The sequence below is a fragment of the Haliotis cracherodii genome, unplaced genomic scaffold, assembly GCF_022045235.1.
Source record: "Haliotis cracherodii isolate W230 unplaced genomic scaffold, xgHalCrac1.p SCAF_7, whole genome shotgun sequence".
Lineage (NCBI taxonomy): Eukaryota > Metazoa > Mollusca > Gastropoda > Lepetellida > Haliotidae > Haliotis > Haliotis cracherodii.
The window spans coordinates 1,616,079-1,677,169 of record NW_027266330.1 but is presented as its reverse complement, the minus strand read 5'-3'; the positions used below and the strand labels follow the sequence as shown (position 1 = coordinate 1,677,169).

The 61,091-nt window shown below is 40.0% G+C and overlaps 3 protein-coding genes across 3 annotated transcripts; all 3 read left to right on the top strand.

The window, feature by feature from the left end:
• Positions 1–357: 357 nt before the first annotated feature.
• Positions 358–7,159, top strand: LOC139447905 (cell death abnormality protein 1-like). Its single transcript, XM_071229384.1, has 4 exons — positions 358–410; positions 1,845–2,708; positions 4,067–4,193; positions 7,054–7,159. Exons 1-4 carry the CDS (start codon positions 359–361, stop codon positions 7,157–7,159), a joined length of 1,149 nt encoding a protein of 382 aa, XP_071085485.1. The 5' UTR covers position 358.
• Positions 7,160–27,898: 20,739 nt separating this feature from the next.
• On the top strand, positions 27,899–29,020 carry LOC139447904 (uncharacterized protein in mobD 3'region-like). Its single transcript, XM_071229382.1, has 2 exons — positions 27,899–28,416; positions 28,513–29,020. The coding sequence occupies exons 1-2, from the start codon at positions 27,899–27,901 to the stop codon at positions 29,018–29,020; spliced, it is 1,026 nt and encodes a 341-aa protein (XP_071085483.1).
• Positions 29,021–31,031: 2,011 nt separating this feature from the next.
• On the top strand, positions 31,032–42,948 carry LOC139447903 (scavenger receptor class F member 1-like). The gene is made up of 5 exons (XM_071229381.1): positions 31,032–31,053; positions 31,208–31,266; positions 32,956–33,819; positions 35,168–35,298; positions 42,784–42,948. Exons 2-5 carry the CDS (start codon positions 31,215–31,217, stop codon positions 42,946–42,948), a joined length of 1,212 nt encoding a protein of 403 aa, XP_071085482.1. The 5' UTR covers positions 31,032–31,053; positions 31,208–31,214.
• Positions 42,949–61,091: the final 18,143 nt, after the last annotated feature.

Sequence of the window (61,091 nt, the reverse complement as noted above, 5' to 3'; positions counted from 1 at the left end):
CCTACCCCGCTGAACAAGATATGATCCACTCAGATGACCAGACCTCTCACACGACATGTCTCGACAGCTGGAAGTCGAAACTGAAAACATGAACACGTATAAGAGGATCAAACCATTGAAACACCGACATTGCGAGATACACATGGAACGGAGGCGGCCGTGAACTACTCGGCAATAAGAAACAGCTGCCAAGTTAAAGTAAGTGTATTATTTCATGTCGACAGAGCGGGAGCTGCCTCAACCTGTTAGCTGGCTCACTGGGGACACATACAGTCATGGTCGTATTTTATTCAATATAAATCAGTTGTAATGAGTATATGTTTTATTAATCTGTGAATATTTTGTTTTCAGGTGCATCATGGCATTGCTTTGGATCATGATAACGATCTGCATGGCTGATTCCACACAAGGTAAGAGTGACGAATGTAAAGGTAAACGACGTGCTACTACCAAACCTCGCTTGAAGTACGTTTTCAAAACCACATGCACACTCTCTCAGTGAGTGTTGATATACAATGCTCTATCGGGTAAAATATAATGCTTTAGGCGACTGTTACTTCAATAACGAGGACATGTAACAGCAATGGCAAATCAAAAGTGGCGTTATCACGATAGAGCTCACCGTTATCTGTCCGATCTTTCGCCGGTTTGTCCTTATGTCAGTCGCAAACTAGTAGTCATATTGTGAGGATCTGAAGGAACTCAAGTTAAAAGTTAAAATAGTACAGTGACATTGGCACTTTGGGGAGCAATTTCAAGAATGGGGGCATTGTTTCTCCCAAACTTACTCTCTTGTAGGCGCTAGTTGCTTTCGGTGAAACTGGATGTAGGGATACCTATAGGCATTTTCGCAACCACCCCCAATCTTCTCATAATCTGCTAATTGACTCGTCCAGGGATGAATATTACCTTAAACGGAGACGATATAATTCTGAAAAAAACAGAAACACTTTACTGAATCCCTAGAACTCAAAGGTCACCAACAAGGCTAATTTGGGATAAGAACTAACGATGAATGGGTCTTAGCACGTCTAAGTGATGTAGTTCTGCACAGCTAACCCTTAACAAAATATGGAACTGAAAGATGAATTAAACCATGTGTCTAATTGTGATGGTACAAGTTTTTGTGCATGTATATCTAAATTTTACTATGGTGACATCATTACATCCTTTGAATTAAAGGGTATTAAGCATTTGTCTACATCAGAAAAAGGAATGTACATATCATTGAAACACTTTATGCGCAATACCGTTACGTCCATGATAAACAGTCGGTTAAAGTTGTGTGGTCAACATTTTCACGAGGCACAAGCAGGATTTAGACACATTTATTCCATTGCTGATCATATATGTTCCCTCCTTACGATGATTCAAGAATGTGCCTGTGAAAAGAAATGGAGATTCTATTGTGTGTTTCAAAATCTTTACAAATGGTTAAACATGATGTATTACAGTTATCAATATGTTCAAAGTCATTCGTTATAACCTGTATATTAACTTCGAAGTGATTGTCTAATTACTAGCAGTGTAATATTGGTACTCGTTGAGGCTGTAGCTGCATCTTGAAGATCTCTGTCACCAGAAACTTCAGGTCGTGTCATTTTAGATATGTTTAGGATAAGTATTTACATCCACACCAGGGGCTGTGAAGTATGGGTGAAGATTTATTCCATCAGATAGAAAGAGGCTACCTCACCGATGTCATTAAATGTCCCCTATAATCAGTGGCTTCTTCATTGAAAACAGTGTCTTCCTTTGTACATGTGTCTAATTCATCAGCGGCGTTAATTTGAAATGTTCAGAAAGGATATATCACCAGTTCTTATACCACTTGTGTTTGACAGGTGCGGGATGTACAGAGGGCCAGCATTGTTCAGACTGCGACATTGAGGGCAACTGCTTACAAGACTGTGGCAAGGGATACTTTGGGCTAAAGTGCAGGTCGCCATGCAGCATCAAATGCAGATACAAGACCTGTACACTAGTTGCAGGAAGAGGTATAGGCAAGTGTACTGATGGCTGTGAACCCGGATTCCACGGCACAAGCTGTGACATACCATGTGGTAGCCAGGTAGTCGAATGTACCCTGTGCCCAGGAGGGTGCGATGGAGAATACTGTCAGCTGGGTGGGGCTTGTTTTGCCGGATGTAGAGATTCCTTCTACGGAGCAGGATGCAAGACGTGTCCCAGTCACTGCAGAAACTGCAGCAGGATGACAGGAGAATGTGACGACTGCGACCCAGCACATTATGGAGTGAACTGCGAGAAGTCGTGTGAGAACTGTGCAGGATCCTGTAAGTCCAGCTGTGAATGTGTTCCTGGCTTCTACGGGGATTTCTGTGCAGAGACTTGCAGTAAAACATGCCGCTCTAAGTCAGTCCACAAGTGTCTTTCATTTCCTGGTATGAAGTCAGACAAGTGTCCAGGTGAATGTCACAAACACAGTGCGGAGTGTCTCCGTGGCTGTGTGGATGGCTGGTTCGGGCCGACGTGTTCTTCTCCTTGTAATCCTCCATGCCGACATCAAAGATGTAATGCTTCAGGCTCTTGTGCTGAAGGCTGTGAACCTCACCATTTCGGTTCACCCTGTGAACCATGTCCCGAGAACTGCGTTGATTGTGACACTAATAACGGTTCAGTTGGACGTGAGCTTAACTGTTCATGGGATTGCTCTCCACCGGGATGCTCTTCAGGCTATCACAACACCAGTGAGTATTTACTTTTATCATATAATGGGTAGGTTTCTCTGCAGGATAAAGCCAACGGATAACCGTTGGGGTCATATGCGGATAGAGATGCAAATATCAAAGGTCAAGTAGGGACTACTTTCACTGTTTATAAACAAACATGGCGTCACCCTTGTCATTCGGCGATCGAGTCAGAATTAACCATCGGGAATCTGGATAATCTACAGGGACAATTGCTATCATTATCAAAAGAACAGTCTAATGTACTGAAAATCAGTGTCTAAATGTGACGTAGCTAAGGCATTTTATAAGTTTTAACAACTTTTGAGATATAAATTTCGAAACAATTTTACGAGGGCACGAGGCCTAGCCTAGCGGGATCAGTAACCATATTTGTGCTTGTAGACCTCTGCAGCTTGAAACCTTCTCCACAAATTAAAATAGTTGGATTTGGCCGAAATATGTTTGAATTGTTACCTTGTTTCGTTTTGTCGCTGTGTGTACATCTGACTACACTTCTAACGTTATGATAGGACAGACCGCCTATCAACAACGTCTGACCGTGGTCGTGACGTCTCATAGACTAGGGTTAGAGTAGCTTCCCTTTTACAAAGGGCAGTTACTCTTGCGGACAGACCAATGGATTGCCGCGAAAGGCAATTAAAAACAATTGTTGTTTTGCGTATATGTTGCTTCGAAACGATATAAGAAACAAATTTCAGTTGGAACTATATTGGCTACTGTCACTGTCCGACTGACACATCACTTACCCTGTGACGTAATAAATATTAATGCGCGTATTCCAGGAAAACTCGAAATGTTTCGGTAATGTTTGGAGAGAGGGAAAACGATTTTGAAGAACAGAATTAAAGTATGACATTATATGATAAAGAGGTTATCACGCTTGTGTGTTTGGGGATGGTAAATATCCTGTATTAGAAATAAACACTATGTATTAAGCTCGCCAAGGCTCGCTAAATACAATGTTTATTCCTAATGCAGGATATTTACCATCCCCAAACACACACGCGTGATAACCTCTATTCATTATTAATACAATATTTATGGGTCAATAGTAATTCAAAATGAAAAGAAGTTTAATGTGTCTGTTAACTACATATCTGTCTATGTTTTCAAGTTGGTGTGTAAATAAACCCATTCCATAATCATGAGGAAACTCTGCTGATAGAAACCTGAACATACCATTGGCACGTTTTCATGAATCACTATCAAATGTGATGACACGAGTTGATCTCCAAAACCTGAGCAATTGTTCGCCCACAATGTTGTATACGTGACTTAATTGACTTTATTTCACAACAAACAATAATTAGCAGTTGTTACGAGACTAATCATCATTCGCATATTTTGCTTGTCAGGTCTTCCGAAGGGGCGTCATATCAGCACAACTACACTGACGTCGGTTGTGTGTGCAGTCGTCGTTCTCGTTCTGGTCGCAAGTTCCGTATGCTGTGTCTGTTTCCACAAAGGCCCGTGTTTTCAAAGGTCGGTATGGTGGCATTGTGTTCGTGTTGTTCAGGGCCAAAATATAGGGGTGAGTCGTTTCAAAACGTGGACATGTCGAGGACTTTTCCAAATTTTACGCATCTGTGACAAACATTGCAATTCCCTATTTTGACTGTGTACCGTACGTTTTCGTTTTTTGTCAGGTGAACAATTGACTTGACTGTGCATGTTTTTTTCTGTGACCGGTGCCACCGGTGGTGTAGGATACTCTTACCTCTTTAGAGACCACCTGGTGCCATCACTATTTAATAGTGATGGATCAACTCAGTCTCATAATGGATTCAGAGTAGTACAGTCGAGATTTCGTTTAAATATGGAACAGGTTTTGTCGCTTTAAATGTCCTTTATATTCTTGTCTCAAGGCCCCAAAGCCATCCTTGAGTCGGGTGTTCAGGGCGTTAAATATATACTGAACAAAAGTTCCTGTGACATTGAATTAGATTTAATGCAAAGTTTTTTACCAAATCTGAAACAATTTCGGTTTGAAACAGATAAAAGACTCCTGTTAGTGTTCAAATTGTTTAATTTGCCATACTGACTTCAGAAAATGCTTGATTTCATAAAATTAACATGAACATGCCAAAATGTCAATTTACAAATCAATAGCGTGTGTGTCTACCTCTGGTTGCGATGCAAGCAACAGATCTTCGTGTCATGGAATGGACCAGGCGTCGCGCAAAGTCTTGTAGGATATCTGTCCACATCTGCTGGAGCATGTGCTCGATTGGTGAGAGATCAGGGGACTGAGCCGGCCAGGGATGACATTCACGTTGTTTTGTTGAATCCTGACTAAGTCGAGCAATATGAGGCCGGGCGTTGTCATGTTGAAAGGTAATGCCGTTACGACGCAAAAACGGTAGAACTATCCATTGAGATTTCCCTCTACCACTATCGAACGGGCTCTAAGTATTGTTGTAACCCAATACCATAACGCTGCCGCCCCCGAACCGATCTTCTTCCATGACAAAATGATTGACGTAACGTTCACCTCGACGTCGGTAGACTCGAATCCGTCCAACGTAGACGCTGCCTGCACCACTGTAGACGTGCTTGACGGTGGTTTCCTGTCAACATGGGACGTCTGGGTTTTTTTCTGGCGACAATCCCTCCACATCTGAGGCGACGACGTACGGTTTGTGAAGATATTCGTCAAAGGCCAGGGATGCTTCTTGCAGTCACTGTTGCTGGCTGGAATCGATTTCATAGGTGTGTTGTTCGAATCCGGTTGTCTTGTTGATTATTGGTTTACGCGTGGCCTGCCACTCATGGGAGGGTCATCACGTTGACTCGATCCTGCTTCAAGCATCACAATGGCTCGCAGACGCTCCTTTTCGGACAGGTGTCGCATGTTGAATAATTGCGTAATTTTGTTGTTTTTCTGAGTGGTTGTTGTCAACACGATGCTAAACAATGCATATGGAATCCCGTTAACGCAAACGTTTTTATACCCATTCTTGGGTAGTTAAATGCATGGGCTTGCATAAAAAGCAACTTTTGCATGGAATGCATGCTTTTCCGTAGAAGTTGCGTTTATGTGACATGATTCCATGCATGTACTACAATATTGAAAACAAAACTTTACTTGGTTGAAACATACACTAAAATATTGGTGTCACAGGAACTTTTGTTGTTGAGTATACATACATAAGTGAGTGTTACGTGTTTTGCACTTATTCATATAAGAACAGAGAGAGCACGTCTACTCTGCTAATTGTTGTCCGTTTTAAATTTGTTTGGTGATGCGACCACATCGATTCACATTCGGCAGGTTGAGGCAGTAATTCACGTTTCTCTTCTCTTCACTGTTGATCTCTCTTTGTCGATTACATTCGTATGTACTCCCGTCATGTACTCCCGTCAGCTTCTTGATAATGGTACCCTGCTTCTACTCTTTCGTTTCTGTCTCTAATGACTGTTATTTATGAACATGTTCTGCACTATATTTCCCATAGATGCGGATATCGTTAACAATTGGCACAACTCGCACTGGAGTTATTCTTGAATATTTCAAATGCTGCAGATAAGTCAATTACATTGTATAAAAATTGGTGAAGTTATACCGCTATGTAGCAATATGTCCTACACAGACTACCACCCTCATTAACACACACCAAGTGAATAAACACTAGTCAGGTCCGGACAGTTGAAGTTGGACACTGAGAGAGGATACTATGGGCACATAAGCATAACTACAATGTTTGGAGAAGGCAATGGTAAATAGAAGCAAGAAAAAGCATTTTCATAATCATAGGAAATCTCTACCAGAAGCAGGGTCCATTACATGAATCCGACTAAATCATTTGCCTGTTTTTATATCATTTTGCACCTGCCGTCACAAGTATTTGCACAGACAAAACAGTTGTTCAACGGAAGAGACAGTGAAAAGGAATATATGGTACACATTTAAATAGGGAATAACAACGGACATCATATTGGCCACTGGTGCGTCAAATCTAGGAACGTCCTACACATGTCTTCCTCTAAACGTTTTAAATCGTTTTTGATCACTTAAAATCTGTGATGACACCAGGTGTTCGCGAAAGAGTAACCTTGCCCTGCCCTACCGGTGGTACCCGCCATACAAATAATATGTATAGCAAAGGAAGTGTTTGTAGAATGTAAAATCCACTTTGACAAATTGTCTACAACTACAAAGAATGCTTCCAGTCATATTGGACTATCGTCTATCAGCTGGATGCTGATTAAGTAATCTGCACTGTAATTAAGACCAGATGTATTGGGTTCTGACCATCTTCAGTTATCTCGTTATCTTCAGTTAAGATAGGGGGTGTATATAGTTTTGTCTATGTCCTAATAACAATGTTGATGTTTCTTGTAGGGAAGAAACTGAAGTTGAAGAAGTGGACTTTCCAGTAGGAGAGATGGAAGCACGTGGTTTTGATTCTGATAATCACGACACAGGCCCAGTGGTCGTGTTTCTTTAGTGGAAGTTCAAGTCACACATGGCTATTGGAATGTGAAGCACTCACGAACATAAACACCAACAACCACCTCGCGACAGTTTGTCGCTGGATTGATGCGAAGTAATGTCGAGAGAAAATTGCATGTTGCAGTTTGTTATTATTGAGCTCTACAAATATGTAATTCGTCGCCTGGTAATCACAGCTTCAAGCTCCGTCTCTTTATGCTTATCGCGCCAGTCAAGGCCGTGGTTTGTTTCTACACCCATATGCGTTACAGTTACAGTATTGTTCTGAGATACACGAAATGTTTATGTATGTATTTGATTATCAGTAATAAAGCTGAAAACAAATGTTGTATTTGCATAATAAAAGAAACCACCCAGAAAATCATTGCAATTGCAGTGATATGGAACTGTTTTAAAAGTTTTAAACAAATTGACTTTCGACAACATTTCGGGTCCTCCTACTTTGCGAATGATTCGTGAAATCCTTTTTGAAGATTTGGTGGACAGGATTAACATGTGATTATAGTCTGCTTTTATTTTCTCCTTGCTGCCCTGATTTTCTTCTTGAATATGCTTTATAATTAACAAGGCAGCTGTAAGTAAGTTGATGAGTTAGTGTTTGGTGCAGAAATTAGCATGTTCTAAATGATTGTTTTATTTGTTGCTTGACGCCTCAATCGGCCATATCCCAGATAAATGACGACGGTCTGTAAATACTGAAGTAGGAGTGTATTGTTGACAGTAGGATAACACTTCGCCTGTTTTGTACATTGGGAACATTTTATGTATGCTTCACTTGTTCTGACATTAAATATTTTATATGTACAGTTATCTGATAAATATCGTTATCAATAAACATTGTGTTTGGTTATTATGCACCATTTTATATACTCGCAAATAACTTGACATGAAAAGACAAACTCAAATATTTGAAGACAGTGTATCGGCCTAAACATTTGGTGGAACAGCGCATAAGTCACAAATCAGGCGAGGTTAAGCAACGTTGGTCTCGGAGAGTAGTTGCATGGGTGATCGCGTTCTAGGAAAAGGGAGGTTGTGTGTGTTAGTGTATGGGGGAGGCACAGTCAAGGAGACGCAGGACTCCATTGAACAACTTGAGTGCGAGAACAAATCACTCAATAGACAGCTGGTTCTTGGTAAATTTGGTGTATCAAAATTAAATACTGACACAGTTTTCATGCAATATATATACTTTATTTACATATTATGATGCGTTGAGGTTATTTTGGGGGATTCAAGACCCAGGACAATGCTGCTGATCGATGGATGGTTTATGCAAGACTAAGGCTTGGTACCCCACAACAAGATTTGGTTGTCAGATTTCATTGTCACCTTTCAACTTTACGTAGGAAAATAGTCACCTGGGGAAAAATTGTTGTAGTGCTAGGATCTCTTCCCATATGGTCTTCCAGGTCGATTACCACTTGCCTCCAGTTTCAGCTGACATGAATAAAAGAAGAGTAATTCTGGACTGCACTGAAATCCCAAATATAAAATCCCACCTGTCATAGTCCTTAAATTGATTTATTCGTGACAGTTGTGTCAGGTTTGTTTACAGTGCTGTACTATTAAAGACTAAAAGCATTATGTCCAGTCAAATTAAAAAAATGCATCTTTCTTTTGTTTTTTACACATTGACAAATAGTTCTTATCTCTAGCTTATGTGGCCTTTCATTCTTTTATTTTAGATCGAAAGCACTTGACAGGCAGTCCACATAGGAAACCATTGCACGATGCTGGAAATAGAATAACTACAAAAACAAATATATAATAGGCCATGTGCAGTAGACTGAAATGTTTTCCAAATAATTTAATTCAACAATCTTTACTCAAATTAAACCATAAAAATTAATAAAAAATTCCAAATAATCTTCACCATTGAATTCTTTGTCTAGGTTATCTGCACGTGATTTAAAGCAGACGATCTAATATTCTGGCAGGGCTGGGATTTTAATTGTCCCAGGAAAGAATTATGTTTCAGACTCTTTAAGAGGCTTTTTCTTCAGAAAAATCATGTCTCTTAACTTTAAAGGAAATAGCTGATTTGTAGCTGCAGCTAAAAAAATAGCTAATCTCTATACAAAGTGGAATCCCTTAGAACCTTGGAGTGGCTAAAAAAGAGAGATAAATCACTTCGGGTGCTTTATTTGCCGACATGCGAGGATAATCTCGTTTTGGAGTTCGATCTCGGGGTAATGTATAACTATTAAGAGAGGCATATTGTTAAACTTACATAATGTTTGTTATTTAATAGTATTGAATACACAGAGAGAGAGAGAGAGAGAGAGAGAGAGAGAGAGAGATTGTCTGTTTGATTGTGTGTGGTGTGTGACTACGTGTGAACTATTAAGAGAGGCATATTGTTAAACTTACATAATGTTTGTTATTTAATAGTATTGAATACACACAGAGAGAGAGAGAGAGAGAGAGAGAGAGAGAGAGAGAGAGAGAGAGAGAGAGAGAGAGAGAGAGAGAGAGATTGTCTGTTTGATTGTGTGTGGTGTGTGACTACGTGTGAATGTGAGAGAGAGAAAGGGAGATTTAAAATTTAACGTCGCATCGGCATCAATTCAGCCATGTATCGATTCTCTATATCCAGAGTCGGACATCTGACTCCGGTAGTGACAGTTCTAATGCTTGTCTGCTTGTGCAATTAATAATTCGGAGACGCCATACGCTGAATTGTTTTCCGACAAGGACATTGATAGCCACGTGCAAAACTGCTGAGAAGTCTGCCTGCTGCAGCGTCTGCCTCGTTTGGTGTGAATAAAACTACTTTGAAATGAAAAAGTATGTTATTTGGTAAGCGAGTATATTAAAGCATTCACTGATTATGGGTAATGACAAACTGTTTAAATCGAGAAACTTCAAATGTAGCTATTTTGGACATCCTGCATATAAATGTATGATGTTTCTTTAATTAATTAATGAATAATAAATATATAGAGAATCTCATCCGAGTGTCTTTTGATATCAAATATATCAACACGAGTTGATAAAAGTGGAAAAATTCCGAGGCTTGCCGAGGATGTTTGCCACATTTATCAACGAGTGCCACATTTATCCAAAGACACGAGGGTGAGATTTTATTTATCATCCAACATTATTTTTCCAACTTTTTTCAATTTTTAGACGTAATTAGCAGTGTCTTCAGTGTAAAAAGTACTGGTAACAGCTTCAGTAGCAGAGCCATTAGTGATGTCATCTGATTGTTACATCATGGTAACCAGGGACGTCATTGTGATGTAATTTCATTAGAGCGATATCTACAGTATAGATATCGCCTGATCTCATCCAAGCGATATCTCCAGTGGGAGCCAGTTTTGGGTGATAAATAAATAATGAATTAATAAATGTGTCACTGGCTAATTGTGGAATATTGTTTTCATAAGTTAAACGTCAATGTCAGAAAACAAGCACGAAAGCACTGGGTGTAGAAAGACAGCATAGTTGTAGAAATAGACGTATATCTCTAAAAAAAACAGCGATTATACCAGGTTTTCGCAAAAAAGGAAAGGCTGTTATGGCAAAGTAGACCAAATTGATTGATAACAACTTCTTTAATTACTGTGAATGGGATATTTTGGTATACATCCTTATACAGTTGTTAGTTATGCAACTGTGTCCACTTTGTCATCCGTCAACCTCTTAACAATGCCTATCAACAATTCACAAGTCATGCCACACATACAATTTGCATTGATATGTGAATAACACTGCCCTGCGACGGTGGCCTGATAATAAAGTGACAAAAGAAGAGAATTTACCGAAGTCAACTTCTTTCTTATTATTATGAGTGAGTGAGTATGGTTTTACGCCGCTTTTAGCAATATTCCAGCAATATCACGGCGGGGGACACCAGAAATGGGTCTTCGGCGTGACGAGCGCATGCTTTAACCACAGGCTACCCGACCGCCCCTTTCTTATTATGAGCACAACGTTTCTGAGTATATACTTACTCCTTCATCAGGTGAATAAATGCTATAAATCAGAGAGCATGACTATGTACCTGTAAAAACAACAAAAGTGATAAGTTAACAAAGGTTGAAACTTAACAAGAGAAGCCAACAGTTAATTGGCACTGACAGATGATACACAATGGAGAAATGGAAACCCAACACATAACAGTTAAGTAGCGCTGATTTGAGGCGGGTTCCCATTTTGCCGGACACTATTGCTGTGGTATTGAACCTACTGGTACCGATGGCTTTATAATTCCATACATATAAGGGATTAAATTATAGTCTGCTTCACAATATACGCCTAATACAGAAACAAAGCGGTATTTTGCATCATTATTTTTTATTGCATTTAATTATATTTCCATTATTGCACCAATAAGGAACCATATATATCCGACATTATAGTACATAATAAACAGGGTACATTAATACATACCATCCACTTAACTGTTTCAGTATGCTAAATTCATTAAGACATAAATGTAGTTTCCAAATACACTATCAGGGTAGCCAGTCTTGGTGATTCTGAAGGTGGATCGTCAGGCCAGGTTAGGGTCCAGGATTCGAGTTCTTGAGGCTCTGGCAGATAGTTGTGGAGATTCGGGTGGCAAATTGATTTGGCATGTCGGGTGAGGAGGCATAATTGACAAATCTGTTTCAGTTTCAGTTTCAATGAATATGCACCTGGAAATTATTTAACCACCGCACATATTTTTGCGAGTAGTCAATTTACTGCGACCTTGTGCAAAATGCGTTCAAGATATAGACAGTAATTTACAAGAGACGAGGAATGACGTATTATCTGTCCAAAGTCACGAACCCTGTTGAGCCTTCATGTTCATTGTTTTTATCACCCACCATCAAATCTAAACATAAGAAGCTAAAATGAAAGACATACGTTCACCCTTATATGTGAAAGGCTAAGTCAAAAATGGTGAGATTCTTACGCGTGTGAAACGGCTTCAATTTCTTGGAATTTCACCAAGGCATAGTCCAAATACATTATGATTCCACGATAGTAAATTAGTTTAATTAAAACGTATCTATATCGTGGACTGTTAAACCAAATATTCCGTCATTCATTCGTCATGTTATTATAAACATTAAGTAATTCACAGTAGGTGCCAGAGGATGGCTGATAAATAGCACATGCAGTTTACTTCAACCATTCATTGTTGCGCTAACAGTCGGCTTCAATCATTACAGAGTGGAAATGAAAACAAACTGCCATATGCTTTGCTTAGTATTGTGCTGAAAACCACTTAGACAAACAACAAAATTACGCAATTATTCAAATGCCACGCCTGTCCGAAAATGAGCGTATGCGAGCCATTGGTATGCTTGAAGCATCATCGAGTCAACGTGATGTTGCAAGACAATTTAACGTCCACAGAAACACCATTTGCAATTGGTGTTTCTGGCAACGTTGGCAACAGACGAATGCAGTCAGAGACCATCATCGGAGTGGCAGGCCACGCCTAACCAATAATCGACAAGACAACTGGATTCGAACAACACACCTACGAGTCGAAATCGATTCCAGCCAGCAACAGTGACTGCAAGAAGCATCCCTGGCCTTCGACGAATATCTTCACAAACCGTACGTCGCCACCTCAGATGTGCAGGGATTGTCGCCAGAAGACCCGCTAGACGTCCCATTTTGACAGGAACCCACCGTCAAGCACGTCTACATTGGTGCAGACAGCGTCTACGCTGGACGGCCAGGCACTGGGGACAAGTTCTATACACTGACGAGTCTCGTTTTCACCTCAGTCACAGCGATGGATGGATTCGAGTGTACCGACATCGAGGTGAACGTTACGTCAATCATTGTGTCATGGAAGAAGATCAGTTCGGGGGCGGCAGCGTTATGGTATGGAGTGGGATTTTAGCAAGACAGAGGACCCGTTTGATAGTGGTAGAGGGAAATCTCAATGAACAGAGCTAACGCGACGAGATCATCGGCCCTGTTGTTCTACGGTTTTTGGGTCATCATGGACCAGGCATTACCTTTCAACATGACAATGCCCGGCCTCATATTGCTCGACTTGTTCACGATTCTCTTCAACAAACCAACGTGAATGTCATCCCCTGGTCGGCTCGCTCCCCTGATCTCTCATCAATCGAGCACATGTCGGATGAGATTGATCGCCGCCTTCGACGTCAACCACGTGTTCCACAGACACTCGAGGAACGTCGAAACATCCTCCAGCAGATATGGACAGATATCCCACAGGACTTTGTGTGATGCCTGGTCCATTCCATGAGACGAATATGTGTTGCTTGCATCGCAACCAGAGGTGGCCACACACGCTATTGATTAGTAAATTGACATTTTGTCATGTTCATGGTTTTTTTTATGAAATCGCGCATTTTGTGAAGTCAGTATGGCAAATTAAACCATTTGTACACTTACAGGAGTCTTTTATCTGCTGCAAACCGAAATTGTTTCAGATTTGGTAAAAAACATACCTTTGCATTAAATCTTAATGAATGTCACAGGAACTTTTGTTGTTCAGTATATATTGACTCAATCTACCAAGTGATCCCCATGAAAGTTATTATGTCAAATGTATAATAATATCATAATATCATTACCTTTGGTACAGGAAGTATGACCATCCCATGTAAGTGGTCGTCATCAAAACCATTACGACAGACTTATTCTCAGTTTCTCTCAACTTTAAATGGTGTGTCGTGTCTCTGTTCTTGAGCACAGTGATGTCTTTGTAGTACTGTCTTATCCCACATTCATGCACGGTGCAATGAGGGCTACATGTTCCATTGATGTGGATCACCTTGAACGTATAAATGGAAACCCAATTAAACCCGATACATGATACACTGACCATGTTTGTCTGAAGCTCATCAGGCGTGGAATAACAATTACTGACAGTCCTTTAGATGTGAATAAAATCTATTTGTGTGTTGTGAAAGTGATCGCAGCGGCAAGTGAGGTTTGACTAGAGGTGTTGTCTCCCTTGCCTCGTGCTTCGTATTGGGCCTATTCTACCTCACTGCTGTGTTGATGTTGATATGAGTAAACAAGCCGTGACTGCTGTCGCCCGCTCCCGGAAATGAATTCTGAGCGGCCTGTGGCTTACCTGGACCGGACGGAGTAGTCTCCCTTGGGTCGTTCAGCGCCAGCGCACACTTCTACGATAGTGTGGTCTATAAGTTACGATATACACTGATGGGATGACACTGCAGACTACACCGTATACATGACAGTATGTGACCACTGAATATCATCAACTTTAATACAAACGTGAGATGACACTGCAGACCACGGTGGTCGAGCTCGAGTGTGTATACCGTATACATGACAGTGTGTGACCAGTGTAATATCATCATACTATATATACACACGTGGGATGACACTGCAGACCATACCGTATACATGACAGTGTGTGACCAGTGTAATATCATCACACTATATATACACACGTGGGATGACACTGCAGACCATACCGTAAACATGACAGTGTGTGACCAGTGTGATATCATCACACTATATATACACACGTGGGATGACACTGCAGACCACGGTGGTCGAGTGTGTATACCGTATATATGACTGTGTGTGACCAGTGTAATATCATCACACTATATATACAAACGTGGGATGACACTGCAGACCATACCGTATACATGACAGTGTGTGACCAGTGTGATATCATCACACTATATATACACACGTGGGATGACACTGCAGACCACGGTGGTCGAGTGTGTATACCGTATACATGACAGTGTGTGACCAGTGTAATATCATCACACTATATATTCAAACGTGGGATGACACTGCAGATGGTGGTGGTCGAGTGTGTATACCGTATACATGACAGTGTGTGACCAGTGTAATATCATCACACTATATATTCAAACGTGGGATGACACTGCAGATGGTGGTGGTCGAGTGTGTATACCGTATACATGACAGTGTGTGACCAGTGTACTATCATCACACTAGATATACAAACGTGGGATGACACTGCAGACAATACCGTATACAAGTCAGTGTGTTACCTACGTTTGTATTTAGCTCTTCTTGAAAAGAATTTGCAAACCTATCTGAGGAAGAATGCCAACAGAAAGCAAGAGTGTTTGCAGCCTTATCCCTACACCAGAGTGATCAGGTGACGACCTGTGAACTACGGACCATATGCAGCCTTGTCCATGGACCCGTGATCTCAAGATATGTCAATAATGACATTTGTGATGTGAGAACTGTGAACGTCGATAATGTGACGTGAGAGCTAATTGTGAATAGTGAGAATCGATTTGCTTCGTATTCCAAACCATGGTGATGGATTCAATCATGTAGATTACACACGTCATGATGAAAGTGAACGAAATTCAGGAAGGTGAAAATGATTATGAAACTAACTTTAAAGGCAAAGGAATAAATTATACACTCGTGTTTATCATTCCTTCGCCACCTGATGTTTATTGAATGCCACACACTGGCCTTGCAAACATGATAATGAGGATTTCCTATTTCCATAAAAAGTAAATATCAACCACCCTTACAACGGTGAGGTAGTTCACATGATCTCCCGGATTTATATGTTATGTATTTGTGTTTTAATCGGAAATACGCTGTTCTCAATTCAAGAAGGAACTTTTTTTGTGCACCATAAAATGTAACTGACAAATTAATGATAAGCATTAGTCAACATTCCAATTCTGAGATGACAAGACGAGATTCATTTGTGTGTGTATACTGTATACATGACAGTGTGTGACCAGTGTAATATCATCACACTATATAAACACAAATGGGATGACACAGCAGACCACGGAGGTCGAGTGTGTATACCGTATACATGACAGTGTGTGACCAGTGTAATATCATCACACTATATATTCAAACGTGGGATGACACTGCAGATGGTGGTGGTCGAGTGTGTATACCGTATACATGACAGTGTGTGACCAGTGTAATATCATCACACTGTATATACAAACGTGGAATGACACAGCAGACAACGGTGGTCGAGTGTGTATACCGTATACATGACAGTGTGTGACCAGTGTAATATCATCACACTGTATATACACACGTGGGATGACACTGCAGACCACGGTGGTCGAGTGTGTATACCGTATTCATGACAGTGTGTGACCAGTGTAATATCATCACACTGTATATACAAACGTGGAATGACACAGCAGACAACGGTGGTCGAGTGTGTATACCGTATACATGACAGTGTGTGACCAGTGTAATATCATCACACTATATATACAGACGTAGGATCACACGTACTCATGGCAATATGTAACCTGTGTAATAGCACCACATGTGATGTTAATAACGCGGGCTGAGATGCCGTTTAAGTGGTGCATACCGTCCTATCATCACAGTGTACACATACCGTCCTATCATCACAGTGTACACATACCGTCCTATCATCACAGTGTACACAAACCGTCCTATCATCACAGTGTACACAAACCGTCCTATCATCACAGTGTACACATACCGTCCTATCATCCAAGTGTACACATACCGTCCTATCATCACAGTGTACGCATACCGTCCTATCATCCAAGTGTACACATACCGTCCTATCATCCAAGTGTACACATACCGTCCTATCATCACAGTGTACACATTCCGTCATATCATCACTGTGTACAAGCAGTAAATCTAACAATGAATATACCACACCAGAGAAATAAAGAAGATCTACCTTTTCAAGTCTTGACATACACGCTGATTAATTCCCGTTTTAAAGAGTAAAAAGGACCAAAAATTTCCAGGTGGTTACCCATTGCCAGTGAATGTACATGTGTTAATATTGACGAATGTTCGCACAAGGTTTAGAGTGAGAGAGGTAGGTTCAACGCTGCTTCCAACAGTTTTAGTCTTACTAATATGGAAGAAAAGCCAGCAATGATGCAAGTCAATGAACAGGGTTACAAACCCACGACCATAGGCTTCTGGCACGTCTAAGGGACGTAACTCTGCACAAATAATTCTGGTACCTGAGACGACTTAACCACATGTGCGCGTGCAGCCCCACGTTTCCCCACTCTCCCCCTCCCCTCCTTGATACGATGTACACTTATCTCTCATGTCTATCTCGTGCATACCTGTCTGTAAATATAATTATTTATAGCACAACGATAACACATTGTGGTGAAAGATCAACGCATGTGGAAACCCGTCATCATGTACGACATAACATGCATTTCCCTTTTGTACTTGACCTATAAATCAGCCCAAAATTCAGATCAGCAATCGACAACTTTTACTTACGGTGAATGCAGAGAGTATCATATGTTTATAGTGTACAAGTTGGTGGATAAAGACAGGTGTTTCTCACACCCTTGTAATGTTAATGTATTGTTCCATTTTGTTTGATATGCCATGTCAACAGTTGACAAGGACTATCCAAGTTCTTTTGAGACATGTTTTGTTATTACAATTCCATTGATAGCAATATGCGCATAAATATACCTGGTACTGAACTGAAGTTCACAAACAAAACTCATAAAGGCCCTGGTGTAAGCGACTATAATAGCCTCACGTGGACGCGCACACTGCTTGATAGTTTAGTGTTGATGAAAGCACTGTGAAGGGCGCATAGATATCTTATAATTGTCACCCACCAACACAACATTTAAAGATCTTGTGGAACATGTTACAGGACTTTAGAGCATACAGAACCATTGTCCCGCGAGCCATACACTGTCATTAAATTCATATGAACAAATCATATCACCAAATAAAGAAATTGAAATATTCACAAAAGACGTATAGAACGTAAAGTTTATGTTTGCCCATATAACAAATGTTTGTGAGTGTACCTTGCCCTTGCTGTATTACGAGTTACACATTTTGTGTTATTCATGTTTTGTTTCTGTATCTCTAGTAAATTCATATATATATATATATATATATATATATATATATATATATATATATATATATATATATATATATATATATATATATATATATATATATGTATATATATATATATATAAATTTTAAGTTTACTTGATAAACTTCTCTTCCATTGGGCGAAAGGTCGGTCACATGACCGCGAAATTGACGTTCAAAAGTATATGAAAGGCGCAATTTGACGTTCATACGTTTTTCATGAGACGGTGTTCTTGAAATGACGTAAACACTGACGGTCTACTTCCACATTCCTGGGGAAACCCTTGGAAATTCCCTTGCAAGAATACACACAGAAGCGTTCATTCTGAACATTTAGACACTTTTTATCTTGAATTCAGCGTTTCAGTATATACACAACAACAAAAGTTCCTGTGACACCAATATTTAAGTGTTTTTTCAAACAAGTAAAGTTTGGTTTTCAATCTTGTTGTACGTGTATGGAATCAAGTCACAAAAACGCAACTGCTACAAAAAAGCATGCATTCCATGCAAAAGTTGACTTTTATGCAAGCCCCATGCATTTCACTACCCAAGAATGGGTATGAAAACATGTGCATTAACGGGATTCAATATTCATTGTTTAGCATCGTAATGACAACACCACTCAGAAAAACAACAAAATTACGCAATTATTCAACATTACGAAATGCCACGCATGTCCGAAAATGAGCATCTGCGAGCCATTGGTATGCTTGAAGCATCATCGAGTCAACGTGATGTTGCAAGACAATTTAACGTCCACAGAAACACCATCTGGTGTTTTTGGCAACGTTGACAACAGACGAATGCTGTCAGAGACCATCATCGGAGTTGCAGGCCACGCCTAACCAATAATCGACAAGACAACTGGATTCGAACAACACACCTACGAAATCAATTCCAGCCAGCAACAGTGACTGCAAGAAGCATCCCTGGCCTTCGACGAATATATTCACAAACCGTACGTCGCCGCCTCAGATGTGTCCCATTTTGACAGGAAACCACCGCCAAGCACGTCTACAGTGGCGCAGACAGCGTCTATTCACTGACGAGTTTCGTTTTCACCACAGCCACAGCGATGGACGGATTCGAGTGTACCGACGTCAAGATGAACGTTACGTCAATCATGGTGTCATGGAAGAAGATCGCTTCGGGGAAGGCAGCGTTATGGTATGGGGTGGGATTACAGCAAGAGGACCCGTTTGATAGTGGTAGAGGGAAATCTCAATCGCCAGCGGTACCACGACGAGATCATCGGCCCTGTTGTTCTACGGTTTTTGGGTCATCATGGACCAGGCATTACCTTTCAACATGACAATGCCCGGCCTCATATTGCTCGACTTGTTCACGATTCTCTTCAACAAACCAACGTGAATGTCATCCCCTGGTCGGCTCGCTCCCCTGATCTCTCATCAATCGAGCACATGTCGGATGAGATTGATCGCCGCCTTCGACGTCAACCACGTGTTCCACAGACACTCGAGGAACGTCGAAACATCCTCCAGCAGATATGGACAGATATCCCACAGGACTTTGTGTGATGCCTGGTCCATTCCATGAGACGAATATGTGTTGCTTGCATTGCAACCAGAGGTGGCCCCACACGTTATTGATTAGTAAATTGACATTTTGGCATGTTCATGTTTTTTATAAAATTGCGCATTTTGTGAAGTCAGCATGGCAAATAAAACCATTTGAACACTTACAGGAGTCTATTATCTGTTGCTTTTGTAGTTCAGTATACTTTGAGCAACGTCAGAGAGTTTGACTGCATGATCGTTTACGAATATCCTCGACTCGATCCGTGTCCAGGCTGTGACAGTCTACAGCAATCTATAAATTTACCTAGTGTCTAATTAACACATATTTAATCATATTCAATTTCTGTAAATGGTGCTCATATTTTGTTTGGTGATTAGGTCAATAATTTATCAAACTGAGATTAAGAGGACGCTGGTGCAGCAACAGTATCAGCATAGTGTATGTCAGAATCTAATGGATAACACGAAATGCATGTGGTGAAGCTGACGTAGAAACATTACTGATTGAATGATGTGATCGAACACTTTACGTTAAAATCACTTGTAAACCTGCAAAGAACGAGTGATAACATTCGTCCAAGTATGTGGTCATTGTGACTGCAAGTGTTATTTATTCATTTTAAGGTATTTGATACTGGAGAATTTCCCTCTCTTGAAATATACATTTAAAACCTCGACATGCCGTTCACTCTCTGAATTTGCCGCGCACAGAAAGACGCCTTTTGTAACAGTGATGTTCAAAGGTTAAAGCAGGTTCAGTGAAAGAATTCCTAGCCGGAGAGTGACATACAGCACACACATTTTGTACATGTTCGAATCAGATCAAATACAAAGAAACAGTTAGTGCCTGCTATGAAGTTAGAGCAATGTAGATTCAAATATGTGGGCACAGTTACATAGCAATGTATTTCAACTGTATGAAGAATGCACGACTGACTCATCCACGTCCGGATATTTGACGTTTCATCCCAAGGAGAGGAAGGCGAAAGTAACATTAAACATATCTCCCCGGTGACACAGATGTTGACACGGGTTTGTTAACACGTGCATAGATATATGCAGACATAACTTAGAACTGAACAAAATATGATGACCGATGATTATGTTTGTCACGAGTTGCGTTCATGTCAATGACTAAAAAGCATCCAGTATGAACTAACTCAATAATGGAAGTGTCTTTTCCATCATTTAGTCTGATAAAGTGACAGCAGTGACAAGTAGTAGTAAACATATCCGTATATCAACAGCTTTAATGTAAGCCACAAAACCCTTTCATCTTCTCATGTATTCATAAGAAATATTTGCCGAAAGCACAATCGATTGTAAGATCCCGGCTATAGCACGAACATGTGTTTATGAATCACTATTAAATAGTGATGATGCCAGGTTTTCGCAAAAGGTGGCACCCGTCAGAAACACATGCAAAGGGAAGCCAATTGTTCACCTGAGAAAAAGCACGTGACCATATGGTACAAGTCAAATTAGGGAAATTCTGTCACTCATGCGTCAAATCTGGAAACATCCTCCACATGTCTACAATAAACCCTTTTGAAAGCGTTACTGAGGCATTGAGTGTTGTAACAATGGTAAACAACTTCTGAGCAAGTGCCGTATGACGTTTCTTGAAATCATGCTCGATTCTACACCAAAAGTTGTAAACTGTAGACATAGCAGAACAGACTAGGCGTGTTTGTTGTACCATTGAACAGCTTTCCCGCAAAGTAAGCATGAGCTAGGATAACAGCTCAACAAGAAATGCACCGCTTGTAGTTCCGTAAACAAGCAAAAACTAGACTAACACCTTATGATCTCATGCATACGTCCTTTATGGAAGATTGAAGTCCTCTCATTGCTGATATTAGTCCAACGACAATTTGTTCAAGAGGACCATTCGTCTTGTATGCTGTATATAATTCACTGCAGTTGTACGGCTTCACAATGATATCCTACAAACTACAAACTACTGTACTAGTTGTTTACACAGACCAATTCTTAGACACTATACGAAGGCCGAACAGAATGATACTGACGATATATTTGTAAGGATACGTCCGGTTTGAAGAGAACATACTGAATGCAGGTTATTTAGTAATGTGCCTCAGGTGGGCTATAACAGTGTCTCTTTATATTTCTATGCACAAATCAGTCTCTGTATGAACATACTCCGAGTGTTAGTCAAGCTATAGTTGTTTACACCAAGCATTTAATGTAAATCACAAGTAGGCGGCTATGACAGATTTATAAACGCCATGACGTTATATTGTTCATGAACAAGAGAGGTGTACATGTGTTTTACATGTATAACACATGCGGCTGATAAAGTCGAACACGTTCAGTGGATGGTTATAATAATGGTAAGGGTTTTGTTATTTGTGTTTCAATACGTGACATGTTCAAGACATGCCCGATGCTGGTTTTACACCAGTACTTTATGCGGAAAGACATGAGTTTTGTCATCTCATCGAATACCGAACTTGGTTAATATTCCTAGCAATGTTTTTGTCAGTAATAATGACAGTGAATAGTTACAGTTCCGTCATGGGCAGAGTTCAGTGTTGTGTGACATTGTACATGCAGGCTGGGATTACTTCAGAACATCTGATATCATTACGAGGACTCATAGGGGCCTATACACATCTCGACATTCCTTACACAACATTTGGAGAAGGAATGAAATAGTTAACATATTTATTTGACCTAGTTATTTGACTTTGATCGGATGACTGACACATGTGTAATGTATTTCTTTGTCAATTAAAGTTTGTTTCATATTCATTTTCGTTTTCCTGAAATAAAGACAAAATGCCTTTATAGTACATTTACATTTACTTAATACATTAATTGAGACAACATCAAGAAACATTTTTATATATACTCTTCAATATAAGAAACGCAAAGCCAGATTTGTGTGAGGTAGGAAAATACATTCATACGAGGAACCGTACAAGGTATTGAGCCAAAATGTTTTGGAGAGAACACTTGGTGATTGTAGTCATCTCAGTTATCGGTACATAGGAAAAGTCCAAGGTGAAGGTCAGCTTCCATCAATAACGCGTATGTCCCCCGTTGGAATCGATAGCGGCCTGACACCTCCTGCCAATGGAAGAGACGAGTATGCGAATCACATCCTGAGGAATGGTAGCCCACTGGGCCTGCAAAGCAAACGCCAACTGTTGCAACGTCTGGGGTTGTGGTTGACGTCGGCGTATCCGTCTATCCAATTTATCCTCAAAAGGTGTCTATCGGGTTCAAATCCGGGGATCTGGGGGGCCAGGGTAGAACATCAACGTTCTTGTTGTGTAGACAGGTTCTTGTGATCCGTGCTGTATGCGGTAGATCGTTGTCCTGCTTGAGAATTTCGTTGATGTGTCGTTGAGCTGTAAGATTGCCCAGGATATGGACCTAACCTGTCAACTACCTTCAAGCAGTTTCCGGCGTAACATTCTCCGTGACGTCTGTAGAACCGTGCTCTTCCATCCTCTCTACTGAGGTGTAATCTTGATTCGTCGCTGATCCAGACATCTCTCCATCGCAGTTGTAGCCATAACCTGTGTTGACGATACCAATGCATTCATTGTTGACGATGTTGTCGACTCAATATGACGCGTCGAACAGGACGTCTTGCTTGTAGACCTGCTGCTCTTCAACGGTTTCATATAGTCTGGTCGGAGGTCCAGTGCAGTCCGGGAATTAGGGATGTTGTTGAGGTGACTGTGGTCGTCCTTTCACGTAGATGGCGCAGTCGGATGTAGAGATCTTGGGCGGGGGTGGTTACTCTTGGTCATTCCGACCTTAGCCAATCACTTGTTGACCCATGCTGAAACCGATCCCATAGCTTGCGTTAGATTGAAAACCCTGGCTCCAGCTGATCGGGATTCCCCTGCCTGCAAGTCTATGACGTTGTGTCTTTGCACTTTTGTTAATCTTGGCATGTTGTTGAACTGTCACTGTTCGATTGACGCAGATGCCAAGCGATCAAAAACTCTTAACTTTAATTGCGTTCATAGTGTTGCCGCACGTGCAGTACTAGCAGCTCCGTGGCCCTTTTGTTAATGCACTGGGTGCGTGTTTCCCGACCAATGGTTTGCATGTCTTTATGATCATTTTGATCCTTGAAATTTGTCACTGACACTATAACACATTCAACCTCTTCATTATGCACCTCGTGGTCCGCTAATGTTGCTTTTAGGGCAAAACATATCCGTTTTGCGTTTCCTTTTCCAGTAGAGTATTTTTCCAGACACTACTTCCAATACGTCTCGTAGCATGCGCCACTGGATCTCTTTACTGAACCAGAGCGAAAGTTCACGAGAGGAATGGGAACAGATTCTCCTATCTTAACCTGGTCCCCTGGGAACAATTAAATGTTTTAACATCGCCATCTCACTACATTTTTCCTGTGATATTCGCACAAAAGATGCACACACGCGTCCCTTGGTGATACCACACTGGCTAGGTGGAGGTAGTGTGCTTACAGTCACTCATAGATACACGAAAGTAAATGACTTATACAAAGAGTTAACATACAACAGGGGCTTTGAATAGGATATGCAGCTAGAGTCAATAGAGGCAATTAAATGACTAAACTGTTGCCTTGCATACCTCCGACCATGCAGTCACTTTAAACATTATCTGCCACGTGCAACATTAATCGCCCTCCTTATTAAAGCCCCACTAAGTGAGATATAAGGACGAGTTGTTTATAATAAAAAAGTAAAATTTATGTATACAACTAACAATGCTACAGATTGAAATATATTTCGCAATAATGTATTTTTATACACACCAATAGGAAAGCACATTTGGTTTGTTTGCCCTTTTCTCGCATGTCATTATCAAAACAGCTACGCTTGAGTGCATTTTAAAAAGAAACAAGAAGAGGGGAATTTATAACATAGATTCTAGAAATTATGAAACCTTAAGCTTGGTTAGAATTAACCCTTCCACTGATTTACCCACCTAAACAAGAAATAAAGGAGACCAGTGAAACTGCCTAATCTGTTTCAGATTTAGATAGGTATGTTTTCAAGGTATGTTATTAAGAGAGGTTATCTTTACTGTAGTTCAGCTACTCCTGCTATCCTTCCTCTACCGGGGGCGGTCGGGTAGCCTAGTGGTTAAATTGGTCACCCTGAAGACCCGGGTTCGATTCCCGACATGGATACAATGTGTGAAGCCCATTTCTGGTGTCCCCCGCCGTGATATTGCTGGAATATTACTAAAAGCGGCGTAAAACCATACTCACTCACTCACTCCTCCACTGACATACATATGTAAAGGAAAGATTCAATAGGGAATTCTGTGGCAACGATGTCTTCTTCCGTCGGTACATTGATACAAGCTCCACTAAACCTAAGCTCAACTTAAACGTAATTGAGGTCCAATTACATACAACGTACATAAAAGTATTCCGTATTGGGAATTTGTTTAAAAATATTACAATTTACTGAATGCGACACGTGTTCACAGACGAAATGGTGACCCTGATGTTTATATTTATTTTGTTCATTTGTAATCAAATGTAGTTGTATTCACAAGTGGCAAATATGTGTGGTTATTTCAGGAAAAAGAAAACAAAAAAATGTGTTATTGATCGAGGTCATATGTTGTCTTTACGAAACACATTCAACTATCGTCTTCCTCCTTTCCTTTGAGGAAAGTTGAGTTGCATGGCATGTTGAAAATAGTTTAGATGTAATAGTAAATTAGGTAAACAGAAAAATCTAGATTAGCATTGACAAGCATGTTGTACTCGTTACAACAAACACGAAATAGATTATCCTTTTGGAGTTTATCTCAAACTGATTCAGTTTATAAGGACTAATCGATTTCTTGCTCTCACAGCTTATACACATAGGGAAGTAGCCTACCATCAACACGACAAGAACTGATTTACAGATATAATAGTGTTGTTATTTGTCTTCATTGAAATCTGATTAGCGATGCTCATGATGTGTTAATCACTGGCTATTGATTGTCTGGTCCAGACTCGATTATTTACAGACCGTCGTCATATAGCTCGAATATTGCTGAGTGCAGCGTTAAACAACAACCAACCAACCAGCCACTCCAGCCGCCTTGATGTTGAAACATATTCAAGCACATACACTCTTAAAAATATGAAACGCATAGGTAGATTTTTAGTAAGTTTTTTGTACCTAATAAAGTCGATATATCTTATTTAATATCATAGATACAAATATGTAATTTTGGAGCTCAATAGTCAAAAGCATTGAAAACTGTTCATTGTCATGTCACATAAGGCCAAAGGGTGGCGCTCAACCCGGTATCTCGTGTGATGACCCTTGGCAGCAATTACGGCTCTGCATCTCCCCCGCACTGATTGATAAATGCACGAATTCTGTCCTGCGGAATTCTGCGCCACTCTGCTTCCAACGCGTTGGCCAGTTGTGCGAGTGTCAGCGGCGTGTTCTGACGTTGACGTACACGTCGATCGAGTTCATCCCAGAGGTGTTCGATTGGGTTGAGATCTGGCGATCTCGACGGCCACGGCAGGGCGTTGATGTTGACATTATGAAGGTATCGTGACTCGAGTTGTTTCCGTTGGAGCGTTGTCCTGTTGAAACAGCTTCCTTTGGCGGTCAATGATTGGAAGAAGGTGAGGTTGAAGAATTTGATTCATGTAGCGATTTGCTGTCAAATTTCCCTGGACCACAAGTCAGATCAAGTGGGGTAGGACATGGCCCGCCACACCATTACACTACCGCCATTGAATTGGTCGAATTCACGTAAACAATGTGGGGCAAAACGCTCATTTCGACGACGATAAACACGTTGTCTTCCATCTCGCCGATGAAGAAGAAATCGTGATTCATCGCAAAACCACACTCGTCTCAAGCTTCTAAAATACCAAGGCTGTAAGGTATGGCACCAACGCAAGCGTCGCTGGAGATGGATCTGTTGCAAAACAGGGACGATAACTGCACTTCTGGGTCAGATTCCAGCGAAGATGGTTCCTGACAGTCTGGTCCGATATCCTCCTCAAACCAGGGATGCGTTCTGCAGTCTCCGTCGCTGTTGTATTGCGATGACGTAGGTGGAAGAGTCGAATGTAGCGATCCTGTGCAGGGGTTGTAACTCTTGGTCGGCAGGTTCTCGGACGGTCTGCAATGGAATTGAACTGTGTGTATCGGTCCAAAAAGGCGGCAGATGGTGCTGTGGTGGATGTTAAAGAGTGTGCAACAGAAGACTGCGATTCCCCTCTTTGGATACGTCCTATTGCGATGTTCCGATCGGTAGCGCTGAGTCTCGGCATTGTCGAACTTGACAAATATTGACAATTGAATGAGAAATTATTGGTTTATGCTTGCCTTTTTATAGCCACTTAGTCTACAACGAGTTACGAATGCCATAACTTGCACGTGCATTTTGCTTTACTGTTTTCCTCCATGTAAAAAAAAATGTATATCCAATTTATATACCGGATTTGTTGTGTAGTCAGGTTCAATAAACTACATACTATCTGTGCGTTTCTTTCTTTTTTTGAAGAGTGGATAACTTTTCTCAAAACTAGCACATGAGGGGGGGACCCCCCCCTCAAAAATAAACAAGACTTGCACAGGTTAAGGTTTCGTTTCACACCGCACGTCACTACGAGGACATCATGTCGCCCATTGTGACGCTGCGTGGCGGTTGGTAGCCTAGTGGTTAAAGTGAAGACACGGGTTGGATTCCCGACATGGGTACAATGAGTGGAGCCCATTTCTGGTTTCCCCCGCTGTGATACTGCGGGAATATTGCTAAAAACGGCGTATGACGATACTAACTCACTCACTCATTGTGACGCTTCGTCATATATAAATGTATATTGAAGTGACGGCAACTTTGCATTTTGTAGCCTTTAATTGTATATATAATTATTTAAATATGCCTACCGACAAAGACTGTAAAAAAAGTACCATTCTAAATATATTAGCGTCCGCCTAGATGCGCCCGTCAAATCGGCTTTTTTAATCAAAGGGAGTTTATTGGGATTTGACAACCTCTGATTGACCAATCAGAACCGAATATTTCCCATATTAATGGTTGAATATCCATTCTAAGTTGAACAGTTTTTTTTATGTAGCGGACGTTAAGGGCAAAGGTAAAACACACTTGTGTCTTTGTATTGTTTTAATACTTTAAGTTCCACTTTCGCATGGTATATTCATGACACCTGCCCGGATCTTTGGTTCGGACACGGAATTTAGTCTGAGCCCCGTGAAATATGACGTAAGTTCGCTGAGCCAAGTATGATCCACCGTTGGGCCGGAATCTCATCGCAAAACCGAAGTTTTCATGTTCGATCCTGAAATAAGACCCAAACTATGAGAACTATGAACCTGTCCAGTCTGAACCTGTCCAGTCTGAACCTTTCCCCTCTGAACCTGTCCACTCTGAACCTGTCCTCTCTGAACCTGTCCACTCTGAACCTGTCCTCTCTGAACCTGTCCACTCTGAACCTGTCCACTCTGAACCTGTCCACTCTGAACCTGTCCCCTCTGAACCAGTCCACTCTGAACCTGTCCACTCTGAACCTGTCCACTCTGAACCTTTCCACTCTGAACCAGTCCACTCTGAACCTGTCCAGTCTGAACCTGTCCACTCTGAACCTGTCCACTCTGAACCAGTCAACTCTGAACCTTTCCACTCTGAACCTTTCCACTCTGAACCTTTCCACTCTGAACCAGTCCACTCTGAACCTGTCCACTCTGAACCTGTCCACTCTGAACCTGTCCAATCTGAACCTGTCCGCTCTGAACCTTTCCCCTCTGAACCTGTCCTCTCTGAACCTGTCCACTCTGAACCTGTCCACTCTGCACCTGTCCACTCTGAACCTTTCCACTCTGAACTAGTCCACTCTGCACCTGTTCACTCTGAACCTTTCCACTCTGAACCAGTCCACTCTGAACTTGTCCACTCTGAACCTTTCCCCTCTGAACCTGTCCAGTCTGAACCTTTCCCCTCTGAACCATTCCCCTCTGAACCAGTGCACTCTGAACCTGTCCACTCTGAACCTGTCCACTCTGAACCTGTCCACTCTGAACCTGTCCACTCTGAACCTGTCCACTCTGAACCAGTCCACTCTGAACCTTTCCACTCTGAACCTGTCCACTCAGAACCTTTCCACTCTGAACCAGTCCACTCTGAACCTGTCCAGTCTGAACATGTCCACTCTGAACCTGTCCACTCTGAACCAGTCCACTCTGAACCTTTCCACTCTGAACCTGTCCACTCTGAACCTTTCCACTCTGAACCAGTCCACTCTGAACCTTTCCCCTCTGAACCTTTCCTCTCTGAACCAGTCCAATCTAAACCTGTCCACTCTGAACCTGTCCACTCTGAACCTGTCCACTCTGAACCTGTCCGCTCTGAACCTGTCCACTCTGAACCTGTCCGCTCTGAACCTGTCCGCTCTGAACCTGTCCACCGACAACTATCATGTTAATGTTCATTAAAACTCGACGGTCTTCCTGCTTCCGCGACGGTTTCCGATGGTTCCTGTCACATTGCACATTCTGTGAATTGTTGTCCTGGTAACAGCAAGAGTTTTAACAAAGTCAGTAACAGACATAATTATGCCTGCTTCATGCTTACTACAGACTCTATCGCATTAACTTTGTGTTCATTGTCGCATTTCCCTCTAAAGTGGTAGCAAACGCATAACGTGTTTTTGTAGTTAAAATACAAGCAACACACTCGATTTCCACGCGCGTGGTTAACTGTTGTGTGTTCAATAATAATTTGGGCTCAAGCAATAAGAGAAATGCAACATTTGACATCTATCTCTTATCTGAAATGGGCAACATTTGGTAGGGACTCGTCTTCCTCAAACCACTGAGTATTAAGTTTCGTTTCATAGAATACTATTACATATGAAGTGTGGCAATACCCAGTATCAAGCAGTGTATTTGCGCAGATGGAGGCAATTCATCATGCTTTAATGAAGTTAGGTCATTGTAGGGCCCAGATTATTTTTCGCCAACATCACAACACATCATCAACATTGAATAACAGCCACACAGGTATAACAGGAGAATCCTTGAAGGTACACATAACTCGCGACAGCATTACGAGAAGACGCTGTCGAGGAAAAGATCTTCTGAAATTAGTATCAGCTCGTACACTGCACGTCAATAAGGCTTCAAAGAAGACTGAACATTGAAATAAATAATAAAATTATGGATAAGCTAGATACTTCATTCAAATAGCAATAGTATGCGTTTTAAGTACAACTGGCGTGATGATATAAGTATGCTCGATTTGAATCATATGCATGCAGTTGTCTACACAATTGAAATGGCAGGTAATTAAAATCGTTTCGTACGTATTTTGGAAACTGCCATCATTTTGAGTAACATTCTCTATAGATGTGTCATCTTGTTACTAAGTTATTCCATCCTTAGTGAAAACAAGTTTACACACTGAAATGCGATATGCAATTTTAACATACGTTAGTGTCATTATTTCAGGAAAATGAAAATGAATATAAAAGCAACGAAACTGACTATGGAATAAATTACCCATCTGTGTGGTATTCATTATAATACAGAATATTTCACTCTCTTCTTCCTTATCAAAAAGTATCTGAAGGATGGTTGTTCAGTATGTTGATTTTGATGTTCAATATGCATAGATCAAACTTATCTTAAATGATTTAAAAAATCAGATACAAGCTTGATGTAATGAAACTGTCAGTCAAGTTCTTTAACGACAAATTAGTTTCAGTTTAAGTTTCTAAACGTGATTTGGATGCTGCGCAGATAGCTATGATACGTGTGTTTTTGTCCAGGAGATACTAATGTTGGTATAAAAATGTTGCACACTATATTATAGCTAACGAACGTGTTCAGGTCGCGTGATCAAATGAAGACACTGTCATTTCATCGAGCATGTCCAAATTTTCCAATCGTAGAAATCAAAACGTCTGTATTCATTGTCATTTGAACCCTACCTAGAGATGCATACTGTCATGCATTTTAACATTTATCAATCACTATATAGTTGTAAAACCCGTCTTTGTTTACATATGTAAAAATCTTTTCATACACTATAACCTGACATTTGTGAATGACTTCCGTTGCAATAACATACTGAGGTAGCCATACGCTCATCCAAGGCGGAATTCCTCCGTAGGAATTCACACGATTACAAATAAATCGATAAGCAGACTGCTGAATGTAGTTCAGTTAGCGTTGCCTGTTGTTTCGTTTCATTTTTTTCAAATCATGGAGTTACGAACACAAAAACTTTTTCCCTCATAATTACCTGGAATTACATAGAATTTATATATGTCGTAATGAACTGGCATATTTGTTCTGCCTACCCCGCTGAACAAGATATGATCCACTCAGATGACCAGACCTCACACACGACATGTGTCGACAGCTGGAAGTCGAAACTGAAAACATAACCAGGTATAAGAGGAGCAAACCATTGAAACAACGACATTGCGAGATACACATGAAACTGAGACGACCGTGAACTACTCGTAAGTGTATCATTTCATGTCGACATTGTGGGAGCTGCTTCAACCTGTTAACTGGCTCACTGGGGACAAAAAACAGTCATGGTCGTATTTTATTCAATATAAATCAGTTGTAATGAGTATATGTTTTATTAATCTGTGAATATTTTGTTTTCAGGTGCATCATGGCATTGCTTTGGATCATAATAACGATCTGCATGGCTGATTCCACACAAGGTAAGAGTGACGAATGTAAAGGTAAACGACATGCCACTACCTAACCTCGCTTGAAGTACGTTTTCAAAATCACATGCACGCTCTGTGAGTGTTGATTATTAATATACAATGCTCTTTCAGGTAAAATCTAATGCTTAAGGCGACTGTCCAGTCCGAAGTTACTTCAATAATGAGGACATGCAATGGCAAATCAAAAGCTCACCTTATCTGTCCGATCTTTCACCAGTCCGTCCTTATGTCAATCCCAAACTTGTAGTCATGTCGTGAGGATCTAAAAGAACTCAAGTTAAAACTTAAAATAGTACAGTGACATGGGCACTTGGGGGAGCAATTGCAAGAGTGGAGGCATTGTTTCTCACAAACTTACTCTCTTGTAGGCGCTAGTTGATCCCTGCAAAACTGGATGTAGGGATACATGTACGCATTCTCATAATCTGCTAATTGACTTGTCCAGGGATGAATATTACCTTAAACGGAGACGATATAATTCTGAAAAGAAAACAGAAACACTTTACTGACACCCTAAAACTCAGAGGCAAACCAAAGGCCACCAACAGGGATAATTTGGGATTAGAACTAACCATCAGCGGTTCTTAGGACGTCTAAGTGATGTAGTTCTGTACAACTAACCCCTAACAAAATATGGAAGTGAACGATGAATTAAAACATGTAAAACCGTGTGGCTATTTGAGATGGTTCAAGTTTTTCTAAACATGTATTTCTAAACTACACTATGAATATGCTATGGTGACATCACATCCTGTAAAAGGACGATTGCTCAGCATATGTCTACATCAGAAAAAGGAATGTACATATCATTGAAAGACTTTATGCGCAATACAGTTAAGTCCATGATAAACAATCGGCAAAAGATGTGTGGTCAAAATGATGATTTTCACGAGGCACAAGCAGGATTTAGACACATTTATTCCATTGCTGATCATATATGTTCGCTCCTTACGATGATTCAAGAATGTGCCTGTAAAAAGAAATGGAGATTCTATTGTGTGTTTCAAAATCTTTACAAATGGTTAAACATGATGTGTTACAGTTATCAATATGTTCAAAGTCATTTGTTATAACCTGTATAATAATTTCGAAGTGATTGTCTAATTACTAGCAGTGTAATATTGGTACTCGTGGAGGTTGTAGCTGCATCTTGAAGATCTCTGTCACCAGAAACTTCAGGTCGTGTCATTTTAGATATATTTAGGATAAGTATTTACATCCACACCAGTCTGTACTAAAGCACGATCATGTTTTGCATCACAAGTAAATATAGCCCTTAAGGCAATATACAGGCACCAGAAGAGGGAAGGGAGTATCAACTTTACTGATGTTTGATGCAATAGTTACAGCAATGATGTGCTGTTGGTCAGAAGTTTGGGGTGCAGATTAAATGTGAAAATAAGTTGATAAAACTGCATGGTTTAATGTGGTACTGGATGAATGTGGTAGAGCTCCACTACAGCTGACATACATGTAAGGCTGTGAAGTATTAGTGAAGAATTATTCCATAAGATAGAAAGAGGCTACCTCACCGATGTCATTAAATGTCCCCTATAATCAGTGGCTTCTTCATTGAAAACAGTGTCTGCCTTTGTACATGTGTCTAATTCATCAGCGGCGTTAATTTGAAATGTTCAGAAAGGATATATCACCAATTCTTATAGCACTTGTGTTTGACAGGTGCGGGATGTGCAGAGAGCCAGCATTGTTCAGACTGCGACATTGTGGGCAACTGCTTACAAGACTGCGACAAGGGATACTTTGGGCTAAAGTGCAGGTTGCCATGCAGCACCACATGCAGATACAAGACATGTACACTAGTTGCAGGAAGAGGTATAGGCAAGTGTACTGATGGCTGTGAACCCGGATTCCACGGCACAAGCTGTGACATACCATGTGGTAGCCAGGTAGTCGAATGTACCCTGTGCCCAGGAGGGTGCGATGGAGAATACTGTCAGCTGGGTGGGGCTTGTTTTGCCGGATGTAGAGATTCCTTCTACGGAGCAGGATGCAAGACGTGCCCCAGCCACTGCAGAAACTGCAGCAGGATGACAGGAGAATGTGACGACTGCGACCCAGCACATTATGGAGTGAACTGCGAGAAGTCGTGTGAGAACTGTGCAGGATCCTGTAAGTCCAGCTGTGAATGTGTTCCTGGCTTCTATGGGGATTTCTGTGCCGAGACTTGCAGTAAAACATGCCGCTCTAAGTCAGTCCACAAGTGTCTTTCATTTCCTGGTATGAAGTCAGACAAGTGTCCAGGTGAATGTCACAAACACAGTGCGGAGTGTCTCCGTGGCTGTGTGGATGGCTGGTTCGGGCCGACGTGTTCTTTTCCTTGTAATCCTCGATGCCGACATCAAAGATGTAATGCTGCAGGCTCTTGTGCTGAAGGCTGTGAACCTCACCATTTCGGTTCAGCCTGTGAACCATGTCCCGAGAACTGCGTTGATTGTGACACTAATAACGGTTCAGTTGGACGTGAGCTTAACTGTTCATGGGATTGCTCTCCACCGGGATGCTCTTCAGGCTATCACAACACCAGTGAGTATTTACTTTTATCATATAATGGGTAGGTTTCTCTGCAGGATAAAGCCAACGGATAACCGTTGGGGTCATATGCGGATAGAGATGCAAATATCAAAGGTCAAGTAGGGACTACTTTCACTGTTTATAAACAAACATGGCGTCATCCTTGTCATTCGGCGATCGAGTCAGAATTAACCATCGGGAATCTGGATAATCTACAGGGACAATTGCTATCATTATCAAAAGAACAGTCTAATGTACTGAAAACCAGTGTCTAAATGTGACGTAGCTAAGGCATTTTATAAGTTTTAACAACTTTTGAGATATACATTTCGAAACAATTTTACGAGGGCACGAGGCCTAGCCTAGCGGGATCAGTAGCCATATTTGTGCTTGTAGACATCTGCAGCTTGACACCTTCTCCACAAATTAAAATAGTTGGATTTGTTTGAATTGTTACTTTGTTTCGTTTTGTCGCTGTGGGTACATCTGACTACACTTCTTAACGTTATGACAGGACAGACCGCCTAACAACAACGTCTGACCGTGGTCGTGACGTCTCATAGACTAGGGTTAGAGTAGCTTCCCTTTTACAAAGGGCAGTTACTCTAGCGGACAGACCGATGGATTGCCGCGAAAGGCAATTAAAAACAATTGTTGTTTTGCGTATATGTTGCTTCGAAACCATATAAGAAACAAGTTTCAGTTGGAACTATATTGGCTACTGTCAGTGTCCGACTGACACATCACTTACATTGTGACGTAATAAATATTAATGCGCGCATTCCAGGAAAACTCGAAATGTTTCGGTAATGTTTAGAGAGAGGGAAAGCGATTTTGAAGAACAGAATTAAAGAATGACATTATATGATAAAGAGGTTATCACGGTTGTGTGTTTGGGGATGGTAAATATCCTGTATTAGGAATAAACACTATGTATTAAGCTCGCCAAGGCTCACTAAATACAATGTTTATTCCTAATGCAGGATATTTACCATCCCCAAACACACACGCGTGATAACCTCTATTTATTATTAATACAATATTTATGGGTTAATAGTAATTCAAAATGAAAAAAAGTTTAATGTGTCTGTTAACTACATATCTGTCTATGTTTTCAAGTTGGTGTGTAAATAAACCCATTCCATAATCATAAGGAAACTCTGCTGATAGAACCCTGAACATACCAATGGCACGTTTTCATGAATCACTATCAAATGTGATGACACCAGTTGATCTCCAAAACCTGAGCAATTGTTCGCCCACAATGTTGTATACGTGGCTTAATTGACTTTATTTCACAACAAACAATAATTAGCAGTTGTTACGAGACTAATCATCATTCGCATATTTTGCTTGTCAGGTCTTCCGAAGGGGCGTCATATCAGCACAACTACACTGACGTCGGTTGTGCGTGCAGTCGTCGTTCTCGTTCTGGTCGCAAGTTCCGTATGCTGTGTCTGTTTCCGCAAAGGCCCGTGTTTTCAAAGGTCGGTATGGTGGCATTGTGTCCGTGTTGTGTGAGGACACCTAACTGATCAACACATTTTCATGTTGTAGTCAGAATCACACAGTCAATATATTTTATGAATAAATGTTTGATCACTGTATATTGTCCTTGAAGTTCTTGTCGCAATGCTGCAAAGGCCTGTGTATACAAAGGTCATTATAGCTGCATTGGCCAGAACATTCGTCGGATGTTTAGTGCGTTAAACATACTAAACAGCAAAGTTTTCTGTGACATTGAATAAGATTGAATGCAAAGTTATGTTTTTTACCAAATCTGAAACAATTTCGGTTTGCAACAGATAAACGACTCCTGTAAGTGCTCAAATGGTTTAATTTGCCATACTGACTTCAGAAAATGCGTGATTTCATAACAAAAACCATGAACATGCCAAAATGTCAATTTACAAATCAATAGCGTGTGTGTCCACCTCTGGTTGCGATGCAAGCGACACATCTTCGTTTTTTAATGGAATGGACCAGACGTCGCACAAAGTCATGTGGGATATCTTTCCATATCTGCTGGAGCATGTTTTGAAGTTCCTCGAGTGACTGTGGAATACGTGGTTGACTTCGAAGGCACCGTTCCATCTCATCCCACATGTACTCGATTGGTCAGAGATCAGGGGAGCGAGCCGGCCAGGGGATGACATTCACCGGGTTTTGCTGAAGAGAATCCTGAACAAGTCGAGCAATAGGAGGGCGGGCGTTGTCATGTTGAAAGGTAAGCCTGGGGCATGACGACGCAAAAACGGTAGAACAACAGGGCCGATGATCTCGTCGGGGTAGCGCTGTCCATTGAGATTTCCCTCTACCACTATCAAACGGGTCCTCTGTTTTGCTGTAATCCCACCCCATACTGTAACGCTACCGCCCCCGAACTGATCTTCTTCCATGACACAATGATTGACGTAACGTTCACCTCGACGTCGGTACACTCGAATCCGTCCATCGCTGTGACTGAGGTGAAAACGAGACTCGTCAGTGAATAGAACTTGTACCCAGTGTATGGCCGTCCAGCGTAGACGCTGTCTGCACCACTGTTACGTGCTTGGCGGTGGTTTCCTGTCAAAATTGGACGTCTGGCGGGTCTTCTGGCGACAAACCCTGCACACCTGAGGTGGCGACGTACGGTTTGTGAAGATATTCGTCGAAGGCCAGGAATGCTTCTTGCAGTCACTGTTGATGGCTGGAATCGATTTCGTAGGTGTGTTGTTCGATTCCAGTTGTCTTGTCGATTATTGGTTACCCATGGCCTGCCACTCCAAGGATGGTATCTGACAGCATTCGTCTGTTGCCATTTTTGGACAGGCGTGGCATTTCGTAATGTTAAATAATTATGCAATTTTTCTGGGGTTTCTAGTGGTTGTTGTCAACACGATGCTAAACAATGCATTTGGAAACCCGTTAACGCACATGTTTTATACTCATTCTTGGGTAGTGAAATGCATGGGGCTTGGATAAAGTCAACTTTTGCATGGAATGCATGCTTTTCTGTAGCAGTTGCGTTCTTGTGACTTGATTCCATACATGTACTACAATATTGAAAACCAAACTTTACTTGTTTGAAAAAATACACTAAAATATTGGGGTCACAGGAACTTTTGTTGCTGAGCATATATACTCCTCACAAAAAGTTAAGCAACAAGTATTATTTTCCGTGCAACATTCTCATCAGTGTTGAATGCCATCCAATGAGAACAAATTCAGGCAGGAGAATTACCTACGAATACTCGACTTAAAGCCTTCTCCATGTAGATTTTCCTGATAACACTGATAACATCGCCTGAACACAACCACCCTCAAAACACACATGCAAAATGCACGACATGCATGTTTTACACACTTCACCCAAGCACCCTGATAGCTTAAAAACTGCCAGCAAGGGCAATTTGTCGACATTAACACTTTAGACATGGCAACTGAGGTTGCTCAGATTGTTGGAATGGCACAGGGGGGTCTCACCCAAACTGCTGTTGCCAATCATTAATGTTCACTGCAGTGTCATCTCAAGAGTGATAACTCGATACCATCAAACTGGACTGATGACAGAGAGACCACGCACATGTCGTCCAAGGGTGACAACTCCTCGTGAGGACCGGTATTTAGCCACCCTAGCCCGGAGAAACAGGTTTACTACGGCCAGATCTCTCCATAATGACCTTCAGAGAGTTGCAGGAAACAGAATCTAAACACAGACAGTAAGACAGTTTCGGAAAGTTTCGTTTGATATCGCTTGGGTCGCCCTCACTTGAGAAGGTATTTCCTGGCCAATGTTTTATTTTTAGCAGTAAGCATTCAATATTTTTTTTGTGGAATGAGCGTATATGAGAAAACACAGACTTCTTACACAGATAAAGTACATCAGATGCTGCGGCAATGTACCAGCATACCCCCTTAATCACTGTGATCCATCTGGTATTGCAAATATTAAAAGATCACTATAAGGCAAGTTTGTGATAAATCATTGTAAATACATGGAAAGTCATTCAAACATGATGATGATTCAAACGCTTTTTGCAATTGGGAGGTACTCAGCACTTGAGCTGTCTCTCCCAGATTAAATCTGTTTTACGAATTGAAAGGTCGGTCCATGATTAAAACTGTGGAAGCAATCACTTTCCACCATTCTTTAAACCCGAATCCTGCTTCCTCTTTATCCAGATCATTGTATGAAATAATATATACTGCAAAATTAAAAATATTGAAAATCCGATTCAACTGTTATCAGATCAACTGCATGAAATAGCGGATCATACAATTCCAAAGTCCTCTGCAAATACTCATATTCGCAAACCGTGGTTTACTAACGAATGCAAGCAGGCATGGAAGTGTAGTTAGAAAGTGGGAAATTACTTCCGCCGACATCCTACAGTTCATAATTTTGACTATGTAAGAATTACAGATGCAAAGGCCAGGTAGGCTTGAAAACACAATAAGTATCAATCTTGGAACAGCTTCGTCTGGAACATGATATAAAACAATCAAAGGCAAATGATCATCATCTTCTGTTCACCATCTCAAGGAAGAAGATCGGTTATTCACGGATGAATCATATATTGTCAATAAACTTGGTGAAACTTGGCTCAACATTCGTCCTCGTCTAATTATGTCGCTCAATTTAGAAAACATCAGAAACTACAGGAAAATAATTTAGTTTATCAATTTTAACTCTGATAACGAGGAAGAGTACAATGAAGTACTTGTCTAAGCTACATACTGCCCTTGGGCAAGCTCATGCTACAGCGGCTGGTTTGTTGTTTAACCCATTAATTGTTACTACGCGCAACGTCGCACACCGATTGTTTATTTGTTGTTTAATGCCGCACTCAGCAATATTCCAGCTACATGACGGCGGTCTGTAAATAATCGAGTCTGGACCAGACAATCAAGTGATTAATATCATGAGCAACGATCCACGCAATGGTGATCGATGACATGCATCAACCAAGTCAGCGAACCTTACCACCCGATCCCGTAGGTCGCCTCTTACGACAGGCATAGTAGCCTTTTACATCAAGCATGGGTTGCTGAAGACCTATTCTACCCTGGATTTTCACGGGTTCAAATTAAAATAAAGTAGTTTGGTACTTAGAAACCAATAATCTAATGACAACTATTCAATGTGGTTTCAGAAAAAAATATTTTGTGAAAAATGCAATTCTCAACAAACAGCATGCAGTGTCAATATTTTTCGATCTTGAGAAAGCTTTGACACTACCTTGAATCAAGGCATTTTAAAGGATTGCAACGATTTGGGTCTGAGAGGCTGCTTGCCACATTTTATATCACAGTTTTTTGTAGGCAGGCAATTTCAAGTCCGATTGGGTTCACCCTGTCTGACAATTATAATATCTCCAGTTGAGAAGTTCTGGCAATGATATAAGTTCCACTGACTTTTTGAATATAAAATAGATCATGAAATATATCATAAATAAAAAGAAGATTTATAATTTGAGGTGAGGTGAAATGGGCTTTAACGTCGCGTCTAAGATTATTGCACTTATATAGCGACATGCATGTACGTGTGTGTGTTTGTGTCGCTGCTTGTACTAGTCCGGACTGATGCCGATTTATAGTGCTAGCTCACGGAGATACCATACCGCAGTTTAACATGAATGCCCCACTCAGACACAGTATACTGACTCCGAGCCGACCAGTCCTTGTTTTAGCCCCTTAATGCCGAGCGCCAGACAGGGTAACAACAAGTAACTTCTTTTAACGCCTTTTGGTATGACGCGGGCGGGAATCGAACCCCGGACCTTCCGCTCTCTGGCCGGACGCTCTACTACTACCCTTTATAATGTAATTTTAGCAAACAGTTATGATATCAGGAAAATATTAATTAATAAATACCATGAATCTCAGTTGATAATAATATCCCACTATTCAAAAAAGAATTAAACATTTATCAAATAATTATATTTCTTTAAAAAAAACCGAGAATTAAATGAGCAATGATATTATCAAAAAAAAGATCCTAATGGTAATCCCTTGTGAGAGAAAAAGGGACACTGAACGAAGGATCTTCACGTTTTAATAGATATTCCCTAAAGGGTATATCAACTGGCCAATACGACATCATCGTCGCAAAACAACTTCGTCGTGTCTCGAATAGGAACCCAAGTAGGTATAACCTAGGGTTGGTTTTATGGCATGAAATCTGTTTATACCTACTTGAGTGTTCAACTTCTTTTGCATTAGATCTTTGATGTAGCGTCTAATTCTTGGCTTGCAAGGTCTTGGCTCTATGGTAAGAGAAGTAGAGTTACTTATTTGTTGAGTGCTGCCTTTGCAGCAGCATCAGCCATAATGTTACCAGCGATTCCAACATGACTGGGCAACCAGCAAAAGAAGATGTCGTATTGGGCAGTGGCGAAAACATTATTCAATTCTAAAATACCAAGAATCAGTGGATGATCTGAAGAAAAATTATGTATTGCCTGAAGGCATGACAAGGAATTATGAAATGTTGAGATGATTGATTTTAAATGTAGCATTATGCTCTAAGAATAGCATTGGCCTCAGCTGTAGAAATTGAACTGTCACCTGGTATTCTCAAAGATACCAGTTTAGATCAAAATAGAGCCATTGGAATAAAATGTTGATTTGAGTTTGGCATCTTGTTGATAGACCAGTTGGTTTGTGTCAGCTTTTAACGGTAGTAAGTGTTATGTCTTGATGCCACGGAGGTGTAGACAATGGCGGGGAAGGTGAGATAGTAGAAAGATCAATATTAGCTGCCATAATATATGGTTTTATTCAAGTTCAGGTTCAAGAGGTTTTATTGTATTTAAGGCCTCCGACCCATAAACAAAACAAGAGTACAAAGAGATAATATCCGCGAGTACAACTGCTGCATACAATACATATGTGGAGACAATGTTACAAAGTGGGTGTACACAATTATTTTACGAAGTGACTTCACGATACTATAAGATTCGCCGAGAAAGTGTATGATGAACAAAAAGTGCTAACCTCAGAATTGTTTTCCCATCATTAGAATTCAACATGGATTTACATGAATACAAAATTGATATACACAGGTATTTCTGTGGAATATATGCTTCCCTTAAATCAGTATAAACAGTACAAACAAGCAGTATATGAAATTCATTCTCTAAACAAGTTTGCCAGAAAGGACACAATCTCATTGGCTTCGGTATAGAACGATGTCGTCCAATGTTAACCCATATTTCAGACAGTGCGAGACGAAATATGAATATGTTATGCGCAGAGATTTGTATGTTATACCATTTAAATACAATTCAGGTTCAATCAACGATTTACAAGATCTATATTTTACATATCTTGAACTGTTTCCAATGTCGATCTCCAATCCTGCTGAAACATATCTGGTGACGTTCTATGAAATAATCTTAAAAAATCATGTTTACTACCGACACCTTGATACAAACCGTGATAAAATAGCATGTAACTAATATCTGATGCCTATGTTGTGTACCCATGACTGTCCAGATTAAGTAGCATTTTGTATGCTTTTCTAGGCAGGCGGTCTTCGTGCATTTCTAAAAGTTTAAATCAGTATTTTAAACAACGAATATATGCATTAATGTAAATCGGATATCTTCCACATTCGCCATAAACCATACAGTTTGGAGTGTTTATTCCTGTCTTCAAAAACTTTTTACATGCATATAAATGTATTTTCTCCATTGGTTCATAAGTTTTAAAACCCCAAAGTTCTGAGCCATATAAGATGATAGACTTATTTGGGTATCAAATAGCTTAAAATAAACTCTAGGTTCTAATTTAGATACAGTGGTAAGTAACATGACCATTGCTTTCTTGGCCCTTACAGCTAAATTGTGGACAGTTTTTCCTAAATTCAAAGTCTTAGTAAATAAAATACCCAGGTATTAGACTAACTAGGGTGTTTTTGTAAAACCAATTTTCGGATTTAACGAGTTGACAGCCTCTTCTAAACACAACCACATTTGTTTTATCTAGGTTTACTGTAAGTTTCCATTCATCTGTCAACTTTTCTAAGATATTCAGCTGGCTTAACTCTGAACCCCAGAGGTGGAACAAGTTTTGGTTTTGATTAAAATAATGTTCATACATGGGATTAAACACACGGATTTGAGTGTAATTTAGTCACATATTGCAATGACAGTTTAATTCGACGTTGTTTGAGAGATGGCTCTTCAGCCTCTACATATAATATAAGCTGTCAACTGGTGATGTTCTAAAGGCTCAAAGACAAAGTCTCAGGCTTTGATGATACAGGCTCTGCCATAAACGATGGAGCTATAATTGAGAAAAGAGAACGATATAAATGAAGGAGGGTTGTCTGATCCCCTCCCCGTTTTGAATGAGAAACGACTTTCAACAAGTCACTTACCTTTAGACGTTTAGTCTTTAGATGTTTTATATATGGTAAAACTGTTAAATGATCATAAAAAATAATGCACAAGAACTTGGCCTCCTTAACAACTTTAATAGGAAAGCCAGTCAAAACAAGTTCTAGTTCAAAACAAGTGAACTATATTTTAGCAACAGTATGGGAAATGTGATTGTTCCATTGACTCTGTGACATTGTGTCTTTGGCAACCGATGCTTGTTGTGTGATGCAGCTAAATTGGATCGCGTGATTAGGCGTGTTGACTTGGCTGGTTGGTCACGATGTCAATCACTGTTTTTTCCGACTGGATCATGTTAACACCTCGGTCATATAGCTGAAATATTGCTGAGTGAGGCAATCAAAACAACAAACAAAACAAATCATTGCATTCCTTATAGATCTATTTCATCTCTTCTGTTCAAATAGGGCAAGTCAAGCTGACACCGGTACATGCAACACTGTATCTGAGCAGGCGGACGCCGCGAAGTGCCAGGTATTACATCGCTATTGGGAAATCACAGAAGTTGAAACAGAAATAGGCGACGAGACACGGAATAAGAACTTCGGAAATTCAAGTGATGCCAATGATGCTGCAATGTTTGTTTTAGCGGATTACTTTCCGGGAGCCGAAGATGAAGGCACTGACGCCGAAGATGAAGGCACTGAAGCCGGAGAGGAAGGCACTGACGCCGGAGATGAAGGCACTGAAGCCGGAGAGGAAGGCACTGACGCCGAAGATGAAGGCACTGACGCCAGGGATGCAGACATTGTAGTTGGACATAGTGATACTGAAGCTGATGATGCCACATCTGACAGTTCAGGGACAGACAACCGTTCCTACACACACTTCGGAGCTGATCCGAGAACAGTCATGACATATATTTCACCACTTGAGGACTAACATTCGCCCATCTGTAAATTAGATATGTTGTTTATTCTTTACATTAACAGGGAAAAATGCACTACAGGTCAACACTAATGACTTCAATACCACTCGTAACTGTACTGCAAGCAATACTATCCTATGAAAGATGTACAAAAGCCGAATATATGTTTTATGAAAAAACACTAATACCATTATTGCTAGAGGTCACAGTGCGTGAGTGAGTTATATCACAAAGTGTCAGCTTAAAGTGAGGAGAAAGCCTTATGTGGCTAAAGGTTATTGGGGATTGATTTATTTTCTTATAAGTTGTCTGTGGATATTTATATTGTATTTAGCTTGTAATGATTGAAAGTCTCAGTACGTGTTGCCTAACGCCGCAGCTAATTGACGGCGACCTGTAAATAATGAAATCTGGAAAGCCCATTAATTGTTACTGGGCGAAACGTCGCACACCGATTGTTTAATTGTTGTTTAATGCCGCACTCAGCAATATAACAGCACCATGACGGCGGCCTGTAAATAATCGAATCGCGACCAGACAGACCAGTATTGCTTTTTAGTGTTTAACGTCCAAAACCGATTGTTTATTTGCTCGTTTAGCATCGCATTCATCAATAAGACAGCTCTATGACGGCGGCTTGTAAATAATCGAATCGCGACCAGACAGTCAGTTATTGTTATAACGCGCCACGTCCCACGCAGATTGTTTCTTTGTTGTTTTATGCCGCACTCAGCAATAAAACAGCACCATGACGGCGGCCTGTAAATAATCGATTCTCGACCAGACAGCCTGTTATTGTTATAACGCGCCACGTCCCACGCAGATTGTTTCTTTGTTGTTTATTGCTGTACTCAACAATATAACAGCACCATGACGGCGGCCTGTAAATAATAATTGAATCTCGACCAGACAGCCTGTTATTGGTATAACGCGCCACATCCAACGCAGATTGTTCCTTTGTTATTTTATGTCGCACTCAGCAATATAACAGCACCATGACAGCGGCCTGTAAATAATCGAATCTCGACCAGACAGCATGTTATTGTTATAACGCGCCACGTCCCACGCAGATTGTTTCTTTGTTGTTTTATGCCGCTGTCAGCAATATGACAGCACCATGACGGCGGCCTGTAAATAATTTAAGCTCGACCAGACAGCCTGTTATTTTTATAACGCGCCACGTCCCACGCAGATTAATTCTTTGTTGTTTAATGCCGCACTCAGCAATATAACAGCACCATGACGGCGGCCTGAAAATATTCGAATCTCGACCAGACAGCCTGTTATTTTTATAACGCGCAACGTCCCACGCAGATTGTTTCTTTGTTGTTTAATGCTGCACTCAGCAATATTACAGCACCATGACGGCGGCCTGTAAATAATCGAATCTCGACCAGACAGCCTGTTATTGTTTTAACGCGCAACGTCTCCACGCAGATTGTTTATTTGTTGTTTAAGAAAAAAACGGCTCTAGAGCTTCAAGTAAAGGATACTTATGATTAACATTGTTTAAAAGAAGGCTTCAATGTAGTAATGACATGCTGATCTGTTGTTTGTCAGTTTGTACAGAATAACAGGACATGATACACGATTGAATAGTTCCACCCAAAATGTTGTACATATTTTGTATGTTTACACAGCAAAAACATATTTCCACATTTAAAGTAAGAACTCTATTATTTACATGTGTCTTTTCTTTTGTGTGGATTGCACAGGAAATTGGTAACATTGAAGTGTTTATGGGAATATTTTACCAGCCAGTGAAAGATATATTTGCACACAACTGGTACGAAACTGTTTTATCTTCGCATTATCTTAGCAATTATAGTAAACTAAAGACACATCTACATCAGGTAATGTATTTATCTGTCTTACCAGACAAGTCATTAATAAGATCGTTTTGTAAATTTAGAATCTCATTACATAATTTAAATGTAAATATATGTCGTAAATCGAAAGATATTGATGTTGTTAATACTGTTTGTACCAATTGTGACAGAGGGGAAATTGAAAATGAATTCCATGTCTTATTTAAGTGTAACAAGTATTCCAAGTTGAGATCTACACATCTCCCCTTCTTGAATTATGACTATAAATCTGAAATGTTAATGAAAAATATTATCAACTCACAAAATAAACATGTTATCGTTTCAGTGGCTACTTATATCAAGCATGTCTTTACTGTCAGATTCAAGAAGATGTAAGTTTTGTATATGCACGTGACAACATATTATGAGTTAGTATCAATTGTACTTTAGACCATATTGCCATAATACTGAATAAACCTGTCTGTCTTTAAGTGTTGTATTCACAAAAGAATCTAAACCCATACGGCATACATCTTAGTAATGAAGAAATCATAAAAATCTAACAGGAGAGTGATTCGAATGATTTCTCTAATTTAACCATTTTATGGTTGAAACATAATTTCTCTTTAATTTTGCAGAAGTGTTTGTTGTGACAGTGACACTGCAGTTGTACTTGTTTAAATTGCAAGCTCAAAATGGCCTAGAATCGTCTAGTGACACGCGGTCCTGTGCACAGCGAATAGGCCACAAATCAGAGACAATCAGCAACTTTGGAGAGTAGCTTGGTGGATATCCGCTTGCCTCCCTTATAGTTTGTAGACCTTCGGTCCTGCTCTACATTGAACACCAACGCATGAAGCACGTGTCTCCTTTGGCAAGTGATTTTGTTGGAAATATGCCTACATTTACCCAGCAGTGAGTGGGTACCCGGTAGTCCGACTCACAGGCAGCTCGGGTGTATACTCCCTAAATCGTGAGCACACTGATCCATGATAGTGTAGCTCTTTGAGCATGCCCCCCTGTAGTGTGTAAACGTAGCCCAATATAGATTTATATATTATCAATCAACTGCAAGAACAGCAGTAAGGCGTCATCATAATGGTTAAATTTTTATTATTTCTGAACATTTAAAAAGAATATTTTCAAATGAGGATACAAAAGGGTTCAATTTCTGGATTCCTCTAGATAGGTATGTATGATTTGAGGTATAAAGGATATGTATCTGTATTTATATTACCGGTACTGAAATAAGATGATCCTGGATGTTTCCATGATTTGAAATATTTTGTTCACATTGATATGTTCCTCAATCTGCTGACTCCTTCCCTATCCAGGCTGGCATGACCTCATTAACCGTATAGCACTTGGAGGCCTGGATAAGCAGAACACTGTTGTGCGAGCTGACATGTTCCCATGAGGTAACCACTATAAGCACTACCCTCAACCCGGTTGTAAATTCTTCAGATAATTGTGCGTGTGAGATTGAGAATATTTATTTCAGATCACACTTCCGGTGTCCCGGTATAAACTCTCCCCCGTACAAATTCTCCCCCCGGAGATTTTATACCGGTACAGATTCTCCTCCGGAGAATCTGTTCTGAAATAAAATCTCCCCCGGGCGGATATGTTTCGCGCCCCCCTCAGTATAAAGTCTCCCCCCTGATTATTCGGTTTGTTGCAATGTCTTTAAGTACTATATTCTTTAAATAGTTATCTTTAATGTAAGGAGGGTTACTTTAAAAAATAGATTATGAAATATGGTCATAATGAACTGATATTTCAGCATATTTTATTTGGTAACTGTACCTTCCATCCTAAAATAATTATAAGACATAATCATACCAAACAAATTTGAATGAAATGACTTAATGTAACAAATACATGTACGGTTAATGTTGTAACAGAATTCAGAAATCTTATTAATCCTCGTTCGGTTTTAACACTAACTACGTAAAAACTGTCAACATATCCACGCGCGCCTCCAGCTCAGGCTGTCCGTTATACTCTGATTTTAGATCTAAAATATATTCCTTAATACAGGCTACGGTATGAAAATGGTATCAGTGTAATATCAGTGGCTAGAATATCATGGTGCAAGCAGGTTTCTGTTAAACATACAACATCATAACTATCTAATTCAGCACTGATAAAATCTACTTTGTCTTTAAGACTGCGTACGTTTAGATATATAATCTTTAAATCTGGACTATGCAAAGGTCCTGGATTCGGATGGATATCACCGCAGCAGAAGACAAAAAGTAAAACTAAGAATGATAATCGGAAATTATATAAGCAAAGTAACCCAAAATATAGAGAAATGTGAATCATCTTCCCGAAATGATTAGCATGTAGAATAGATTCAAAAACACCCACATCAGCCTGTATTGAACAACATCAACCGGCATCGACAAAGCAAAGTGATCATGTAATTGTTACAATCGTGCTGGCGGTGAATCTGAGAAGGGATTCATACGTTATGTACAACTTAAAAAATATGATTATGAAAAACGAAAGGAAAAGTGCCCCCCACACCCACCCCCCCCCCCCCCCCTCCCACCCCCCCCCCCCTCCCACACCCGAAAAGTAAAAGAAACCCCGCAAAATCAATAAAAATAAAAATCAACAAATAAAAACAAACAACCACACACACACAAGTAACTAAAAGTATATTTAGATAAATATATAACCCAGAAAAAATAAAGGAGAGAAAAAAAAAATACATAAACGAATAAACATTAAAACTTAGAGGAATATGAAAATGTGTAATGCTAAAGCACGAAGACACGATAAACCTTACTAACATTACAATGTTCCCCGTTATGCATGCTTTACCTGGGTTACATACGGGTGGATTATCTTTTTTTCAAATGTGCTCCATTCAAGAAAAAGTTATATAGAATTATATATTTACTCTCCCCCATGTATTTTGCTCTTTTATGTAAAAGCTTTTTCACCTTACACATTTTAATTACAGATTCCTTTGTTTTGATTTTAATGCAAACAAACCAGGCTTTTGAAATGCTATACAAAAACTATGCTTAAAAGTTTACAGAGTTTGTTGTTTCTAATGCAGTTTTTGTTGTCTGTATAATTTTTTTTAATATACCAGTTTGAGTCTACATGTGAACACAATCGATGGTTGAAATGTAAGTCTAAGAACAAAACATGAACTATTTCTCAAGAACTCTGATGTATAAAGTTACCTTCGTTCATCTTTGATTGACTGATGTATTTTCAATCTTTATTCAGCACTGAAGAGGCCACAGGCCTATAGTACGAAGCATTAAGTTTATGAATAATCAGCATTGATTTTGACTCTATAAACTGTCATAAAGTATTCATAAAGTATCAGGGGTCATTTAAACTTGCAAAATGATTGACATACACCTTTATAGAGCGAGGGTTGGGCTGTTTGCCCACCCGATTGACTGATATTACAACATTCACATGGTTTAGAACGGTACAATGAATGGTAAAGCATGCAAATAACACTAATACGCGATATTTCATAAGAAAATATCATATCTCCGTTAAAACATAAAACCAATATTTATGAGTCTACATATTGATATAAGACTTTATCACTGTATCCAATTCCAAAATTTTAGATATAAACTTTCGGACAGTTCAGTTCAAAATTCTTCAACCTTTAATACATCACAGGATTTGTAGCTAGACGACGGGAATCTACAGTCTTGACTGTGTGTTTTCTTTGATGAGAACGTTTCTCACCGACCGAAGCGTGTAGGGGTGTGATATCCTGGGCAGGAAATGACAGTCTTTTGACATTAATTAACGTGTTGGACATCCCTAATTAACCTTTACTAATTCATGTTAAACCAACACAGGATGTTTTCTGGAAGTGCACAATCGCGAATGCCACAGGGCTGACACGACACGTGTTAATAACTGTCCTAGAACTTCTAAAGTTACAAAACAATCTTTATACCTAACGACTAGCATATAAACTAAACATCGTCTCTATCAGAAGCCAGCTAAACAACCAAACAATCAAATTTCAAAAACAAACCAAATTCTTAGGACTTATTTTCGATGAACATCTCACCTGGGATGCTCACATCCAAAACCTAACAACTAAATGCAGTAAAGACCTAAACACCCTAAGATGCCTAACTGGCTCTAACTGGGGAGTTTGAATACTATTCCTGTTGTTTTTTCTGAGTTAAGGGAGAAGCCCCATTTGTCAGCCCATTGTTGTATTTTATTTAGAGATTTTTGGAGTAAATATTGGGCCATGCTTTTAATGCTTTTAGTGCGGATCATCCGCGAATTTTGATGTGTTTAGTTTAGGGGATAGGTCATCGAATAGATCGTTTATAATTATATTGAAGAGGGTGGGGCTGAGGATACTGCCCTGGGGAGTGCCATTTTCTAGAGGACATTGGTCCGATAGTGTTTGGTCTATACCCACGGTTATTTTACGATTATTTAGGAAGTCCTGGATGTAGTTTATTATCTGACCTTTGAGTCCTATATTTTAAAGTTTTTGTATTAGCCCGCCGTGCCATACCATGTTGAAAGCTTTAGAGAAGTCTAAGAAGATGCCTGTGGTATATTGTTTATTTAGTTGTCCTCTCTTAATATCTTGCTCTAGTCGGGCGAGGTTATCTAGGGTTGAGCGGCCAGGAGTTAAACCGCTTTGATCTGGGTTTAGTGCCTTAAATACAATCACACTGCCTCCCAATACACATACCCTAAAACTAAATGTAAAAAATGCGCACATACACACTGCCCAGGCACATGCACACCCTGGTGCATCCACTGCAAATCCATCCAACACACTTCACTTTCAAACCAATGCCCACACAGACACACACTCACCCAGCAGGCCAACAAACACATAAACATAGACACCAACACCAACTTCAGCCAAACATTCCAAGATAAACTTAAAACAAAAAACAAACCCACAAAAGAACCAAACAATAACAATCTAGAAATAAACCAACCCTTCACAATGGAGGAGCCCCTCTACGTAATCCAAAACAGGAAAAAGGGCACAGCCCCAGGATTTCACCTAACTTCTTACCAAATAATTAAAAATCTCCCACTAAAATTACTCCAGGCACTACTCAAACTATACAATCTCATCTACCTAAATGGACAGGTTCCTACTCCCTGGAAACAGGCCCTAGTCATACCAATCCCTAAACCTAATAAACCAGCTAATCAAGCTAACTCATATAGACCAATATCCCTAACTTCAAACTTATGCAAAGTAATGGAATCAATGGCTAAAAATAGATTACAACATTACCTAACCCAAAATAAAATCAACTATTGAACTGCATTGCAAGTATTTATAAAACGACCGGGGAAGGAAATATTCTGGGGGGAGATTTTATTTCGTAGGGTGGGGGAGAGTTTATTTCGAGAGGGGCGGAACTGTACCGGTATAAATTCGCCGGGGGGAGATTTTATTCTGGGGGCGAATATATTTCGTGACACCGGCACATGCATTAACATCTTGAACAGAACATTAACACACATCCCCTCCCCACAACCAATCACCCCCACCCCACACCCCCACGCACACCGCCTACCTTTACTGTACTTAGGTAAATGTGAGCCATGACCTCGTGGAATAATGGAATAATCGCTGCGAATAACTACAATATTTCGGCGTAAAACCACACTCACTCACTCTCACAAATATAGACGAACAAATACATCCATAATCATAAGAAATCTCTACTAAAACCGAATAAATTGTAAATTATCAATCTGCACGTCCCGAGTAGAGTCCCAAGGACACTGCATTAAAGCGATCTTTCCAATTGTGAATCTATCATATTTCACTTAGACCCTGAGCTGTGTATCAATTCATAGTCGTTGAACAGGAAATGTTTTCATGGCCGGGGTAGGCTGTGCGGCGTAGGGCAACAAGCCAACACGTGGATGCCACCGGTAGGACCTGACGCATAGACCCTTTTCGCGAACACCTATTGTCAGCACTGATTTCAGGTACAATGGTAAATGGATCCAGTACATGTTGACATACAGGTAATATGTTGATTTGGCATGGCCAAATATTCTGCTTTATTTATTACTTGAACATATAATACAACAACGAGTTTCTTTCTTATCCCCCATTACATAATATCACAAACGTATGTACATGCAAACCGTATTCAGCTTTTAACAAAACATCATTCACAAAAGTTACATGTTTGATGACTGTCGTGTATGGGTGGTTATCGGCGTAGCGTGTATTTATGAATTTGTCGACAGACGCTTTTGAAAAACATTCCATATGTTTGTAATGTACCCAATTGCACATTTAAATTATACGATCTCAAAAGCACAATGACCGAATGAACCGGGCGACGCTACACTGATCGGGTGTCAATGCTTTAGATGAAAACAAATTGGATTTTGAATTGGGAATATTACATTTTTATGACCAATGATGTCACGTTCTCCAGATATCAAAGTATTTTCAAGCACATTTGGTTCCTTTGTTAAATGAATTGCCACTTCAGAACTACACCTAGCCGTCTCGTCTCTTCTCACCATTGAATACAAAATGTAAATAAATTGAATAGTACTCCTTTTGAAGCAATAGTCACTTGAACAAGAATTGACATGAACATATCACGTGTGCACTAGTGCACACGCTACAGGAAATATCCCATGATAAGACTTTCGATGAAATATTACTGCGCGAGGTGCATACAGTATTGATAGATTGAATTACATCGAGTTTCGCAAACATCTGCTGTCGTCACTGTGAGTACAGCCACGTTTATATATTTTATCATTATTGTTTCCCTTGATTTTGTATAACTTCAGTTCCCTTTCTGTCTTGAAGTGGAAATTGAGCATGCTACAGTACACGCATACTGTATTAGAGTGTTATACACTCCTAATTCAAAAATTAAGGTTCCCATCTTAAACCACAAAACCCATACAGTTTGGTATCACTCTAAGCGGCAGAGTAATTAAAACAACTAATGAATTATATGTTTGCAGGAGGTTTTTGTTTTATTTTATATTTTATATATACCCGTCCGAGCATGCGTGTATATATGATGGGTTGACTATGTGCGGAAAAAGTTCCGGTTCTTGGTATTCATACAATTACTCTCTGTTATTGCGTTTTACCTGTATATAATACATAAGATTAATATAGCCTTCAGATTCAAATTAACTTATTATTATTTCTATCACCTTCAAGTCACCATATACAAACTATGGTTTTCAGCTCTCTGCTGCAATACTGGATTCTTAAAGGTCGTGTCCATTAGATGTCACCACACGTATACACAGTTCACTGTAAAGAGTGTTTTGCATTATCTATTCAGTCGCAAAACAAACAGAGGCTTTGCGCGTACGACCAATGAAACCATCTCATATTTCATGCATATTTAGACAGACAGACAGACAGACAGACAGACAGACAGACAGACAATTGTTTATTTACGTCTCACTTCTGTACCCCATACTACATACATAAATACATAGAACATAGATAAAAGTACAGAACCACTCAATATGAGTTCTGAGAGACGAGGTCACATAAAGATAAATACAAGTAGAATTTATAAGTGGTAAAATATATCACGAAGGTAAATCTAAGCATTATATAAAATATTCTTGCTTTTTTCAAGTAAAAGTTTGCAGGTTTTAGAGCTATAGCACGGCGGTGAGACCGGGGTAGGGGAAACTGCAAATACCGTTCAACTTCAAAACTTGTCTTAAAATGTCGATTAAGTCGGAGCTTGTTCTTTCCTGTTCCATGTCTACTTTCCTCCTGTCTGACTGACTTACTCCATTCCTGTATGAAGTTCTGCTTTATCTTCTCTCCAACCGTACTCGTTAAAAAGTGTATATAAAAAGTGTTTCGAATAGGAATAAAATGGTCTAACTGTAAACTTCGTAGTTTCTTGTGGACACAGAGATTCCAGTTACGTCTGCCTAATGACGCCGCTGAGTCTGCCCACTTGAACACTTTAAATACAAGTCTGTCAGGATTCACGTCGCACGATCGCTTGTAATACCTTGCTACACTTCTCCATAGCCGTACAACCGGTGGCTCCCATCCCATGTCCCCTGATACAGCGCTGTTTGGGGTTGACTTCCTCACTCCCATAAAATACTTCATGGCCCTGTTATGTACGGTGCTGATAGCTGGAATGTGATGAGCTCCCCATATCGCAGCTCCATAGTCTATTGTTGCCCACACCATGGAGTCATACAGCTTGGTAAATGTTTTGTACTCCATCCCTCCTAGAATCTTGCTCTTTGATATGAGAAGTCCCAGAGCACGACTTGCAGCACTTGCCACGGCATTCCCCATCCGAGTGTAGTCCAGATCTTCTGTTAGTAACAACCCGAGGTAACAGTAACTCTCCACTATTTCCAAATTAATGCCGCTACACTGGAATAAACTATCCGTTCTTGTCACTGCCTGGCTCTGGAAATGCACAATCTTCGATTTGTTGGGATTAATTGACATCTTGTTTGTCGTACACCACTGCCCAAGCCCGTTAAGAAGTATGTTTAAGTCCTGTTCACTCTCAGCCAGAAGAATGATGTCGTCAGCGTAAGCCAGAACACAAATACATTCATCGTCAACAGTTACACCAACTTCTAAGGCATTCAGCGTAGTTATGAGGTCATTGATGTACAGGTTGAATAACAGTGTAGAAAGTAGGCATCCCTGGCGTAGACCACTCTTGACGTTAAACCAAGACGTAAACGACCCGTTTATCCGCATACAAGCCTGAACATTCCGATACAGTGAGACAATAGCATTAAACATATTCCCCTGGATCCCGATGTCACTCAATTTACTAAATAGAATACCTCGATCAATACAGTCGTAAGCTTTCTTGAAGACCACGAAAGCATCAAAAGTTTGTTTCCCCATACTCTTACGAGTCTCTATTATGGATGTCACAGTAGAAATGTGCTCTGTAGTTGATCGTCCTCTTCTAAAACCGTTTTGTTCATCACATAAAATATTAGCCCCTTCCACATGTTCTGTCAATCTATTGCTTAAAACTCCCCAATACAATTTATAAGATGAGTTGGCAAGCGTTATGTCTCTATATGAGTGTGGATTACGTGGGTCATCTGTTGCTGACTTCGGTATGGGGTTAATAATTCCTTTTGACCAGTCAGTTGGAACTTTACCAGTAAGAAAACACAAGTTAAAAGTTCTGTATAAAAACTTAAGACTTTCTTCATTTTTCAAAACGTCCACAGGTATACCATCATATCCCGGAGCTTTACCTAAAGTTTCTTTGCTTGATACATGGCATGGTGTATCTCCTGTAGCTTTATTTCATCATTGAGATGGGGGTTAATGATCTACGCTTAAACATTCTGAAGGAAAAACACTCTCCACAAGATTGTGTGTCGAAAAAAGGCGTCCCTAAAGCCTTCGAAAAGTGTTATTGTAGACATGTGGAGGACATTTCCAATTTTGACGCATCTGTGACAAAAAATATGGCCGATGCAATTTCCTATATTGACTTGTACCGGTTTGTTTAAGGTGAACAGTTTACTTGCCTTTGCATGTGTTTGTGACGGGTTCCACTGTTGGAGCAGAATACGCCCACCTGTTCTCGAACACCTAATATCATCACTATTTGGTAGTGATTCAGAAACGCATGCTGATGGAATGACCGGAACTGTACATTGGACTTGTATCAGATGTAAATATAAGCCACAAACATTACCTTATCGCTATTATGCCTCTTACTCTCGATGTTCTGCTCTGATACTATGTGTCAATATAACCATGTTCTGCTCAGCCTTTGATGACTTACAGTATGGGAGTTACGATCCCCTTACGGATGCGACAGCTTTGTGGAACGGATCCCAGAACTCGTTTGGTTAACTTGATGCGTATGCGCGGTAGCTATGTTTTGTTTCGCGAAAATCGATTTTGTGAAAGATTGTGCGGATATTCCTCAAATTACATTGGTTAAACAGAGGTGGGATAGCTAACTCATACTCTCACTCATAACAAACCCTGCGGATCGTAAAGAGGTACCTAACCCAGTCAGCAACTCACATATTCATACAATAATGTGACGGCGGTCTGGAAATATTCAAGTCGGGACTAGACAAGCCTTTGATTATTATTATTATTATTATTATTATTCGCAAAGTCCCACGTAGTTTAACGCTGCACACAACGTTAGTACAGCTATTCGACGGCGGCCTGTAAATAGTTGAGTTTAGATCAGACAATCCAGTTATTGTTATCATGCGCATTAATCTATTATTCGTTGTTTAATGCTGCCCTCAGCAATATTACAGTTTAACCTAACCCCAACACTTGGGATCGTAACGGATGTTTGATCGGAAAGTGATACTTAACCAGATTCCATTGTGCGATTATATCATAGGACCCACCAACAGATCCTTACAGAGCCACCCACAAATCAACTGATTGTGTCTGACAAACACGTTCCAAAGTCTGCAGCTCACAGATACTGACACATTGAACATACTGGCTACCTCTCGCTGAGTTCTACCAGTTTCAAACATGTCCCCTTAGGCATTCATCAAATAGTAGAGGACGCAACAACTGCATTAAAGCAAGCGTAGAGAGAGCTTACGTTTTGCTGTGGACAATGGAAATCAACAATGATAGTGGCTCAGAACGATTTGACGCATGGTTCTTGTCAATATCAAGAATGACCCTGTATCTACGTGCAGTGAATACTAGCATGGTCTACGTGCAAAGCTTCGGTTGGGGCGTCAGGTTTTGGCCCCGAAACCGTTCTCTGGTAGACATTTTTCAAAGCTGATCTTTCATCTGACTACCAACACATTCCGCCTTTATGATACGTATACAGAACAGTTCTAACCCAACGACCGTTTGGGGCTATTAAATAATGACCAGAGTATATGGATATTAATGTGCACTTAAAAAGCAAATCGCTTTGCTATACCATCTACTGAATGTTGCTTAACCATATTCTTTATACAAACATTTTACATTCAGACGTTGGTCTTAACAGCTTTATATAAAATCCCAACAGCGTAGTAAGTAAGCGCCCCAGCAGGCACGCAACGTTGGATCAACGTTTAAAATTGGTTGCGTTTAGGTTGTGACGTTGATTAACCAAAATGCAACGTTTTATCAACGTTAAATCTTAAACGTTGAGCCTTGTTGTGATACTGACGTCACAACAACGTTGAATTTAAGACGTACGTATTGGAAAATCACCAAATGTTATCACTCTGTTTCACCTGTTTAAACACTGCGTTTAAACCCAAGCATGATCAGTTAGGCTGCCAATTCAAATTTGAACAAGCTAGGTATATTAAATTATATATGTATATTTTTATATATATACGTGCACATATGTAAAGAAATTTACAAAATAATTACACTACACGGATGATTCTCCGACATGTTTCAGTGTAATCTTCAGGGAGAAGTTGAAAAAAAAAGTTGAAAAGGGTTTAACCTGAAAAATAAATATCTTGACGCGTGGATTTGAACTCGGTACTTGCAGCTGATGATAGTTGGATATTTAGCAACAGCGAGGACAGGAAGTGGATTTAGGACTGCGCAGACAATTCAAAACTTGGCGGATAATCGATCGAGAAGGTAAGTTCAAGTAACATTTGACATTCTTTGCATGTTTGTTTCCATTCTTATGTTGAAAATGAGTTGTAGTTCAATGGTCATTTAGTTATGACACGTAGATCTGAAAAGTTGCATTTTCGCACACACCTTTGACGAACAGATTATAAATAGCCCATCCAATCGGTCCATTGATAGGCTGGGCAGGCTGTGTAAGTGGGCTACAACATGGCTCAGTCGGCACGCGCGAATATATGAACTGACTTTTACTGACGTGTAGTTAATTTTTTTTATATCCGAACATGTTTGAGTAAAGTTACTGAAAAATACCAGATCTACATGGGCCTATTTGTTGAAATGTGGACCCGATGCACGGAGCGGGTGTAGCCATGTTGATCGAGGTTGCCGCGCGCCATTATCGAAATTTTGTATACGGTATTTCAGAGTAAATCTTCAATCAGTATGTTGCATGAAGTAGATTTTCGATGTTTAATGCCTTGCTTTGAATGCAATATACCGGACACCTACCATTTTTCGGAAAGGTATGTGCAAGAGCTCGTTCGTTACTAGGCCTAATGGCTTCCAAGTTTTTCAGACGCCATTTTTTGTGGCCTCGCTAAAATGACATGGGTTTCGCGCCATTTGTGCACGAGCTCATTCCTCAGTGACGATTTCTAAGTTCGTTAGACGCCATTTATTTCGCCTTGCTAAACACAACGGCTTGAATTAACTTCTTTCGTAAGTACATGTTTAATTACCAATGTACATACAAAATACAACGTGTCTGTTGAAATGTCACTCCGACGGATGTCACTAATGAGGTCGGTGCACGCCATCATTTACCTTCTATTTCTGAGTACTTTTTCGGTGTTGATGTCCAAATTTCGACGTCATGGAATGCTTTGATGTTCAATTTCAAAGTTAAATCACATTTAACCATAGAACTGCAAGCGGGGTAATATTTCTGCTTATTTTGACCTTTATCGCCCTATTTTTTCAAGTATTGATGCTGTCACGTGCCGCTTCGTTAGTAGCATCGAACAAACATGGCGGATAGGTGTCCGGGGTGTAATGCATGTGTAACGTCAAATTAATAACTTGGCATCTCTACAAGAAGAAATTATTAAACTGTTCCGTTAGACATTATGAATGAGTAGGTGCCAATACATAGGGCTTAATAAATTGGGTGGGTTGTCAGATTTGGTTGATTGGCTATCAATGTGGAAACTGTATTTGATATTCGGTATTTGACTCAAATTATGTTGCAATTAATGTTACTAGATTAAAGAGATATATCCGATAGTTTTGAATATTATTATTCCACTAAATATTTTAAAATATTAGCAATAGTGCCCGAAAATAATGCATTAGTAGATTTCTATTTATATATATGTCCATTGTTGACTTTAGCATGTTTAGGACAATTAATTGCAAGGTCAATTATATATAGATCGTATAGGATGCATGTCTACCACCATCAGCTGCTCATTTCATTGGCATGCAGGAGGCAAGAATTTGCAGTTATCCAATTTCTAGATCCTCAACAATGTGTTTTTAAGTCGTAATATAAAATATTCAAAGTTATAAGACATGAAATAGCGACTGTTGTAAATGGTGTTTCAGTTTGTTGGCAAAAAAAGATAATTATTTACATTCCAACAGAAGTAAGATTTAATTTACCCATAGGTATTATCATTTCCAGTTTGTTCTGTTAGCACCTTAAAAGTGATGTGTTTTTGTTTTAATTAAGTTGATTGTTTAATTATACATTTTCAGAACTGTTGTCAAGGCAACTTTGATGTTAAAACCATGCGCCTACAGACATACTCGCTCAGATTAACTTATAATAATTCGGGTATTTATGGCTTTGCAATTTGCTTTAAATATTGTGCTACTTTCTGAGTTACACTAAAGGAATATATTTACAATACAACCTGTTAGAATCTATGTCTACAACAAACTATCTTTTATTGTTATGTATTTATTTCTTTTTCACAGGATTCCAGAGAAGGGTTCTCTATCTTTTGACAGAAATTAGGAACCTAATGGATGGAAGGCCTAAGCACTAGGACCTCTTTGCCACCCAGACAAAAGAAGAGAATATGTTGTATATAGTTGAATTTAAGTTGTTTTTTAATTATCTTTGAATACAATTTTGGAAAAAAATGTATCTTTGTTGTTCATTCGTCATCTGCATCAGATATAAGTATTTAACAGTGTCATTTAACAGTGTCATTCAAAGAATAGGCCCGTGAACATCGGGGTATAATAGGTCTTCAGCAACTCATGCTTGTCAAAGGCGACTATGCTTGTCGTAAAAGGCGACTAACGGGATCGGGGTGGACAGGCTCGCTGACTTGGTTGATGCATGTCATCGGTCCCAACTGTGTGGATCGATGCTCATGTTGTCAATCACTGGATTGTCTGGTCCAGATTCGATTATTTACAGCTGGAATGTTGCTGAGTGCGGCGTTAAACAAAGCAAACAAAAATCATTCAAAGAATAGGAATGACACAATGGGCAGCCTCACTGCTGAGGTCAAGTGTCAGGCTTGTTGACGCCTTCCCCTGATACCAATCAGTGACCTTGGCATTGGTATTGAGTCCCATTTCTGGTTAGGGATCAGCAGTTGTAATAATTTTGAGACGCATCAATTTCGAGATTTACAATATTAGTTTTTCCCCCCACTTCTTTGAGGTTATAGAAATTGGTTAACACCCTAATAAAGCTAGCTATAGCTCAGCTTATTTATTGTTTAACTAAATCAAAATGGTTCGTTTTTGGTGTGTATTATGACCGTCTAGAACATTTCACTGATCTCAAATATCAGGGAGGCCACCACTTCTTGAGCTGATGCTGTACTGAAAACCCCCAAACCTTTTCAAGGTTTACAAGGGGTCCTCTGATACATCAACGTTGAAACAACGTTCAAACAACGTTGAAGCTACGTTGATCTGACGTTGAAACAAAGTTGAAGTGTCAACATCAGTTCAATTTTCATATGAAACCAATTTGCAACGTTGTTTCAACGTTGAAGAGTGACGTTGTTTCAACGTTGTTTCAACGTCGTAATGCCTACGTATCATCTGATTCGTGAGAGGTGTCCACTGCTCTGGTGACACTCGTTGTAGATTTCCTTCTGGGTCACTTTCACATCTCCTCTTCGACGAACCAACTGAAACTCCAATATGATGTGCAAAGTGCTTAATGAAAAATATTGACAATATTGGAACCCAATAAAGGTTGTATTATTATTAGCGCACGGATTTGTACTGTAAGTGAGTGAGTTATAATTACGTCACATCGACAGTATTTCAGCCATAAAGTGACGAGAACAGTTACATAGAAATGACCTGCCACAAAGGACAGTAACGTGTCAACAATATATCACAAATAGTAGATTTGATACTAAACATTTCAAATACTAAAAGCTTCCAATCATCATGTTACATGTTATACTATTAAACTACGGGTTATAGACTACCAGCAACCAAACCCAGCCGTCCTAGCCTTGCCGTGGACCATTGGGACTTATAGTTCCTCTGCTTCCAACATTTATCCCCAGCAGATTATAAGCCATCACTCGAGCCACCTGTAGTTGTAAACAACATTAGTCATGAAATATAACTTTGTCCAATATGAATACGTAAAAAATCTAGTTTTGTGTACTCTAATTTGATGCTATTAGGACTAACGAATCAACAATGGGGGACAACAATTTTACCATACTTCAATCCCTTTAAAAAGCACTGCCTTATTAATATAAGTTATCAGTTACATTAAAATGAGTTGAAACGCATTTATTAAAAACGTGTTGATCTGTCTAAATTCCGTTAGAAACCTATAATTAAATTGGAAGCGACGTTCATAATAAGATCCTATAACTTTGAAAATTAAGTGTATCCCTTGTGAGAGATAGGTCTATACAGTCGAGGGACAAGTGCTTGTCTGTGATTCTCACAAGGGACACAGAACGGAAGATCCTCATCTATCAAAAAATAGTCATGGGTATAACGACTGTTGCCGTCACGAAACGACTTCATCATGTCTTGACTGGCAACCGATGGGAGGTATAACCTGGAGTTGGGTATATCTCATGAAGTTTTTCTAAAGGTAACTCTGTGTTTCGACTTTGTTTGCATAACATGTCCTATTTAACCTTGGACAGGTGTACGGGAATCAACCTTCGAGACATAGTTTTCCCGTGAATGATGTTTATCTTGAGTGAAAGGACATCAAAATTGGCACTCCTTTATATTATATTTACATTATATAAATTATGTACAGTAGGATGTTGGCAGTAGTTAATTCTCTGCTTTCTTCATACATTTTCTAGCCTGTTTGCAATCACTATCACACAATGACTTACGAATGTCTGTGGATTTGCAGAGGATTTAGGAAAGGTATCGTCAGTGATATCATTTAGTTCGTGTGAAAATAACTGAATTGAGTCAGCAATTGAGTATTTTGCTCGTCGGTATCATCTAATGGTGTTATGTTTGCATAATTGTCCATTGGACAAAAGGCAGAGAAATTGGACACTCATATTCTCTAATCTCATCAAATAGGAAGCAGATAATGTAAACATTTTCAGGGCAAAGCTCATCTGACTCAACACTTCAAGTTGCATTCTCTTGCTGCCACCACA

Coding starts and splice junctions, on each gene's coding strand:
- LOC139447903 (XM_071229381.1), top strand. CDS start 31,215: ATGGCATTGCTTTGGATCATAATAACGATCTGCATGGCTGATTCCACA. Junction 31,267..32,955: donor CATGGCTGATTCCACACAAG/GTAAGAGTGACG, acceptor TGTGTTTGACAG/GTGCGGGATGTGCAGAGAGC. Junction 33,820..35,167: donor TTCAGGCTATCACAACACCA/GTGAGTATTTAC, acceptor TTTGCTTGTCAG/GTCTTCCGAAGGGGCGTCAT.
- LOC139447905 (XM_071229384.1), top strand. CDS start 359: ATGGCATTGCTTTGGATCATGATAACGATCTGCATGGCTGATTCCACA. Junction 2,709..4,066: donor TTCAGGCTATCACAACACCA/GTGAGTATTTAC, acceptor TTTGCTTGTCAG/GTCTTCCGAAGGGGCGTCAT. Junction 4,194..7,053: donor AAAGGCCCGTGTTTTCAAAG/GTCGGTATGGTG, acceptor TGTTTCTTGTAG/GGAAGAAACTGAAGTTGAAG.
- LOC139447904 (XM_071229382.1), top strand. CDS start 27,899: ATGAACCTGTCCAGTCTGAACCTGTCCAGTCTGAACCTTTCCCCTCTG. Junction 28,417..28,512: donor AACCTTTCCACTCTGAACTA/GTCCACTCTGCA, acceptor GAACCTGTCCAG/TCTGAACCTTTCCCCTCTGA.